The 54715-nt window shown below is 53.1% G+C and overlaps 5 protein-coding genes and 2 non-coding genes across 15 annotated transcripts; 2 read left to right on the top strand and 5 right to left on the bottom strand.

Moving 5' to 3' along the window:
- The first annotated feature begins 10849 nt into the window (after positions 1 to 10849).
- LOC105477840 (eukaryotic translation initiation factor 3 subunit G) lies at positions 10850 to 15768 on the top strand. Its single transcript, XM_011734696.2, has 11 exons — positions 10850 to 11004; positions 11144 to 11190; positions 11683 to 11766; positions 11875 to 11963; positions 12074 to 12133; positions 13571 to 13675; positions 13768 to 13957; positions 14695 to 14802; positions 14931 to 15067; positions 15168 to 15274; positions 15653 to 15768. The coding sequence occupies exons 1-11, from the start codon at positions 10985 to 10987 to the stop codon at positions 15666 to 15668; spliced, it is 963 nt and encodes a 320-aa protein (XP_011732998.1). The 5' UTR covers positions 10850 to 10984; the 3' UTR covers positions 15669 to 15768.
- A 7-nt stretch (positions 15769 to 15775) lies between these two features.
- On the bottom strand, positions 15776 to 19126 carry LOC105477779 (purinergic receptor P2Y11). The gene is made up of 2 exons (XM_011734588.2): positions 19014 to 19126; positions 15776 to 17150 (listed from the first exon to the last, which is right to left on the bottom strand). The coding sequence occupies exons 1-2, from the start codon at positions 19030 to 19032 to the stop codon at positions 16045 to 16047; spliced, it is 1125 nt and encodes a 374-aa protein (XP_011732890.2). The 5' UTR covers positions 19033 to 19126; the 3' UTR covers positions 15776 to 16044.
- Positions 19127 to 19460: 334 nt separating this feature from the next.
- Positions 19461 to 24490, bottom strand: LOC105477738 (peter pan homolog). The gene is made up of 12 exons (XM_011734463.3): positions 24377 to 24490; positions 24118 to 24288; positions 23183 to 23284; positions 22934 to 22984; positions 22657 to 22827; positions 21035 to 21111; positions 20726 to 20833; positions 20501 to 20624; positions 20346 to 20424; positions 20134 to 20263; positions 19885 to 20054; positions 19461 to 19806 (listed from the first exon to the last, which is right to left on the bottom strand). Exons 1-12 carry the CDS (start codon positions 24392 to 24394, stop codon positions 19592 to 19594), a joined length of 1416 nt encoding a protein of 471 aa, XP_011732765.2. The 5' UTR covers positions 24395 to 24490; the 3' UTR covers positions 19461 to 19591.
- On the bottom strand, positions 20906 to 20985 carry LOC112427616 (small nucleolar RNA U105B). Its single transcript, XR_003019311.1, has one exon. It is a non-coding gene; the product is annotated as a small nucleolar RNA U105B (small nucleolar RNA).
- LOC112427614 (small nucleolar RNA SNORD105) lies at positions 23054 to 23138 on the bottom strand. Its single transcript, XR_003019308.1, has one exon. It is a non-coding gene; the product is annotated as a small nucleolar RNA SNORD105 (small nucleolar RNA).
- Positions 24174 to 38159, top strand: LOC105477563 (angiopoietin like 6). Of its 6 annotated transcripts, none has more exons than XM_071087108.1 (9): positions 24575 to 24709; positions 24848 to 25712; positions 28234 to 28322; positions 32497 to 32657; positions 33914 to 34505; positions 35543 to 35723; positions 36615 to 36802; positions 36876 to 37146; positions 37720 to 38159. In XM_071087108.1, exons 5-9 carry the CDS (start codon positions 33924 to 33926, stop codon positions 37908 to 37910), a joined length of 1413 nt encoding a protein of 470 aa, XP_070943209.1. In that variant the 5' UTR covers positions 24575 to 24709; positions 24848 to 25712; positions 28234 to 28322; positions 32497 to 32657; positions 33914 to 33923; the 3' UTR covers positions 37911 to 38159. The 6 variants fall into 6 exon arrangements, with proteins under 6 accessions (XP_011732581.1, XP_070943209.1, XP_070943208.1 ...); XM_071087107.1 differs by having other exon boundaries at positions 28234 to 28338; XM_011734279.3 differs by lacking the exons at positions 24575 to 24709; positions 32497 to 32657 and adding an exon at positions 24174 to 24310 and having other exon boundaries at positions 28234 to 28338.
- Positions 37246 to 44300, bottom strand: SHFL (shiftless antiviral inhibitor of ribosomal frameshifting). Of its 4 annotated transcripts, none has more exons than XM_011733887.2 (8): positions 44026 to 44300; positions 43429 to 43552; positions 43181 to 43230; positions 40784 to 40822; positions 40432 to 40581; positions 39174 to 39277; positions 38897 to 39051; positions 37246 to 38427 (listed from the first exon to the last, which is right to left on the bottom strand). In XM_011733887.2, exons 1-8 carry the CDS (start codon positions 44044 to 44046, stop codon positions 38195 to 38197), a joined length of 876 nt encoding a protein of 291 aa, XP_011732189.1. In that variant the 5' UTR covers positions 44047 to 44300; the 3' UTR covers positions 37246 to 38194. The 4 variants fall into 4 exon arrangements, with proteins under 4 accessions (XP_011732189.1, XP_011732309.1, XP_070943210.1 ...); XM_011734007.2 differs by having other exon boundaries at positions 38897 to 38943; positions 44026 to 44298; XM_071087109.1 differs by lacking the exon at positions 44026 to 44300 and adding an exon at positions 42867 to 43005 and having other exon boundaries at positions 43429 to 43526.
- Between the last annotated feature and the right edge of the window lie 10415 nt (positions 44301 to 54715).

The raw sequence follows: 54715 nt of genomic DNA, 5'->3' as shown, positions 1-54715 counted from the left end.
TGAATATGCCTGTAATCCCAACTACTCGGGAGATTGAGGCAGAATCACTTGAACCTGGGAGGCAGTGGCTGCAGTGAGCCACGATCACACCACTACACTCCAGCCTGGGCGACAAAGTGAGACTGTCTCAAAAAAAAAAAAAAAAAATGTCTCGCACCTCGAAGGTTGTCTTACCCAGGAATCTCGCTTGTTCCTCTATTTTTGAAAATTGGGGTAGAATATGAAATATGCAACTCCTAAATGTTCAGCTTAAATTTCGAGAAGTGAATATAGCACTGTAGACTACGTCCTTATCGAGATAGAGAATGTCTCTGTCACCTCAGGTCACCTCGTACCTCTTCCCACTTGATCTTCCCCTTCCCGGTCCCTGGGCAGCCTCCCATCCAGTTTTGTCTCCATAGATGACATCTGCCTGTTCAGGCCAGCATGAGCTCTTGTGTTTGGGATCTTTCAGCATAAATGCCTTTGGGATTCATCCATGCCATTAATATGTGTATCAGTTTTGTCCATATATATATATACATATTTTAGAGGCGGGATCTTGCTCTGTTGCCCAGGCTGGAGTGCAGTGATGCTCTACTGCAGCCTTGATCTCCTGGGCTCAAGTGATCCTCCTGCCTCAGACTCCTGAGTAGCTGGAACTATAGGCGCATGCCACCATGCCCAGCTAAGTTTTACATTTTTTTATGGAGATGGGGTCTCACTGTGTTGCTCAGGGTGGTCTAAAACTCCTGGCCTCACGTGATCCTCCCACCTCAGCTTCTGCAGCAGCTGGGACCACAGGTATGTGCCGCCACACCCAGCTAATTATTATTTATTTATTTATTTTATTTCTTTATTTTTGAGACAGTCTCACTCTGTCTCCAGGCTGGAGTGCAGTGGTGCGATCTCGGCTCACTGCAACCTCTGCCTCCTGGGTTCAAGCTATTCTCATGCCTCAGCCTCCCGAGTAGCTGGGATTACAGGGCCGCCACCAGGCCCGGCTAATTTTTATGTTTTTAGTAGAGATGGGGTTTCCCCATGTTGGCCAGGCTGGTCTTGATCTCCTGGTCTCAAGTGATCTGCCTGCCTCGGCCTTCCAAAGTGCTTGGATTACAGACACGAGCTACCGTGCCCGGCAGCTGATTTTTATATTTTTTGTAGAGATGGGGTCTCGCTTTGTTGCCCAAGCTGGTCTCACACTCCTGGGCTCAAGCGATCTGCCTGCCTTGGCATCCCCAAATGCTGGGATTATAGGCATTAGCCACTGCGCCTGGACAAGAATATAATATATTAACTATACTCAGTATGTTATACAATAAATATCTTAGAATGCCTTTATTTGAACTTTTTTTCTTTATATTGTTTGGAAACAACTACAGTCTCAAGAGCAGTAGATTGAATTGTGATGCAGGTCAGCCCTCCATATCCAAGGATTCCACCTCTGCCATTCAACCAACCACGGATTTAAAATATCCAGAAAAAGTCCATAAAGTTCCAAAAAGCGAAACTTGTATTTGCCGCTCATGAAGTGCTACGTGGAATCCATAAGAAGAAAGCAATGTGTAGACATTATGTCAGGTATTACAAGTAATCTAGAGATGATATAAAGTACTTAAGAGAGGCTGGGTGCAGTGGCTCACGCCTGTAATCCCAGCACTTTGGGAGGCCAAGGCAGGAGGAACACTGGAGGCCAGGAGTTCAAGACCAGCCTGGCCAACATGGCGAAACACCCTCTCTACAAAAAATACAAAAATGTGCTGAGCATGGTGGCACACACCTGTAGTCCCAGCTACTCCAGAGGCTGCGATGGAAGGATCACTTGAGCCCAGCAGGTGGAGGTTACATTGAGCTGAGATTGCGCTAGCCTGGGTGACAAAGCAAGACTCTGTCAAAAAGTAATGTACACAGGGGAATGTGTGTAGTGTATATGCAAATACTATGCCATTTTATTTTATTTTATTTTATTTTTATTTTATTTTATATTTGAGACAGAGTCTCACTCTGTCGCCCAGGCTGGAATATAGTAGCACAATTTCGGCTCACTGCAACCTCTGCTTCTTGGGGTCAAGCGATTCTTCTGCCTCAGCTTCCCAAGTAACTGAGATTACAGGCATGCGCCACCACACCCGGCTAATTTTTTTGTATTTTTAGTAGAGACGGGGTTTCGCCATGTTGGTCAGGCTGGTCTTGAACTCCTGGCCTCAAATGATCCACCCGTCTTGGCCTCCCAAAGTGCTGGAACTACAGGTGTGAGCCACCACGCCCAGCCTATGCTATTTTCTATCAGGGATTTGAGCACATTCTGATTTTGGTACCACATGGGATCCTGGAACCAATCCCCTGGGGATACTGAGAGATGGCTGGACGTAGATTTGTATACATATGTGTATCCACATATAGTCTACTTTTCTAGGAGTTGAATGACTGGGTTGAAACTTTAGAACTGGCACATCTGCTAAAAATCGAGCAGGTGTTTTATAGGGATTACATTAACTTTGCAGACTTCTGGAAGAATTGACATGTTAATGACAAGCCTTCCTTTTTTTTTTTTTTTTTTTTTTTTTTTTTTTTTGAGACGGAATCTTGCTCTGTCGCCCAGGTTGGAGTGTGGTGGCACGATCTCTGCTCACTGTAAGCTCCGCCGCCTCCCAGGTTCATGCCATTCTCCTGCCTCAGCCTCCCTAGAAGCTGGGACTACAGGCACCCGCCACCACGCCCGGCTAATTTTTTTGTATTTTTAGTAGAGACAGGGTTTCACCGTGCTCACCAGAATGGTCTCTATCTCCTGACCTCGTGATCCGCCCGCCTTGGCCTCCCAAAGTGCTGGGATTACAGGCGTGAGCCACCAAGCCCGGCCAAGCCTTCCTTTCTAAGAACAGGGTTTGTCCTGTTTGTTCAGGAATTCCTTTGTGTCCACAGCTTTTCATCCAGATCTTGCAGACTTCATAACTGGATTCCTAAGTATTTAGTCCCTTCATTGCTAATATAAATGGGGATGTTTTCTTGTTTTCTAAACTGTGGTCCTTTGCCTATGCTCCATTTGTATTGGCTGTGATTTTGTAAATTGGTTTTTGAACCTAACCAACTTGTTGAATTCCTTTTTTTTTTTTTTTTTTTTTGGAGATGTAGTCTTGTTCTGTCACCCAGTGCAGTGGCGCGATCTCTGCTCACTGCAACCTCCACCTTCAGGTTCAAGGGATTCTCCTGCCTCAGCCTTCTGAGTAGCTGGGATTACAGACATAGGCCATCACGCCCAGCTAATTTTTGTATTTTTAGTAGAGAAGGGGTTTCACCATGTTGGCCAGGCTGGTCTCCAACTCCTGACCTCAGGTGATCCGCCCACCTCAGCCTCCCAAAGTGCTGGGATTACAGGTGTGAGCCATCACACCTGGCCTGAATTTCCTTGTTTTTAATCCCACTTTTTCAGTTGTCACAGTCTGAGGTATACAATCCTTCACCAAAGACAACTTGAGGATGTACTTTGGTGTAAGAATTAGAAGCCATTGTCTTGTCTTTTGAGAGACAGGGTCTTATTCTTTCACCCAGACTGGACTGCAGTGATGCGATCATAGCTCACTGCAGCCTCGAACTCCTTTGCTCCAGAGATCCTCCCTGCTCAGTCTCTGGAGTAGCTGGGACTACAGGTATGTACCACTATGCCTAACTCATTTTTATTTTTATTTTTAGTAAAGATGAGTTCTTGCCATGTTGCCCAGGCTGGTTTCAAACTCCTGGGCTCCAGTGATCTTCCCTCCTCAGCCTCCCAAAGTGCTGGGATTACAAATGTAAGCCACCGTGCCTGGCTTCTTTTCTTTTTTTTTGTTTTCCTTTTAATGTATTATTATTTTTTGTAAAGATGGGGTCTCGCTGTGTTGCCCAGGCTGGTCTCCAGTGATTTCAATTCTTGTAAGTATAAAGCAGATGTGGAAGTGCTGGGTCATTTGGTAGTTCTATTTTTAATTTTTTGAGGAACCACCATACCATAGTTCATAGTGGAAGGCTGTTTTATTTTAATGAAATAAACGTAAGGCACTGCTGACGTGCCCATCTACTTCCCTAGAAAAACCACAGTAAGGACATTGCCATGTCTCCTTTCTGCCCCTATTTTTTGACTGTTACCACATCTGCATGTCCCATCAATTTAGTATTTCCTTCTTTTTATTTCTATTTACTTTTTTTTTTTTTTTTTTTTTTTTTTTGAGATGGAGTCTGTCACCTACGCTGGAGTGCAGTGGTGCAATCTTGGTTCATTGCAACCTCTGCCTCCTGGGTTCAAGTGATTCTCCTGCCTCAGCCTCCTGAGTAACAGGCATGCACCACCACACCCAGCTGATTTTTTTTTTTTTGAAACAGAGTTACCTTCTTGTTGCCCAGGCTGGAGTGCAATGGCAGGATCTCAGCTCACTACAACCTCCACCGCCCAGGTTCAAGCAATTCTCCTGCCTCAGCCTCCTGAGTAGCTGGGATTACAGGCATGTGCCACCACACCCATCTAAGTTTGTATTTTTAGGAGAGATGGGGTTTCTCCATGTTGGTCAGGCTGGTCTTGAACTCCTGACCTCAGGTGATCCACCTGCCTTGGCCTCCCAAAGTGCTGGGATTACAGGCGTGAGCCACCATGCCTGGCCATACCCAGCTGATTTTTGTATTTTTAGTAGAGATGGGGTTTCATCATGTCGGCCAGGCTTGTCTCGAACTCTTGACCTCAAGTGATCCTCCCACTTTGGCCTTCCAAAGTGCTGGGATTACAGATGTGAGCCACAGCACATGGCTTATTTTTATTTCTTTTTAGAAAGAGTCTTGGCCGGGCACGGCGGCTCACGCCTATAATCCCAGCACTTTGGGAGGCCAAGGCAGAAGGATCACCTGAGTTTGGAGTTCAAGACTAGCCTGGCCAACATGGAGAAACCCCGTCTCTACTAAAAATACAAAATTAGATGGGCATGGTGGAGCATGCCTGTAATCCCAGCTACTAGGGAAGCTGAGGCAGAATACCTTAAACCCGGGAGGTGGAGGTTGTGGTGAGCCGAGATCATGCCATTGCACTCCAGCCTGGACAACAAGAGCAAAGCTCCGTCTCCAAAAAAAAAAAAAAAAAAAAAAAAAGAAGGAGTCTCTCTCCATCACCCAGGCTGGAGGACGTGGTACGGTATCGGTTCACGGCAACCTCCGCCTCCCGGGTTCAAGGGATTGTCCTGCCTCAGCCTCCCGAGTAGCTGGGATTACAGGCGCCTGCCACCACACCTGGCTAATTTTTGTATTTTTAGTAGACATGGGGTTTCGCTATGTTGGCCAGGCTGGTCTCGAACTCCTGACCTCAGGGGATCCGCCTGTCTGGGTCTCCCAATGTGCTGGGATTACAGACGTGATCCACTGCGCCCAGCAGAAATAGGGCCTTTAGAGAGAAAATTAAGGCCAGGTGCGGTGGCTCACGCCTGTAATCCCAGCATGTTGGGAGGCCGAGGCAGGCAGATCACGAGGTCAGGAGTTCAATACCAGCCTTGCCAACTTGGTGAAACCCCGTCTCTACTAGAAATACAAACATTAGCCGGGTGTGGTGGCACATGCCTGTAGTCCCAGCTACTCGGGAGGCTGAGGCAGGAGAATCACTGGAACCCAGGAGGTGGAGGTTGCCATTAGCTGAGATTGCACCACTGCACTCCAGCCTGGGCTACAGAGTAAGACTTCACCTTAAAAAAATAATTAAAAAAAAAAAAAAGAATTAAGTTTAAATGAGGTCATTAGGGTGGGCCCTAATGCAATAAGACTGATGTCCTTAGAAGAAGAGATTGGGACATAGATACACACAGAGGAGGCCATGTGAGGACAGACGGAGAAGGTGCCACCACCTCAGAAGAAACCAACCCTGCTGACACTGTGATCTTGGACTTCCAGCCTCCAGAATTGAGAAAATAAATGTGTGCTGTTTAAGCCCCCCAGTCTGTGGTATTTCGTCGTGGCAATATGAGAGAAAGTAACTAATGTTAAGCTGGGTTTGCTCATTTCTGTTTTCTGGCATAATTTCACAAAGCCCCTGACTCTGGGACATGTCTGCACAGCTCTACAGAATGAGGCTTTGAAGACAAAACAGTATAGAGCACAGGGCACCCCATGTCTCTTGCCCGAGTCACTGTATTCCTTAAGTGAGTCTGGGCACAGTGGCTCATGCCTGTGATCCCAGCATTTTGGGAGACTAGGGCAAGAGTATCACCGTAGCCTGGGGAGGTTGAGGCTGCAGCGAGCTGTGATCGCGCCACTGCACTCTAGCCTGGGTGATAGAGCAAGACCCTGTCCCAAAAAAAAAAAAAAAAAAAGGTGTGCCGGGCGCGGTGGCTCACGCCTGTAATCCCAGCACTTTGGGAGGCCGAGGCAGGTGGATCACCTGAAGTCAGGAGTTCGAGACCAGCCTGACCAATATGGAGAAACCCCGTCTCTACTAAAAACACAAAATTAGCTGGGCATGGTGGCGCATGACTGTAATCCCAGCTACTCGGGAGGCTGAGGTGGGAGAATTGCTTGAACCCCGGAGGCAGAGGTTGCAGTGAGCTAAGATTGCGCCACTGCACTCCAGCCTGGGCGACAGAGCAAGACTCCATCTCGGGGAAAAAAAAAAAAAAGAACCTGGCCTAAGCCTTTTCCTACATATAAAATAACATCTAATTGGGTTAGGGTATTACGCTTCTGTAATCTATAACCAGATGTACTCTTGCACCCAAACCTTGATGTGGCCGGGCATGGTGGCTCACACCTGCCTAATCCCAGCACTTTGTTCATTGCAGCCTCCACCTCCCGGGCTCCAGGGATTCTCCTGCCTCAGCCTCCTGAGTAGCTGGGATTACAGACACATGCCATCATGCTCAGCTAATTTTTGTATTTTTAATAGAGATGGGTTTTCACCATGTTTGCCAGGCTAGTCTTGAACTCCTGACCTCAGGGCATCTGCCCGCCTTGGCCTCCCAAAGTGCTGGGATTACAGACGTGAGCCACTGTGCCCAGCCTCTTTCTTTTTCAGAGACAGGGTTTTTGCTCTGTCGCCCAGGCCAGAGTGTAATGGTACAATCATAGCTCACTGCAGCCTTACCTCCGGGGCTCAGGCAATCCTCCCACCTCAGCCTCCCAGGTAGCTGGGACTACAGGCGTACATTACCACACCCAGCAATTTTTTGTGTGTAGTGATGGGGTCTCAATGACGTTGCCTCGTCTGGTCTTGAACTCCTGGGCTCAAGAAACTCTTCTGCCTTGGCCTCCCAAAGTGCTGGGATTATAGGCATGAGCCACAGTGCCCAGCCAAGAAATATATTTATATGTTACATCTCACATATATTACATAAATGCATATTATATATTAATTCATGTCCAAAAATAATCTTTCCTTTCTTGGTGCCTTCTTTCCAAAGCATTCCTCATTAACAGGTTCTGATTCTTTCTTTCCAGGAAATGATTTGCATATATCTGCATATCTATGTGCTATTAAAGATGTACACAAATTGGTTCCTACAATATATGCCATTTTATATATTGCTTCCTCTTTTTTTTTTTTTTGAGATGAAGTCTCGCTGTGTCGCCCAGGCTGGAGTGCAATGGTGATTCTCCTGCCTTAGCCTCCCGAGTAGCTGGGATTACAGGCACGGCCAGATATATATATATATATATATTTTGTATTTTTAGTAGAAACGGCATTTCACCATGTTGGCCAGGGGCTGGTCTTGAACTCCTGACCTCCGGTGATCCACCCGCCTCGGCCTCCCAAAGTGCTGGGATTACAGGAGTGAGCCACTGCGTGCCATCTTTGCTTCCCCTTTTTATCCTGAAGTTTGTTTTTAACATGAGCACAAATGTATCTACCTCCTTAAAGATCAAATAGCAATTTATAGATTACAGTATAGCATAACTTCATCTATGTAACTAGTCCCTATGGATGGTGGATGAGTGTTTCCAGTTTTTGCTATCATAAACAATACTGCAGACATTTTACTTACATCTTTGCATATATTTACAAGTTTATTCGCAGCAGGAATTATTAGCTGGTTCAAAGGAAAATTCATACGTGCTTGTTTTTTTCTTTTTTTGAGACAGAGGCTTGCTCTGTCACCCAGGCTGGAGTGCAGTGGGGCAATCTTGGCTTACTGCAACCTCTGTCTCCCAGGTTCAAGTGATCCTTCTGACTCAGTCTCCCAAGTAGTTGGGATCACAGGCGCCCGCCACCACCATGCCCAGTGAATTTTTGTATTTTTAGTATAGATGAGGTTTCACCATGCTTTCCAGGCTGGTCTCAAACTCCTGACCTCAGGTGATCCACCCACCTCAGCCTCCCCAAGTGCTGGGATTACAGGCGTGAGCCACCGCGCCTGGCCTGTTTCCCTACAACATCTTTACTACCACTGGGTGATATCAAATTTTTAAAGCTTTGCCCAATCTGCTAGGTTGTTTGGATTTTGTGTTGCTCAGAGTACATTTGAGTAAGCTTGTACAAATGTTTATCAGCCCTTTGGACCAGCTTCATATTTTCACCAATATACATAGCCAGGACACCCTCCTGAAAAACCGCCGCAAACCGCAGCGGTGTGCCTCTCTTTCCTGCCTCCAGCTAATGTTTTCCCTTCCACTTGGGTCTCTACAGGCTTCTAGAATAATTTTTTCCACAAGAAAAGCTGGTGATATTCTAAACCCTTGAGTGGCCTCCTCACTCACACCTCAGAGGATAAACAGCATAAACTTTGTTTTTCCTGTCTTCTTCTTTATTTTTCTCAGGCCATTCTCCCTTACAAGTTTGTTTTGTTTTGTTTTGTTTGTTGCATGTGTGTGTCTGTGTGTGTGTGTGTGTGTGTGTGTCTGTGTCTGTGTTTTCGAGACGGAGTCTCGCTCTGTTGCCTAGGCTGAAGTGCAGTGGTGTGATCATGGCTCAACCTCCTGGACTGAAGCTATTCTCCCACCTCAGCCTCCTGAGTATCTGGGACTACAGGCACACAGAATTATGCCCAGCTAATTTTTTTAAAGTTGTTGTTTTTTTTTTTTGTTTTTTGTTTTTTGTTGTTTTTTTTTCAGGGGCCAAGCTCACAACTGTAATCCCAGCACCTTGGGAGGCCGAGGCAGGCCCCTGTCTCTACTATCTCTACTAAAAATACAAAAATTAGCACGACATGGTGGCCGTAGTCTGTAATCCCAGCTATTCGGGAGGCTGAGGCAGGAGAATCTCTAGAACCCGGGAGGCAGAGGTTGCAGTGATCCAAGATTGCGCCACTGCATTCCAGACTGGGCAACAGAGTGAGACTGCATTCCCCTCAAAAAAAAAATGTGTTTTAGAGATGGGGGTCTCGCTATGTGTTGCCCAGGTTGGTCGAACTCCGAGGCTCAAGTGATCCTTCTGCCTCAGTCTCCCAAAGTGCTGGGATTACAGGCGCGGGCCACAACACCCAACTAATTTTTGTACTTTTAGTAAAGACGGGTTTCGCCATGTTGCCCAGGCTGGTCTTGAACTCCTGACCTCAAGAGATCTGCCCGCCTCGGCCTCTCAAAGTGCTGGGATTACACCTGTAAGCCACTGCATCCGGCATTGTCAAACTTTTTTTGTTCATATCACCCTCCTTAGGAGAAAACCCGAATTATTCTAAAATTGAATTTACATCAACTAAATTAATTTCAATTTAATTACATTTAATATCTCCCTAAAGGCAGAAACTAAATACTTAGGAATAAGATGGCTGATAGAGCTGGCTTTAGAAGACCACAATATCTAAGATTTTTTTCCTCCCTGAAAAGCAGTTTTTTCCCCTGGGGAGTCATCATGAATCACTCCAACTGAGGACGGTTGTGCTTAGAGCAAGCAGCTGAGCCATAAACAAGTAAATGCACAAAATTATACCGGAAAGCCAAGAACGCTACAAAGAAAAGAAGAGGGAGTGGCTGGGGAGGGGGGCGACTTGGCATCTGAATCATTGAGATCGGGAAAGAAGATAAGGAACAGTTTAAGCAAAAGGATTGTTTTCCCTGAGCTTTGGTTTCTTTTTTCTTTTTTTTTCTGTTTTAGAGACAGGGGTTCTCACTATGCTGCCCAGGCTGGTCTCAAACTCCTGGCCTCAAGCGATCCCCACACCTCAGTCTCCCAAAGTGCAGGATTACAGGCATGCGCCACCGGACCCAGTCTGAGCCTCAGTTTCCTCAGCTGTAAAATGGAAGTAATATCCTCCTCACCGTGCTTCATATACAACAAGCACTCAATAAGTGAGCCTTGTTATGATTATTATTATTTATTTTAATTTTACTTCTTTTTCTCAGACAGAGTCTCACTCTGCAGCCCAGGCTAGACTGCAGTGGTGTGATTTCGGCTCACTGCAGCCTCCGCCTCGTGGGTTCAAGCGATTCTCCCGCCTCAGCCTCCCGAGTCCCTGGGATTATAGGCGCCCGCCACCACGCCTGGCTAATTTTGGTTTTTTGTGTGTGGGGGTTTTTTTTTGTTTTGTTTTGTTTTTTTTTTTGAGACGGTGTCTCGCTCTGTCGCCAGGGTGGAGTGCAGTGGCGCAATCTCAGCTCACTGCAACCTCCACCTCCCGGGTTCAAGCGATTCTCCTGCCTCAGCCTCCAATCTGTAGCTAGGACTACAGACGCGCACTACCACGCCCAGCTAATTTTTGTATTTTTAGTAGTGACGGGGTTTCGCCACGTTGGCCAAGCTGGTCTCGAACTCCTTACCTCAGGTGATCCGCCCGCCTCGATCTCCCAAAGTGAGGGGATTACAGGCTTGAGCCACCGCGCCCCGCCTATTTTAATTTTAAAGGTTAATAGGACCAGCACTGAAATCAGCCTCTGCCCCGCCAGCCCTGCTCTGGTACCAGCAGCGTTCAGCAGCACACACAGCCGCGTGCGCCTCCACCTCCGTCCGCAGGTGTCGTTGTGGGTGCCGCGGCTGGGCCTCTCTAGCGGCGACGGCGACACCGGAAGTCTCGTTTTCCACCCACTTCCGCTCTCTGGCCAGGCTTGGGCTGCGTGGAGAATACTTTTTGCGATGCCTACTGGAGACTTTGAGTGAGTCCGGGATCGCGGAGGGGGGCATGGGAAGGGGTTGGGGTGCTCTGGGCAGTATTATGGGGCCTGGGTGTGCCGAGGCTGCGGGGACCGGGCCTTGCTGACTTAATCTTCGCTTCCCACACATTTGTTTCCGCAGTTCGAAGCCCAGTTGGGCTGACCAGGTGGAGGAGGAGGGGGAGGACGGTAAGTGTACCCGGTCGCCCGGCGTAATCGCGGCCAGGCCCGAGCCGGGCGACTGACGCCTGCTTCCATCTCGCAGTCTGGCACCGTGTCCCCCGTCACGACCAGCCCCTGCCCCCGCGCCATCCTCCTTGGGACCTGCCTGTTGCCAACTCCAGGTGTTCCCCGGAGGGTCCCTGTTCCTCCCATGTTACTGCCGAAGTCCTCCCAGCTGTTGCCTTACTCCAGGGAGGAAGTTGTAATCTCCCGTCTCCTGTTTCTCTACTGGCGCCTGGTTGGCTTCATGGCCTGGCACCCACCTTCCAACGAGGGATCCCCCATCTTTGCCACTCCTAGTCCCCACAGGGCTATCCCAGTGCGCTGCCTGGTCAGCCCTCTGCCCTTGGCCTGCCTTTCTCAGCTCTTGCTGTAGGCATCATCCCAAAGGCCCTTCCATCGCAGCTGGGGAGCTCCTGCCCTGGACCTGACCCCTCCTCCCCACGCTGCCTCTTGCAGACAAATGTGTCACCAGCGAGCTCCTCAAGGGGATCCCTCTGGCCACTGGCGACACCAGCCCAGAGCCAGAGCTACTGCCGGGAGGTGAGTGAGGACTGCCACTCCGTGTCCGGGCTGCCTCTCCCTCCAGCCCTGCCGCTCCTGATCCCCATGACCCAGGGCTCAGTCCTTCTGTTTTTCCCCTTCTCCCAGCTCCACTGCCACCTCCCAAGGAAGTCATCAACGGAAACATAAAGACAGTGACAGAGTACAAGATAGATGAGGATGGCAAGAAGTTCAAGGTGAGGGTAGGGGGTCCCTTAGACCAGAAGGCGGCGGGGTGTGCTGAGGGGGTTGGTAAAGGAGATCCCCTAGTCCCAGAATCCTGACCCTTCTCCCCTGCCATCCTCAGATTGTCCGCACCTTCAGGATTGAGACCCGGAAGGCTTCAAAGGCTGTTGCAAGGAGGAAGGTGAGGCGCTCCTTCCCCAGGGCTAACCCAGAGGAATTGGGAAACCGTGCTCCGGGACCTTTTTGTTAAGAGATGGGGCTTAACTCTTTTTTTTTTTTTTTTTTTTTGAGACAGAGTGTCACTCTGTCCCCCAGGCTGTAGTGCAGTGGCACGATCTCGACTCACTGCAACCTCCGCCTCCTGGGTTCAAGTGATTCTCCTGCCTCAGCCTCCTGAGTAGCTGGGATTACAGGCATGCGCCACCACGCCCAGCTGATTTTTGTACTTTTAGTAGAGACGGGGTTTTGCCATGTTGGCCAGGCTCGTCTCGAACTCCTGACCTCACGTTATCCACCTGCCTCGGCCTCCCAAAGTGTTGGGATTACAGCCGTGAGCCATCGCACCCAGCCGGGCTTAACTCTTTGTACCTATTTTGTTGAAGCTGAACTGAGGCCTGGAGTGCTTACACTCTCTTGGGACTCTGGAAAGTCCAGGGCATAGGAGTCGATGATAAATAGCGATTAAATAAATGATAAATATCTAATAAAAGTTTGATGATAGATATCAAATTATATTAATAAATGTCAAATAAATTCCATTATAAATATCGAGTGAAAGTTAGATTCTTTTAATTTTTTTAAAGACACAGGGTCCAGTTCTGTTGCCCAGGTTGGAGTGCAGTGGCACGATCATAGCTTACTGCAGCCTTGAACTCCCAGGCTCAAGCCAACCTGGGATTACAGGTGTGCACTGCCACACCCGGCTAATTTTAATTATTTGTAGAGATGGGGTTTCACTATGTTGCCCAGGCTGGTCTCCAGCTCCTGGGCTTAAGAGATCCTCCCACCTTTGCCTCTCAAAGTGCTGGGATTACAGGAGGGAGCCACCGGGCCCAGCCGGGGTTAGATTCTTGTTCCTCTTGGCCTGTCAGCCTGGAGGAACAGAGGCAGGAGGTGGTCGCAGCAGTTAGAAGCATTAGCAATAAATACACTTAGAACAGCTTGCTGTGCACTTAATTGTAACATACCCCATGGCAAACGCCTTGCAGGGAGTGTCTCTCTGATTCAGTTTCCTTAGGACCCCAGGGAGGCAGGAAGCTTTTGTGGTTCCCGTTTGATAAGGGAGGAAGGGAGGAAGCTGAGGCTCAGGTTGTCTAGCTCAAGGGCCCGGAGGTCTGGGTAGACCCCTGCACATCCCTGAGTATCACGCCCTGGTGGGAGCTGGTCCGCCAGCCTGCACAGGCCCCAGGCTGTACAGCTGTCACCTGGAGCTTGGGCCTGGCGTGTACTCAGGAAATGGGAACTGTCGCCAGGACTATTTGGGGAGTGGTTGAGGAGGATGAAAATGGGGTTCGAGGCCCAGGTACTCTGGGGATGGCTGCTGTAGGTCTAGGGTACCCCACTGTGGAACCCTGCCTGCTCCTGCCCTCAACTGTCCCCCATCCCCCCCTGAGCCCAGAACTGGAAGAAGTTCGGGAACTCGGAGTTTGACCCCCCGGGACCCAATGTGGCCACCACCACCGTCAGTGATGACGTCTCTATGACGTTCATCACCAGCAAAGAGGTGAGCAGGGCGATCGGGGGGGCTGGCGTGCTAGGGTGGGGCACAGGGGGTGCCTCAGCCGCCTCTGAGCTCCCACAACCCGCCCCTGCCAGGACCTGAACTGCCAGGAGGAGGAGGACCCCATGAACAAACTCAAGGGCCAGAAGATCGTGTCTTGCCGCATCTGCAAGGGCGACCACTGGACCACCCGCTGCCCCTACAAGGACACGCTGGGTCCCATGCAGAAGGAGCTGGCCGAGCAGCTGGGCCTGTCTACCGGCGAGAAGGAGAAGCTGCCGGGAGGTGCGGGGCTGGGGATGCTGGCTGCCATGGCGGGGGCGGGGGGTCCTGCTGTCAGTGCGCGGGTTCTGTCCCCAGTGCTGCCTTTGTGCTGTCATCTCCCACACGACAGCGTGGCAGGGTTGATGGCGCCCGACTCTTCTCAGGGCGTCTGTGCCTTCCTAATTGGCTGTACCTCCTGTGGTTGGGAGACCGGCGTCTCTCGTATATGTGTGACTTGGCAGCTGTGACTCTGCTGGTGGCCCTATGACTGTCCTGATGGGAGCTGCTGTCTGTCGGCCCTTGTGTGTACACACTGTGTGTGTAGTGTCTCCGTTGCATGCCTGTGGCTGTACCGTCTGAATCTTTTGGTGGGATTGCTGGTGGTGAGTGTGAGAGTGGAGACGTGCATTTGTCGCCTACCATGCGAGGGAAACCTGGGCACTGTTCCTGTCGTGTGTCCCATGCCTGCTGTCACTGTGGATGTGAGGCTGCCATTCCCGTCGCCACCCCCCCAACCCACCCTCTCTGGGGTGGGTCAGGGCTCCCTCTTCCTCCGCCATTGTCACCGGCCAGGAGCTCAAATGGTGTCAGCTTCCTAGGTGTCACCTTGGTGTCCTCGTGGCCAACTGGCTGCCTGTGGCTTGGCACACGGTGCCTGCGCTGGGTCAGCACTGAAGCCTGAGCCTCCTGGGGCGGCTGTGTCCCTGTTCCTGCGCCAGGGTGAGGTTGAACTCAGTTGACTGTCTTTTGGTCCCCAGAGTTGGAGCCAGTGCAGGCCACGCAGAACAAGACAGGGAAGTATGTGCCACCAAGCCTGCGCGACGGGGCCAGCCGCCGCGGGGAGTCCATGCAGCCCAACCGCAGAGGTGAGGGGCACCCTGATGCCAGGCTGGTGGGTGGGCATCTCCCGGCACCTCGTAATTATCCCCAAAGCGTGCACACAAGGGCCAGGCAGGGGCCTCCCCCTCACAGCCACCTCCCCTCTCCCACACAGCCGACGACAACGCCACCATCCGTGTCACCAACTTGTCAGAGGACACACGTGAGACCGACCTGCAGGAGCTCTTCCGGCCTTTCGGCTCCATTTCCCGCATCTACCTGGCTAAGGACAAGACCACCGGCCAGTCCAAGGTGGGCAGGCAGGCGGGTGCGACGGGGCTGTGTGAGGGTCACCTGTCCTGGGGTCGCCTGTCCTAGTTTGTGCCCCTGACCCCACCCCGCCCCTGCACAGGGCTTCGCCTTCATCAGCTTCCACCGCCGTGAGGATGCCGCGCGCGCCATCGCCGGGGTGTCTGGCTTCGGCTATGACCACCTCATTCTCAATGTCGAGTGGGCCAAGTAAGACTCCACCCCCGCCCCACCCCTCCCCACCCCAGCCCCTGCTCCCCACCTTGTCCCAGCACCTCCACGGAACCTTGGGCCAACCAGTGGCCGTGTGCCAATTTAACAGTCCCCCAGCTGGTTTTGAGGGGACAGTCCTTTATTGTTTTTCTCCAAAACCTGGCAGAGGGGCAGAGGGGTGGCAGCTCTTGTGCCTGGGGTCCCTGCCAGTCCGTGGGCCAGGCCTTGAGGCTGGCCATCTGGCTCAGTGCCCGCTTTGTCCTCCCATTGCCCCATCCTTCTCTGCCCCTAGCCCGCCACAAGGCACCATTTGGGTGTCTGGGGTCTTGGAGCGCCCCTGGAGGTCTCATACCCTGCCACCCTCCCCTACCCCAGGCCGTCCACCAACTAAGCCAGCTGCCACCGCGTGCTCGGCCCAGGACCCTCGGCGACAGAAGGCAGCCTCTGAGAGAGCAGGCTCCAAGGGCAATAAAAAAGCTCCACTCTCTCTACCCGGTCCTGTTTGTTCTCGTGTCTCCAGTCCTGTGGCGGGGACCAGCGCCTCCCCTCTCCTGGGCATGGTTTGGTCCCTGACGCTGCAGGGAGCCCTGTGGCCAGCGCTGTTGGGTGGGAAAGGCAACTGCTCCTGCCTGGGCTGCAGCTGGGCCTGAGCTGGCTGCAACCACAGGTGTTGCTTTTTGGGGGAAGGGGCATGTTGGGGCTGGGGTCCTGTCCTCAGGGTTCTCCAGCAACACCTGGGGTGAGGCGGCGGCTTCAGCTAGGCTACGTCACGGGCTCAGCTCATGGGACTGGGGCTCCGACGGTTTAGAGGCAGCTGTGGCATTGAGGGGCAGGGCTTGGCCAGTGTTCTTGGCGTCCTCTGGGTTCCAGCTGTCCTTGTAGCCAGGGCAGTGTCGGTAGCAGCAACCCAGGCTGGGCACCGCGGCCATGTAGAGCAGCGGGTGGACACAGAAGGCCAGGGGCATGAGGCCCCGCATCACCTGGTAGCCCACATAGGGTCCCAGCTCCAGGGCTGCTGTGGCCTGGGCCACGTCTGCAAAGCTCGGGCAGCGGGTGCTCCAGCGCCGCCGAGCATCCACGTTGAGCACACGCATGACGTGGTAGGGCACGTAGGAGCTGGCGTAGAGGGCCACGCCACTGGCCACCAGCGCCGCCACACGCAGCTTCTCGGCCACAGTCATGCTCGGGCTGCGTAGCACAGCCCGCCCGAGGGCGCCATAGGCTGCCAGCGTGAGCAGCAGCGGCAGGCCGCAGCCCAGCCCCGCCAGCACCAGGCTGTATGCTCTATAGGCCTCCAGCCTGTGACCTGCTGTCCCCAGACACTTGATGCAGGCCTCGGGCCTGGCCACGATGCAGTTGCCCACCCCCTGCTGTGGCCTCTTCAGGTGGGAGAAGCTGAGTGTGGGCATGGCCAGCAGGGCGGCCAGGACCCAGCCGGCGGCGCTCACAGCCCAGGCGTGCTTGGGCCGCAGGTGGCTGCGGGTGAAGAAGGGGTGCACGATGCCCAGGTAGCGGTTGAGGCTGATGCAGGTGATGAAGATGACGCTACCCAGCAGGTTGCAGGTGAAGAGGAAGCGCTCCAGGCGGCATGCGGCCTCCCCATAGCGCCAGTGTTTGGGGGGATAGAGGTAGGCGGCCAGCGGGGGCAGCGTCAGGGCGCAGAGCAGGTCACTGACTGCCAGCTGGACTGAGAAGACCACGGCGGGGTACCACGGGCGCTGCTCCCGGGTGCTGAAGCGGTACAAGGCCAGGCCATTGCTGGCCAAGGCCACCAGGAACTGAACCACCAGTATGGGCCACAGGAAGTCTTCCTGGAACCCACTGAGGATGTGGTCGGCAGCTGCCGAGAAGTTGGCAGGGCAGGACTTGGCATCTGTGGGCAGAAGGTGTCACCAGCTGAGCCCTATTCTCCCACATGGCAGCTCCTGCTGCCCCCAGAGCCCACGTCTGCCATGGCATGGATTCCTTGACACAAGTTCTTTCCCCTCCCTGGAAAGAGACCGGGCTCCACTCCTTTATATGGACAGGTCTGGGCTCAGAGCCGGGATTCTGCATTGGGCCCCGAGGGACCAGCTGAGGCAGGCCAGGCAGTCTTGGAGCTCAGGGTCCACCGGTAACATGGGCAGTGGCCACCCTGCTCCCGCACCACACCTGCCTGTGGGAGTCCCTGGCCTCACTAGAGGCCGCCGCCTCAAAGTCCAGCCCCGGCAAGGCCTGCTGGCTCCGCTTCAAACCTGTGCCGTCTGAGGCCCCACCAGGGTGGGGTCCAGCCCCGGCATCCTGCCCCAACCTCAGCACTAGCCGCCGCCCACAGCCTCTTCTCCCTGTGGCCACCAGAGGGCACCTGCGAGCGCCAGAGTTCTGTCCCCATCCTTTTGCTTCCAGGTGCTCACACTTGGCCACAGAGTTGCCGCCAAAAAGCCAGACTCACCCCACAAGGTCCCACAAGAGCACTCCCGCCCGCCATACCCCCCAGTGCCACCCTCTGTGCTCCACGACTCACTCCCTCGCGCCAGCCCACCCTGGCTTCCCGGCTGCTTTTGCAGGCTTGTGCCTTGGGACCTTCATACCCAGACATTCTTTTTTTTTCTTTTTTTTTTTTTTGAGACAAGAGTCTCGCTCTCATCACCCAGGCTGGAGTGCAATGATGCGATCTCAGCTCACTGCAACCTCTGCCTCCCTGGTTCAAGTGATTCTCCTGCCTCAGCCTCCTGAGTAGCTGGGACTACAGGCAACCACCACCACGCTTGGTTTAATTTTAAATTTTGTATTTTTAGTAGAGATCGGGTTTCCCCATGTTGGCCAGGAGGTCTCGAACTCCTGACCTCAGATCTGCCCGCCTCAGCCTCCGAAAGTGCTGGGATTACAGGCATGAGCCACCGCACCTGGCCTCACCCAGACTTTCTTGAGGCTCCTTTCCCCACGTCTGTGGTCTTGCCTGTGAGAGGGCCCAAGGCCACTCTAACCACTATGTGCCCTCCACTCTCCCTTCCCTGCGGGATTTTCCCCCATACCCTGTGCCTCACCTGATGACAGTGAGAAAAATCTCCCTTTCGGGAGAATGGGGGGGCCTGCTTACACACCACTGGCGCCAGTGCTCACCGCAGTGCCCAGGGCCCAGCACCACAGGGGCACTCGCTCCTTGTACACCCCACTCCTGCCACCGCAGGCCGGGGCAGGCTCCTCCGGAGGACTCCCAACGCCAGCCTGCTCAGGGAGGAAGTGTCGTCTAGACTGGCTTTTTTTGGAGACAGGATTTCACTGTCACCGAGGCTGAGGTGCAATCACAGCTCAGTGCAGTCTCGGACCTCCTGGGGTCGTGATCCTCCTGCCTCAGCCTCACCAGTAGCTGGAATCTCAGGCTCACACCACCAGGTTTGAGACAGAGTTTTGCTCGTTGCCCAAGCTGGAGGGCAACCTCCGCCTCCCGCGTTTAAGTGATTCTCCTGTCTCAGCCTCCCAAGTAGCTGGGATTACAAGCACGTGCCACCAGGTCCGGCTAATTTTATATTTTTAGTAGCAATGGGGTTTCTGGCTGGTCAGGGTGTTCTCAAACTCCTGACCTCATGTTCTGCCCGCCTCAACCTCCCAAAGTGCTGGGATTACAGGCGTGAGCCACTGTGCCCCCCACCAGACCTAGGTTTTACCAATACCCATGCCCCACCGCCCCCACCTCCTGACAATCTGCAGGGCTAACCACAGACCCCCAGAGAAAGCCAACATGCCTTCTCCTTACCTGAGACGTTGGCTGCCATGCTCCCGTGCCGAGCCTCAGCCTGTGTCTGCCACCCAGATCCGCAGCTCCTCCCCCAGTCATTGGTGGCTTAGCGGGCCCTGCCCCTGCCCCAGCCCCACCCCCAGTTCCTGGCCCAGCCAGCAGAGCAGGCCAGGGTGCCTTTCCACCCACGTTTCCTTCCTCATTGTGCACAGCCCTCTTGAGGTTCAAGCTCATCTGCTGAAAGCGTGACCTGTCTGCTTGCAGGGCTCTTGGTGGGACTGTGGGGAGGGGCCTCATGACCACCACTGCCACCAATGAAACCAACCCCATGCAGGGTAGGGGAGAGACCCAGCTTCCAGGAAGAAACCAGGTGGGAGGGACTCCCGGGGTCACCTGCCCAGGCGACTCTGGGTTGCTTTGCAGAGCTCCAGGATCCCCCATCCCAAACGCCGACGTGGACCCCTGGCCAGTTCAGTTGTTTATTGGAGTGGAAGGGTGGGGGACACGACTCCTTTATGAAAGGAAACCGAGGGCCATGTCTCTCGGGCCCCAATCTGGGGCGTTCAGTTCACCCACTGCTCCGGTGCGGCTTGGGCTCAGGCCACTCTCTTCCGTGAGCGGCCCCGGCCCTGGCCTCGCCCACCATCCCGGGAAGCCCCTCTGGGCCCCCGCCTGGTCTGGGACCCCTGGGGCTTGTCCTTGGGCTTGGGAAACTTCCGGTCACAAAGACGACCCCTGCCTCGATCCGTTTCCCGCCGCTTCCGGCCTGGAGACTTGGCAGGCCGTTTCCGCTTGGCCTCGGGGAACAGGTCTGTGGGGAGAGACAGTGTCAGGGTTCCCAGGGACAAGGACAGGCTCTGGGTGCCCCGCTGCAGACCCCACTCCATACCTTCACTAGGCGCCTCGCCGACCGCCTGGCAGAAATACTCGATGTCATCATCTTCCTGGTCATCGTCCTCCTCACCCAACCCCAGGCTCGCCGTCCTCGAAGGGATCCCAGAGACCTCTTCATCACCACCCCCGACCCGTGCCTTCTTCATGCCCTCCAGGCTCTTCTTCCTGGAGGAGGGGGTGGGGGTCAATGTGGCTGCCCACCCCAGGGATCCCCCGGCCCCGCCGTGCCCAGCCCTGCCCGGACCTGTGGGCCTCCCGCTGCTCCTGCTTGCGCTGCACGTTCTGGGCCTGCTGAGCCTGCCTCTGTGCCTTTAGCCGCAGCTTCTTCTCCTTGGCTTCCAGGATGGCCTGCAGCTCCTCCTCTGTCTTGTGCACTGAGCCAGGAGACGCGGGTCACCAAGGTCCGGATGCAGCCCGGCACCCATGACCCCGCACCCCCGCGGGCCCTGGACTCACCAAAACTGTGGAACATCACTTTGCCCTCCCCAACGCCCTCCTGGACCTTGATGAGCTGCAATGTCATCCGCGGGCCGATCTAGGGGGATGAGGGAGAAGTGTCAGCCCATTGTTGGGACTGGGGGAACCCAGGGGTCCCCTGCCCCGGGCCTTACCTCAGTGAGCCGCACCGCACTCTGCTGGGCTCGCATGTTGCCACGGCCAGCGACAGCCTGAGGCAGCTCTGTGATGTTGTGGTCGCCATCAGGCTCTGCCTCGCTCTCCGACAGCCCCGCGCCCCTGTGTGTGGGACATACAGGGCTCAGTGGGGGAGCTCAGGCTCCCGGGCCTGTTCTGGGGTCCCCGGGCGGCAGTGGCCTTCCGCCCTGTGCCCTCCTCACGTGGCCAGCAGCTCGCTGATGTCCTGCAGGCGGCTCATGTTGGGGAACTTTTCCTGGAGAAGCTTCTTCATCCCGCGACTCGCGCCCACAGGAACGACTTTGATGCTACTGCAGGAACGTGAGTGGACGGCAAGGGTGTGGTCAGGGGACACGGGGCTGGCAGTCCCCATCCCACCCTTCCCACAGTGCGTCAGGGCGTTTACTTTGAGACACAGCAATCACAGAGTCTCAGCAGGAGTGCTGTCATCAGCCGCACGCGGGGGCCCCCACCCGGCACCCCCTCGTCCCCCATTCCGCTGGGACGCTCACTAGTGGCGGAAGTCCAGCTCCTGGGAGTCAGGGTTGTAGTCAATGAGCAGGCAGCGCTTGATGGTGTTCAGGTTCACCTGGAAGGTGAGGAACAGCGCATGCTCCAGTAGGCTCACGGCGAAGTATGGGGAAGTGGGGGCTTTGGGGGATGCATGCACTGTACATGGACTGTGGCACTGGCTAGAAATGCTGCCTCCAGCTCGCACCTGCAGTTTCAGCTACTCCAGAGGCTGAAGTGGGGGGACTGCCTGAGCCCAGGAGTTCAAAACCAGCCTGGGCAACATAGCGAGTCTCCATGTCTACAAAAAGTAGATGGAAAAATGTGCTGGACGTGGTGGCTCATGCCTGTAGTCTCAGCTACTTGGGGGGCGGAGGCTGCGGGACTGCCTGCGCCCAGGAGTTCAAGATCAATGTAGGGAGACGTGTCTCTTAAAAAGAAAAGGAAGAACGTGCAGATTTGAACATAAAGTATAATAATTAAAAAAAAAAAAAAAATCAACCGGGCACAGTGGCTCAAGCCTGTAATCCCAGCACTTTGGGAGGCCAAGATGGGCGGATCACGAGGTCAGGAGATTGAGACCATCCTGGTTAACACGGTGAAACCCCGTCTCTACTAAAAAATACAAAAAAAAACTAGCTGGGCGAGGTGGCGGGCGCCTGTAGTCCCAGCTACTCGGGAGGCTGAGGCAGGAGAATGGCGTGAACCCGGGAGGCGGAGCTTGCAGTGAGCTGAGATCCGGCCACTGCACTCCAGCCTGAGCTACAGAGCAAGACTCCGTCTCAAAAAAAAAAAAAAAAAAGGAAAGAAGAAATCCTGGTCCCTGAGCCCGTATTAGACTCTCTGATGACTGATATCTTCCATAATTTCTAAGTCCCACCTGAGAGTCACTAGTGACAAAGATTAGGAGCTAGAACTCAGGAGCCAGACGAGTTTAAAAATCCAGTCCTGCGCCCTGGAATCTAAAATCAGCATCTTGGCCATCCTCAGTTTTGCTTTTTTTTTTTTTGAGACAGGGTCTCCCTTTGTCACCCAGGATGGAGTAGAGTGGCATGAACACAACTCACTGCAACCTCGACCTCCTGGGCTAAGGTGATCCTCACCTCAGCCTCCCCAGTAGCTGGTACTAAAGGCATGCATCACCACGCTGGGCTTTTTAAAAATCTACTTTTTGTAGACATGCGGTCTCACTATGTTGCACAAGCTTATCTCAAAGTCTTGGGCTCAAGCGATCCTCCCACCTCGCCCTTTCAAAGTACTGGGATTACAGGCCTGAGCCATAGCACTGGGCCTGCAGCTTCCCTCTGTAAAACAGGGCCATGAGAAGAGATGCTATGATCCTGCTCAGTCCAGCACTCAACACACACGGGGAATAGAGCTCCATCAGTATTTCTCTCCACCTGCTGGAAAAGGCGCAGCTCGTGGGGTGGGGAGCGCTGGGGGCATCTCTGGACACTTTTGTCCAGCATCATCAGACACAGGAGTGGGATTTGCCCTCAGGACTCAGCAGACCCAGGAGCTCTCAGCCTCAGAACTGGGAGGACTGAGCAATCCATCTGAGGGCCTGTGGGACCTCTACCCGCTGCACCCACCCATACCTGCCACCTCGCCAGGCCAGACCCACCTTGTGCACGTTGATGGAGGGGAACAGGTTCTGGAACATGGTGGCCATGAGCTTCACATGCATGCCGTGGGGGCCAAAGCTGTTGAGTACCAGGAGGGGTGGGTGGGCAAACTGCTGCTCGTGCATGCGGTGCCGGCGCAATGAGGAGACCACATCACGCACCAGCGAGTACTGTAGGGCAGGAGTGAGGGGGTGACCACCAACCACACATGGCTGGGAACACCCCCAAGTCCAGCTCTGACCCCACATGGCTTTGTACCACCTCCACCCCTCTCACCTTCTTGACCTGGAAGGTCAAGGTGGGGCCTCCTGGGAGGCGCATCAACTTCTGCAGGAGAAAAAAAGATCAATGACGCTGGAGGGGTCTAGCAGAGGAGTCTGCGAGTAGGCACCTTTGCCCCATCTCTTCTTCAGAGCGTTTACTTTGAAGCCAGAAATCACAGCAGCTCAGAGGCACATGTGTTCATCATAAGAGAAGGGGAAAGTGGGGGTCTGGGGGAGATGAAGGGTGAGGGCATCTACTCACAAAGTAGACACTGGTCTCGGTTTTGCTCAGGATCAGAAAGTGTGTGACCCCGAGGGGCCCAGCCACTGCCACACAGTCTTTCAGCGAGTTCTTCTTACGAACCTGGAAATGACAAAAAGAAAAAGAGAAAACATAGCTTATCCCTTATTGCGATGACTATAAGCTGACGGTGCAAATCCTGTTATGGTCTGTCTAGCATCAAACCCTTTCAATAAGCCCAGAGGAGCAAAAGGATCTTAGCCTTTAGAGTCAATCAGACGCGGATTTGAGTTCTAACTCTTACCTCTTGCTCACAGCGCATTTTCCCATTGACAAATGAGTGAACTGAGGCCCAGCAAGGTTAACTAACTTGCTTCAGGTACTGGGGAGAAGAGTTTCCAACCCTGCTTTGCTGCCTCCAGATTCTAGCCTCTTTTTTTTTTTCGACACGGTCTCCTCCTGTCGCCCAGGCTGGAGTGAGGTGGCATGATCCTGATTCACTGCAGCCTTAATTTCCTGGGCTCAAGGAATCCTCCCACCTCAGCCTCTCCAGTAGCTGGAACTACAGGCATGCACCACCATATCCGACTAATTTTTCTATTTTTTGCAAAGACGGGGTTTCGCCATGCTGCGCAGGCTGATCTCGAATTCCTGGGCTCAAGTGATCCTCCTGCCTCAGCCTCCCAAAATACTGGGAATACAGGCATGAGCCACCACGCCCGGCTCCAGATTCCAGTCTTAACCGTCAGGCTTAGGCGACCAACTATCTCCCAAGCTGCGCGCCCTCACTCCAGCTCAGCAAAGCCCTGAAAGGTAGAGATGATGCTCCCCATGAGGGTCACTTTTTCCAGCCGGGGAGACTGAGGCCTCCCACAGTTTTATAGCGGGAGCCATTACTGCAGCCGCGAAGACGGGGCCCAGGGTGGGTGGAGGCGGGCTGGGGGTAGGGTACAGACCTGCAGACGGCTGGCAGTGAGCGGCTCCATGACCCGCCGCACGTCCAGGCTGAGCTGCCGGATGTTGCGACCCGTACAGCCCCGCGTGAACACGAACGAGTGCGGGTTCGCGGCATAGGCCTCGAGGTTGCGGAGTTGCGCCTGAGCGCGGGCGCGCTTCTGGTGCCGGGACTGCGGTGGCAAGAGACAAACGGTGAGCGCCGCGACCTCGGTCGGGATCCCGACTGCGTCCCCTGCCTCCCAAACCTCCGGGCCTTACCCTCCCTGACTGTCCCATGCTGCTGTGTCCTCCACGAGGCCTCCTGTGTCCGCCGCTTCCGGCGCTGCGCGGCTCACTTCCGGCGCCTGAGAGCCGGCACGGCCTGGGTCGTCATCGTGCGGGCCTGCGCACTAGGTGGCCTCCGGGAGCGGGGAGGGGCAATCAGGTGGAGCGGTTGCTATGGAGACACGGGTGCCAGTTTCTAGGGAGAAAGGGGCGGGGCTACGCGGCTCCGGGCTGCAGAGAAACTAATCCGCCGGTTCGAATCCCGCTTCGGTCCATTTCCTCCAGCTGGGCTAAAACCACTTTCTGCATTCCGAGGCTCCTCCCAAAGTAAGGATGATAATATCCCCCGGGCTCACGAATTAGGAGCGATCATATACGCACAATGTTGGGCGCTCTGGCGCCACGTACTTGGGGAGAAGCCACTGGAGGGAATGACTGTGGCAATCATTCATTTTTGTCCCACAGCTCCTCTGGGCCAGCTGTCCTCCCTGGGTACCCCTGACTGCAGACGGGCTGAGGGATGGAAACTCCACATCACCTTCTGGAAACTCAGGGCAAGGCGGGCGCTTCGTGAATAACTCGCCCCCTCCTTCTTTCCGCTCAAAGCCTCAGTCTTGGCCTCAGGCCTCTGGCGTCTTCCCCAAAACCTTGCAGTGGGGGGCAGGGACACCCCCTCGCTGGGCTGAGCATTGCTCTCCCCTCCCCCATCGGCCTCCTCTCCCTCCTTGCTCTCTCTGGCACCCCAATTCTTCCTCCTCTCCCCTAGATGTGTCTCCCCTCCCATTCGTCTTCCCCCATCTCTCTCTCCCTCTTGCAACGTTGTCTCTGTCATTAGTTGTCTCTTTCATCATTTATAACTAAAGATGGAAACTAAAGAAGTTTCCTTTCTCTGTGTCTGGTCCCATCCCTGTTTCTTCTCATCTGCCTCCCTGTGTCTCTCCCCATCTCCCCATCTCTCCCTATCTCTGCCATCTCCCTATGTCTCTCCCATCTCCATCTGTCTGACTCTCTGTCTTCTTCAGCCCCTCTCTGTGACTTATGAAGTTCCCTCCCTCTCTACTGCCAATGGGGAAGTCAGAAGGGGCTGAGGGTGGGGGGCCGAGGGGCCCAGTGTGGGGGCCTCAGCTCAGGCCCAGAGCCCAGCCTGGCAGCCTCTCTAAGATCTGGGACGACCATTTCCTCTTTCAACCCTGGAGTCCACTCGAGTTACTTGGGAGCTCAGGACGGTGCAGACCCGGGGAAGGAGGCGGCTCCCCCAGCGTGTGGCTGGTCGTCGGTGGGGCCTTCAGACAGGTCTCAGACCCTGGGCCAGGGCTCTGCAGGGCTCTACGTGAGTTTCTTTGTACCCCTGGGAAATGACTGCATGGTTACTTCCCCCAGTTCCGTCTTGTGTGATTTGACTTGTGTGAAAATGTGAACGAGCATGTGGGAGACAGATGGTGACCTCTGTGATGTGGTGGATAGGTTTCCAGGTGTCACCTGTGCGGACCTGTTTTGTATCTGTGCACTACTGCGTGATCACAAGAACCAGGGTGTGGAAGGCCTGACACACAGATAAAGACCCACTCAGCCCACCCCCATTTCCCTTTAAGTTGTGATGTGTGTGTGACCATATTTGGAACATACAGTTGTTGCCTGAAACTGTGTTATGTTTTCAGCTGTGTCTTTTTTTTTTTTTTTTTTTTTTTTTTGAGACGGAGTCTCGCTCTGTCACCCAGGGTGGAGTGCAGTGGCCGGATCTCAGCTCACTGCAAGCTCCGCCTCCCGGGTTCACGCCATTCTCCTGCCTCAGCTTCCCGAGTAGCTGGGACTACAGGCGCCTGCCCCCACGCCCAGCTAGTTTTTTGTTTCTTAGTAGAGACGGGGTTTCACCATGTTAGCCAGCATGGTCTTGATCTCCTGACCTTGTGATCCGCCCGTCTCGGCCTCCCAAAGTGCTGGGATTACAGGCTTGAGCCACCGCGCCCGGCCAGCTGTGTCTTTTTTTTAAATCAATGAGATATCCTTTATTTATGAAAGCATAGTTCCAATGCAAAAGTCAAGCTTTACGGTTTCTTTCCAATGACAAGCTGGTGTGTTTGGCTTCTTATGCTGAAAATACATGCCTGAATTCTATAACAAGGTATTAACAAAATCATGAATAGTTAATTAAATAAGTGCCAGCACTACATGGAACTTACTGCATAAAACTACACACACACACACACACACACACACACACAAAAACCCAAAGAAAGATAACGATCACTGTACATATGAGTACTGTCCAGGATATCAGATCAATTATCAAATCCAAGGTCTCTAGTGTTTTGTCTTACAGTGTTGAATATATGAATGCTTCTCTATTATACTGACTTGTATTATTTTCAACAAATAATTAAGTAATTAAGTGGACTCAAAATCTTACATTTTCATTTCTTTTTTTTTTTTTTTTTTTGAGACAGAGTCTCACTCTGTCGCCCAGGCTGGAGTACAGTGGCTCACTGCAACCTCCGCCCCCCAGGTTCAAGCAATTCTCCTGCCTCAGCCTCCTGAGTAGCTGGGATTACAGGCGCCCGCCACCACGCCTGGTGAATTTTTGTATTTTTAGTAGAGATGGGGTTTCACCATCTTGGCCAGGCTGGTCTTGGATTGCTGACCTCGTGATCTGCCTGCCTTGGCCTCCCAAAGAGCTGGGATTACAGGCGTGAGCCACTGTGCCCGGCCTTACATTTTTATTTATAATTACACAATCCAGATTAATCCAGGAAACATAAATCACATGTAACTGAGCTAAGGTTTTCACTTTAAGAATATATTACTTCTACCACAATTTAAAAATTTCCAGCTGTCTTTTATATTTATTTTTTATTTTAATTTATTAATTCTTCAATTTATTATCATCATTTATTATTATTTTGAGATGGAGTTTCAGTCTTGTCGCCCAGGCTGGAGTGTGTGCAGTTGCTCTATCTTGGCTCACTGCAACCTCCGCCTCCCAGCTTCAAGCGACTCTCCTGCCTTCAAGCGATTCTCCTGCCTCAGCCTCCGGAGTAGTTGGGGTTACTGGCGCACACCACCATGCCCAGCTAATTTTTGTATTTTTAGTAGAGGCGAGGTTTTACCATGTTGGCCAGGATGGTTTCAAACTCCTAACCTCAGGTAATCCACCCACCTCGGCCTCCCAAAGTGCTGGCATTTTGGGCATGAGCCACTGCACCCAGACTTTTGCTGGGTGTTAATGTGTGCGTGCATGCGAGTGTGTGTGTGTCTTTGTGTCCGCTCTGTTATGTGCCCATATGTGTGTGACTGCTGTGGTGTACATGAGTGAGTTTCTGAGTCAGGCTACCTCGAATGGCTCCCGTCCTGGTCTCTTTTTGGCTGTGTGACTGCAGGCAAGTCGCTTACCCTCTCTGAGCCTCAGTTTTCCCTGCTGTAAAATGAGGGTACATACAGAATCCAGCTCAGGTTGTGAGGATCAAATACATAAAAGGTGTGGAGAGTTTAGAAGCAAGCCCTACACACAGTGAGTCCCCAGTGATGTTCCTTGTTCTGGGTGTGGTGTGTGCGTGTCTGGGGCTGGGATCCTGCCCGGCTGCCCCGGGGCCTGCAGCTCCCACACTCTCGGCTCTGCGGTGGAGGATGGGGGGGAAGGGGAGGGATGTCCAGGACACTGACCTGTGTTATCAGGCTCTGGTGGCCTGGGCAGGGGGGTCTGGCAATTCTGTCTCATTTCTCATTCGGGAAAAGCTAAATATTTATAGTTTGGGCTCCTGGGCCCAGCATCCCAGCTCCACTCCCAGGCTCTGGGGGCTGGGGAGTGGTTACTGAGCCTCCTCTCTCCTGTCCCACCACCCTCTCTCCTTCTCTAGCTCAGAGGCCCCACTGGACCCTCGGCTCTTCCTTGGACTTCTTGTGTGTTCTGTGAGCTTCGCTGGATTCAGGGTCTTGGGCACGAGAGGTGAGAGGGTGGGAAGGTAGGTAGAGGCTGATTCTCACTGTGGGGAAACTCCGACCACAGCTTGGCTTAGGGGCCCCCAGGCCACCCCGCCACCCCAGGCTCACAGTGTGAAAGGCAGTGGGTATGATACACACGTCCCAGTTCCAGGGGGGTTGGTCAGTCTCTGTTGTGGGGGGTGGGGGCGTGTCAGTGATCAGGGGACAAAGAGAGGACCCCCCTCCCCGGACTCTTGTGAGCCCCTGCTTGGTGTCTGAGTCCAGAAGTAAATGTGGCCATCTCCAGCCCAGACCCTCCATGGTTCCCAGCTGACTCAGAGTAAAACCCAAGTCCTCCTCCGGGCCCACAGGACCCTTCACCCTTTGCCCTGTCACGTCTTCCCTCCTCCTGCTTCCCCCCTCGCTTACTCTCTCTGTTCCGGCCTTGTAGACCTTTCTGCCATTTCCTTTTTTTTTTTTTTTTTTTTTTTTTTGAGACAGAGTCTCGCCCTGTTGCCCAGGCTGGAGTGCAGTGGCACAATCTCGGCTCACTGCAAGCTCTGCCTCCCGGGTTCACGCCATTCTCTTGCCTCAGCCTCCCGAGTAGCTGGGTCTACAGGCGCCCACCACCATGCCCGGATAATTTTTTGTTTTGTTTTGTATTTTTAGTAGAGACAGGGTTTCACCGTGTTAGCCAGGATGGTCTTGATCTCCTAACCTCGTGAACCACCCGCCTCAGCCTTCCAAAGGGCTAGGATTACAGGCGTGAGCCACCACACCTGGTCTTTTTTTATTATTTTTTTATTTTTTATTTTTTTAGACTTACTCTGTAGCCCAGGCTGGAGTGCAATGGCATGATCTCAGCTCACTGCAACCTCTGCCTCCTGAGTTCAAGCGATTCTCCCACCTCAGCCTCCTGAGTAGTAGCTGGGATTACAGGCATGCATTACCATGCCCAGCTAATTTTTGTATTTTTAGTAGACACGGGGTTTCACCATGTTGGTCAGGCTGGTCTTGAACTCCTGACCTCAGGTGATCTTCCCGCCTCAGCCTCCCAAAATGCTGGGATTACAGGCATGAGCCACCATGCCTGGCCCCTTTCTGCCATTTCTTGGGTGCAACCTCAGGGCCTTTGCACCTGCTGTTCCCTCTGCCTGAAATGCTCTTCTTCTTCTCTCTCTTCCTTCAGGTCTTTGCAAAAGTGTCATTCTTTATTTTATTTTAATTTTTATATTTAGTAGAAATGGGCTTTCACCATGTTGGCCAGGCTGGTCTCAAACTCCTGGGCTCAAGCGATCCTCCTGCCTTGGCCTCCCAAAGAGCTGAAATTACAGGCGTGAGGCACTGTGTCCAGTCAAGTGTCACATCTTCTGTGAGGCCTTTCCTGACTCCTTTTATTTATTTATTTATTTATTTTTGAGACAGAGTCTCGCTCTGTTGCCCAGGCTGGACTGCAGTGGCACAATCATGGCTCACTGCAACCTCTGCCTTCCGGGTTCAAGTGATTCTTGTGCCTCAGCCTCCTGAGTAGCTGAGACTACAGGCGTGCGCCACTACGCCTGGCTAATTTTTGTATTTTCAGTAGAGACAGGGTTTCGCCACGTTAGCCAAGCTGGTCTCAAACTCCTGGCCTCAAGTGATCCTCCCGCCTCAGCGTCCCAAAGTGCTAGGATTATAGGCACCTCGATCTCCCAAAAGTGCTGGGATTGTGGGCGTGAGCCACCACCCCCAGTCTTGACTTCTCTGTTAAATGTCCCCCAGCCCCAGGACTGTCACCCCCTTTCCTGTTCCATTTTTCTCCTAAGTACGATTACCCTCTGACCTACCTGGGGACTGTTTGACTTATTTCTCTGTTCTACCAACTTGAATGTCAGCTTTGTAAGGGCAGGAATTTTGTCTGTTTGGTTTAAGGTTGTGTCCTCATTGCCTAAAACAGCACCTGGCACACGATAGGCACTCAAGGCGCCTGTGGTTGAATGCATGAATGCGGCAATGTGTGTGTGAGGTGGAGACCCTCAGGATATGTGCTTGTACAGGCATCAGGAAGTGTAGGTTTAGGCCCAGTGTGGTCGCTTACACCTGTAATTTCCGCACTTTGGGAGCCCAAGGTGGGAGGATCACTTGAGCCCAGGAGTTTGAGACTAGCCTGGGCAACATAGTGAGACCCCCTCCCTACAAAAAAGTAGCTGGGCATGGTGGTGTGCACCTATAGTTACAACTACTCAGGAGGCTGAGGCAGGAGGACCACTTGAGCGCAGGAGTTGGAGGCTGCAGTGAGCTATGATTGCTCCACTGCACTCTAGCCTGGGCAACAGAGCAAGACTCTGTCTTTTCTTTTTTTCTTTTTTTTGAGATGGAGTTTCACTGGATTGCCCAGGCTAGAAGGCAGTGGCATGGTCTCAGCTCACTGCCACCTCTGCCTCCCAGGTTCAAGCCATTCTTCTGCCTCAGCCTCCCGAGTAGTTGAGATTACAGGCCCATGCCACCATGCCCAGCTAATTGTATTTTTAGTAGAGACGGGATTTCACCATGTTGGCCAGGCACCCTGTCTCTACTAAAAATACAAAAATTAGCTGGGTGTGGTGGAGCATGCCTGTAATCCCAGCTACTTGGGAGGCTGAGGCATGAGAATCGCTTGAACCCAGGAGGCAGAGGTTGCAGTGAGCTGAGACTGCAGAGCAAAACTCCGTCTAAAAAAAAAAAAAAGAAAAACAAAAAGAGGGGGTGGGGGGCAGGGAAAGAGAGAGAGCGAGAGCGAGAGAGCGAGGGACAACCCTAAATCTGCTGATCAAGGAGGGCTGCTGAGACTTGAATAAGGACAGGAAGGGAATGATGTTAAATTGTGAACAATGTTCCAGGCTGCTTGCTTCGTGTGAGGAAGTGCATGGGAGGAGGTGAGGGCAGGAAGGGATATGGCAGATAGCGCAAGTTTTTATGGACGGTGGGTGGATTTGGGCTTTTCCTCTAAAGGAGGTGGGAGCCAAGGAAGATTCAGGGCAGAGGAGGGAGGGAGGGATGTGAACTGACTCGGATGTTCACAGGCGCCCTCTGGCTGCTGTTGGGGAGACTAGACCTGGGGTTAAGGATGGAAATCCAGAGAGCAGGGAGGCAGCTGCTGTCATCCAGATGGTGTCTTGAGCTGGGAATTCAGGGAGGGTCTCCGGGCAGCGGGGAGCAGCGGGGACGTGGAGGAATTCAGGATCTAAACAGAAGAGCAGACAGGTCTGGCTGATGGATTAGATCTGCTTAGATGGGTTGGATCTGCTGGGGTTTTGTCTGAGGATGTGGAAGTTGGGGTGTCCAATATCCAACAGATGAGACCCATCTCACCTCCTTGCACCCTGCTCCCTTTGCTTTTTTTTTTTTTTTTTTTTTTTTTGAGACAGTTTTGCTCTTGTTGCCCAGGCTGGAGTGCAGTGGTGCTATCTCCGCACACTGCAACCTCCACCTCCCAGGTTCAAGTGATTCTCCTGCCTCAGCCTCCCAAGTAGCTGAGATTACAGGCCTGTATCCCCACACCCAGCTAATTTTGTATTTTCAGTAGAGACGGGGTTTCACTGTGTTGGTCATGCTGGTCTCGAGTTCCTGACCTCAGGTGATCCATCTGCCTTGGCCTCCCAAACTGCTGGGATTACAGACGTGAGCCACAGCACTCGGCCTTCCTTTGCTTTTGCTTTAACCTCTCCCAGGTTGCTTTAATACATCAGGCAGGGTCCAGTCTCAGAGCTGTTGCGCTTAGACCTCCTCCTCCACCAGGCTTTCCCTTTAGGCAACCCCTCCTCTCATGCTGCCCCTGCACAGACCTCCATGTTCTTTACCTAGTTTGCTGTTGTTATTGTTTTGTTTTAAGAGACAGAGTTTGCTCTGTTGTCCCCAGGCTGGAGTGCAATGCTGCGATCATAGCTCACTGCAGCTTCAAACTCCTGGCCTCAGTTGATCCTCCCTCCTCTGCCTCCCAAGGAGCTGGGATTACAGGTGTGAGCCACTGAGCCCAGATGTACAAAATATTTTAAAAATTAGCAGGGCATGGTGGGTCACACCTGTAATCTCAGCATTTTGGGAGGCAGAGGTGGATCACTTGAGGCCAGGGGAGACCAGCCTGGGCAACATAGCGAGACCCTGACTCTACAGAAAATTTAAACATTAGCCAGATGTGGTTCTGTGCACTTGCAGTTACTTTTTTTTTTTTTTTTTTGTAGAGACAGGATCTGGATACATTGCCCTGTCTGGAGTGTGGTCTTGAATTCATGGCCTCAAGCAGTCTTCCCGCCTTAACGCAGGCCTCAGCTGCCTCACCAGTCCTACTATTATTTTTAGCACTTAACATTGTCTAATATACTCTATTTATTCATCCTATACAGTATGTTTTTTTTGTTTTGTTTTGCCACTGGGGGAGGGATTTTTGTCTGTTTTGTTTCTAAATGTATTCCCAGTGCCTAGAAAGGGGGCTGGCACACATTTGTGCATAGTACCTAGTGAATTTTTTTTTTTTTTTTTTTTTTTTTTTTTTGAGACGGAGTCTCGCTCTGTCGCCCAGGCTGGAGTGCAGTGGCCGGATCTCAGCTCACTGCAAGCTCTGCCTCCCGGGTTCACGCCATTCTCCTGCCTCAGCCTCCCGAGTAGCTGGGACTACAGGCGCCCGCCACCTCGCCCGGCTAGTTTTTTGTATTTTTTAGTAGAGACAGGGTTTCACGGTGTTCGCCAGGATGGTCTCGATCTCCTGACCTCGTGATCCGCCCGTCTCGGCCTCCCAAAGTGCTGGGATTACAGGCTTGAGCCACCGCGCCCGGCCTTTTTTTTTTTTTTTTTTAAGACAGAGTCGCTCTGTCGCCCAAGCTGGAGTGCAGTGGCGTGATCACAGCTCACTGCAGCCTGGAACTCCTGGGTGCAGGCGATCTTGGGATGACAAGCCCTTGCCACCATGCCTAGCTAATTTTTGTATTTTTTGTATAGACAGGGTCTCTCTGTGTTGTCTAGACTGGTCTCCAACTCCTAGGCTCAAGCGATCAGCCCACCTCGGCCTCCCAAAGTGCTGGAATTACCGGCCTGAACTGCCACATCAGGCTTGTTTTTATTTATTTATTTATTTTTGAGATGGGGTATCACTTTGTTGCCCAGGCTGGAGTGCATGGGAGCGATCATGGCTCACTGCAGCCTTGAACTCCTGGGCTCAAGTGATCGTCCTGCCTCAGCCTCCCGAATAGCTGGGACCAGAGGTGTGCACCACCACGTCCGGCTAATTTTTAATTTTTTGTAGAGATGGGGCGGGGGGTCTCCTCATGTTGCCCAGGCTGGTCTCGAACTCCTGGTCTCAAGCGATCCTCTCGCCTCGACCTCCCAAAGTGCTGAGTTTGCAGGCGTAAGCCACCGCGTCCGGCCTCGCTTGAATGAATGCGTGAGATGCGTTATCTCGGGGGGCGCCAGGAGCTCGGTGTTGAAGCCAGAGTGGGATCACCCTGGGGCCCTCCAGCCGCGGGTGGAATGAGATGGAGATGGGGATGGGAATCATGGGCCCGGGACACCGCGGGTGTAGACGCGCGCATCCCCGCGTGGAAGCAGAGGGGTATGGCCTGGCCCCAGCACCCCGTCTTCCTCCCGTTCCTCTTCTGCCTGCAGGTCCGCCGCCATGGGGAGGCCCTGGCTGCGTGCGCTGCAACTGCTGCTCCTGCTGGGCGCGTCGTGGGCGCGGGAGGGTGCCCCGCGCTGCACCTACACCTTCGTGCTGCCGCCGCAGAAGTTCACGGGGGCCGTGTGCTGGAGCGGCCCAGCGTCCACGCGGGAGGCGCCCGAAGCCGCCAACGCCAGCGAGCTGGCGGCGCTGCGCATGCGCGTTGGCCGCCACGAGGAGCTGTTGCGCGAGCTGCAGAGGCTGGTGGCGGCCGACGGCGCCGTGGCCGGCGAGGTGCGCGCGCTGCGCAAGGAAAGCCGCGGCCTGAGCGCGCGCCTGGGCCAGTTGCGCGCGCAGCTGCAGCACGAGGCGGGGCCCGGGGCGGGCCCGGGGGCGGATTCGGGGGCGGAGCCTGCCGCGGCGCTGGCTCTGCTCGGGGAGCGCGTGCTCAACGCGTCCGCCGAGGCTCAGCGCGCCGCCGCCCGCTTCCACCAGCTGGACGTCAAGTTCCGCGAGCTGGCGCAGCTTGTCACCCAGCAGAGCAGTCTCATCGCCCGCCTGGAGCGCCTGTGCCCGGGAGGCGCGGGCGGGCAGCAGCAGGTAACCTCGCAGCCTACCCGGATAGCAGCATCGTCTGTGAAATGGGCGTTTTGCAACCCCAATCCACAGTTCCGAGATCCGCAAAACCCTGAAAGCCGGATTGCTACTCGCCCCTCTGGTAACTTATTTGGGTCAAAAAGTGACTGCTGGCTATTTATAGCCTTTACTTATCCACTTAATGTGAATAGTCATAGGATCCTATAATTAAGCATATCATTATCACGTAAAGACCAAAAACCCCTTTAGGAGTGTTATGTATATTCTGTACGCACATGCATATACATAACCCTCCCTATGTCACTGTGTCTAAATCCAGCCGTGTTATTCTGAATTCTGGAACGTGTCCGGGTCTGGGTTTGGGATAAGAGAATGTTGCTCTGTGACAGTCCCTACCTTACAGGGTTGGTGAGAGGAGTCGGTAAGTTAAGATACTGTTGGATGTGTTCTTATTATGCCTACTTTACAGAGAAGGAGGCTGGGGCACAGATCAATTAAGCCATGAGCACCAAGAACCGGTATTTAAGCCCAGCTCTGTCTGCACTTTATTTTTTTAATTTTATTTTTGAGATAGAGTCTTGCTCTGTCTCCCAGGCTGGAGTGCAGTGGTGTGATCTTGGCTCACTGCAGCCTCCACTTCCCAGGTTCAAGCGATCCTCCTACCTCAACCTTCTGAGTGGCTGGCATTACAGGCGTGACCCTCCACACTCAGTTATTTTTTTTTTGTACTTTTAGTAGAGACAGGGTTTCACCATGTTGGTCAGGCTGGTCTCGAACTACTGACCTCAGGTGATCTGCCCGCCTCGGCCTCCCAAAGTACTGGGATTACAGGCGTGGGCCGTCGTACACAGCCTGTCTGCACTTTAAAGCCAAGTTGTTTAGCTTTGGGGGAGGATTATTCCTGGGGCTGGGATACCCCCACTGCCAGATGTCCAGGTCATTTGGGAGCTGGGAGATTTATCCACCATCTCTGCCCCTGAGACCAGGCCTCCTGGCCTGAGGGTTAGTGCAATAACACCTGACTTTCTCCGTCACCCCAGGTCCTGCCACCACCCCCACTGGTGCCTGTGGTTCCGGTCCGTCTTGTGGGTAGCACCAATGACACCAGTAGGATGCTGGACCCAGTCCCAGAGCCCCAGAGAGACCAGACCCAGAGACAGCAGGAGCCCCTGGGTTCTCCCATCCCTGCAGGTCAACCTGCTGTCCCCACCAAGCCTGTGGGTAAGTCGACAGCAGGGCTGAGGAATTGTGGGTAGAGGCAAATTGAGGAGTCAGGATTTTAGTGGCATATTTCTCTTATCGTGAGAGGACCGGAAGAAATGATTCTGATTAAAAATAAGACCAAACTTCTAAGGTGTGAAAATAGGAGAAACAAGAAATAGAACAGGGGGGACTCTTATTTTAGTGAGGCGATTGTAGATTTAGGACTGCTACCTTTGGTAAGAGTTTGAACTGGTTCAGAGTACCATATTCAGGACTTATATTCTGGTGAGGAGACCATAAAAACCAGGGTTTAAGAACCCCAGACTTGGCCGGGCGCGGTGGCTCATGCCTGTAATCCGAACACTTTGGGAGGCCGAGGCAGGCAGATCATGAGGTCAGGAGATCGAGACCATCCTGGCTAACACGGTGAAACCCCGTCTCTACTAAAAATACAAAAAATTATCTGGGCATGGTGGCGGGCACCTGTGGTCCCAGCTACTCGGGAGGCTGAGACAGGAGAATGGCGTGAACCCGGGAGGCAGAGCTTGCAGTGAGCCAAGATCACGCCACTGCACTCCAGCCTGGGCGACAGAGCGAGACTCTGTCTCAAAAAAAAAAAAAAAAAAGAAAGAAAGAACCCCAGGCTTGGCATTTCCTCTGGTTAGAGACAAGGGACCCAGATTCTTACTCAGGTAAGGAAATGGCTATTGGGGCTCGAATTCTAGTGAGGAAATGGGAGAGGCAGGCCTCTTATGCTGGTGAGGAAATGGGAGAGGCAGGATTCTGGTAGAAAAGTGGGAGAGGCAGGACTCTTATTCTGGTGAGGGGACCTGTGAGAATCTCGACTCTTGCTCCAGTAAGGGATTGGTCAGCCCAGGCTGTGCCTCCCACATATCCCTGTGCCCACAGGCCCATGGCAGGATTGTGCAGAGGCCCGCCAGGCAGGCCATGAACAGAGTGGAGTGTATGAACTGCGAGTGGGCCGGCATGTGGTGTCAGCATGGTGTGAACAGCAGCTGGAGGGTGGAGGCTGGACTGTGATCCAGCGGAGGCAAGATGGTTCAGTCAACTTCTTCACTACCTGGCAGCACTATAAGGTGGGCACAGGTGGGCAGAGACAGGGAAGGGGAGGGAGCCTGTTCTGGCTTCCTGACTTTCCTGCCCTGCCAGGCGGGCTTTGGGCGGCCAGACGGAGAATACTGGCTGGGCCTTGAACCCGTGTATCAGCTGACCAGCCGTGGGGACCATGAGCTGCTGGTTCTCCTGGAAGACTGGGGAGGCCGTGGAGCACGTGCCCACTATGATGGCTTCTCCCTGGAACCTGAGAGCGACCACTACCGCCTGCGGCTTGGCCAGTACCATGGTGATGCTGGAGACTCTCTTTCCTGGCACAATGACAAGCCCTTCAGCACCGTGGATAGGGACCGAGACTCTTATTCTGGTAAGGAGAACTCTTATTCTGGTGGGAGGATAGGGGAGGTGGGACTCCTGTTCTGGTGAGGGAATGAAAGGAGGTAGGGTAGGTAAGACGCCCCTCTGGTAAGTAGTAGGATAAGCAAGCTTTTATTCTGTCAAGAGAACAAAGGTCAGGACTTTTATCCTGGTGGGGGTATGGGGAGTCCAGATTCCTTCTCTGATGAGGCAAAAAAAGAATCAAGACTCCTGTTCAAGTGAAGGGCAGAGGGTGAGAGCTAGTACTCTTATCTAGAAAGGAAGTAGGTAATTTTCTTTTCTTTGATAAAGGAATGAGTGGTAGACTCCTAGTTTGCAGAAAAAGTGGGAAAGGTGTGACTCGTACTTTGGTAAGGAGATAGGGAAGGAATTAAGGCTATTACTCCGAAGAAAGTTGGGGGGCCAGGGCTCCTATTTTTTTGCTGAGGAGATGGAAGATCAGGGCTTGTATTAAATAAGAATGGGAGGGGCCAGGGGATACCTGGCAAAAGCCTTGCACTGTGAGGTGCAGGTAGAGACTTTTATTCTGGTGAGAGGACATGGACTCTCTCTCTCCCCTCAGGTAACTGTGCCCTGTACCAGCGGGGAGGCTGGTGGTACCATGCCTGTGCCCACTCCAACCTCAACGGTATGTGGCACCGCGGCGGCCACTACCGAAGCCGCTACCAGGATGGTGTCTACTGGGCTGAGTTTCGTGGTGGAGCATACTCTCTCAGGAAGGCCGCCATGCTCATTCGGCCCCTGAAGCTGTGACTCTCTGTTCCTCTGTCCCCAAGGCCCCAGGGGACATTGGTCAGCAGGAACTCAAGTTGTCCTGGCCACACCTTTGTGGCTCAGTGCCAGTGTGTCCCACAGAACCTCCCACTGTGGATCTGTGACCCTGGGTGCTGAAAATGGGCCCCAGGAATCCCCCCCTGTCAATATCTTGGCCCCAGATGGCTCCCCAAGGTCATTCATATCTCGGTTTGAGCTCATATCTTATAATAACACAAAGTAGCCACAGACCGTGTCTGGTTTGTATCTGCACCTGGCAGGGGTCACTCCCTGGGCCCGCCCTCCTCGTCCTCCACCTCTTCCTCTTCCTCCTCCTCCTCCTTCAGGTCCTCCAGGATGAGGTTGTCCAGGTCTTCCAGGAGGCCGCCCTGGCTCAAGCAGGTGGCCACAGTGGAGCCACTGCTAATGTGAGGGTTGCTGGGGTGGAGCACTTTGGGCAGGTGGTTCTGCTTCCGGCTCTTGGGGTGAGCACAGGATGTCCCAGGCACGTGGGGCTCTAGGGAGGGAGAGGTGCTGCAGACATGGGACTCCAGGTCCCATGAGAGTTTGGGCAGGAGGGGGCTGAGGCCACGAGGGGCTCTAGGGAGGGGCTGAGGCCACGAGGGGCTCTAGGGAAGAGCTGAGGCCACAATATACGGGGACCAGCACAACTGGACATTCAGGGGTGTTGAAGATACAGGAGACCTGGGGACATGGGGGGTCACCTGAGATTACAGGGGACAAAACAGGGGCCCCAAACCCAGAGACCATGGGGGCAGAGGCCATGGAGACCCTCAGGCATGGGCCACTGGGGTGAAACCTCAGAGCCTCGTGGGCAAGACCACGGAGACTGGGGGGCCATGGAGGCCACGTAGAAGCAGTGGCTGCTGCTGTGGGAGACGAAGTGGACTGAGTGGAGATTTGGGGACTTAAAGGCACAGAAGGGGACAAAGACTGCCCAGGATGTTGGAGGAGAAAAGCCTCACCTCGCCGGTTGTAGCAGTCGGCGGCCGAGCAGGAGTGAGTGTGGGTGCTGCGGCGATCCGGGTCCCGGTCCCAGCGCGGGGGGAGGATCCGTGTTGGATACACGGGGAAGCCGCACCCGTAGCAGGGGGACGGGGACCCCATCTGTGCCCAGCCCCTGGGGGCGGGCAGGGCTGTGAGGGTCCGAGGGCGAGGCTGGGCCAGGGTGGGGCCAGGGCAGGGAGGGGCAGGGCTGGGGTGGGGCAGGGCTGAGGGGGAGCTGGGGGTCAGCGCCCTCACCGGAAGTTGTGCCGACACTTCGGGCAGTGGAACTCAGCCAGGCCCCACATCTTGTCAGCTGGCACTGGCTCGTAGCGCTTCCGGCATTTCCGGCACCGGGATACCTGGTGGTGGTGGGGGGGGGCGTGCAGAGAGGGGACCAAGGATTGTCAGAGGTGTCTGAGGTTGGGGTCAGGGCTAGAAGTGTGCTGCAGTGGCTGGCCTCAGCTTGAGCAACCCAACTCAATCAGTGACTTCACATGGGTAGCCTCATATTGACCATGGTGGGAATACTTACACCACAGAAATTGGCAAACACTACACATCTTGGCTTCCTGCCTCTTTTGCAAGAACTAGTTAAGCATTGACCAGAAGCGAACTACTGGTCAGGACATTCAGAGGCCAGATTTGGGGCTGTGTTTTTGAGGTCAGATTTGGTTTCTTTTCTTTCTTTCTTTTTTCAGAGACAGAGTCTCACTCTGTCATCCAGGCTGGAATACAGTGTTGTGATCATGACTCACTGCAGCCTCCACCTCCTAGGCTCAAACGATCCTCCCACCTCAGCCTCCTGAGTAGTTGGGACCACAGGCACACACTGCCACTCCCAGCTAATTAAAAAAATTTTTTTGCCAGACGCAGTGGCTCATGCCTGTAATCCCAGCACTTTGGGAGGCTGAGGCGGTAGATTGCTTGAGCTCAGGAGTGTGAGACCAGCTTGGGCAACATGGCAAAACCCCATCTCCACACACACACAAAATACAAAAATTAGCCAAGTGTGGTGGCGCAGGCCTGTAGTCTCAGTTACTTGGGAGGCTGAGTGGGGAGGATCATCTGAGCCCAGGAGGTGGAGGCTGCAGTGAGATATGATCCCGCCACTGTACTCCAGCCTGGACGACAGGGCGAGACCCCATCTCTTCAAAACAAAAATTTTTTTGGAGCCAGGGTCTCACCCTGTCACCCAGGCTGGTCTCAAACTCCTAGGTTCAAGCAGTCCTCCCCACTTAGCCTCCCAAAGCACTGAGATTGCAGCCATGAGCCACTGCGCCTGGCCAGGTTTGATTTCTGTAGTAGCTGTTCAATTGTGGGGTCAAGGGTCAGGCTCTGGGGTAAGGAGGTATTGGACTTCTCACATTTAAGGTCAGGGGTTGGGATCAAGATGAAGGCTGAGCTCTGAGTTTGGAGGTCAGTGATGGAAATCCTTAGGTCAGAGGTACAGTCACTGAGGATGGGAGTCAGGAGTGGAGTTCGGGACAGTCAAGGTTAAGTTGTGGGTCACTACCTCCTTCCTCTGGGGCACGCGGCGCCACCAGACGTGGTCGCAGGAGGAGCAGGCAAACTGCCGGTCCACAGCAGGGATAAGGTCGTCCTGGGCACGTTGAAACATGCGTAGGTTGGCTTGTGTCAGCGGCAGGAGGGAGGTCGCCACTGCCTGTGGAATGGGGCAGGTGGGGATGAGGTGGAGGGGGGTCACCCCTTCTGCACCAGCATAAGCATCAGCCCTCCTCTCCCTACAGACAAGTCCTCCTCCTGCCCCAGTGAATATCTCCCCTCCTGCCCTAATGGACATCCTTCCGTGCCTGCAGATGTCGCCCTCCCCACTTCCCCATCTCAAGCCCTAGCCGCCAACTCACCTGAATGTCCCGGTCCTGTTTCATATCTTCTGGTGGATCCTGGGTGGAGATAGCAGGGGCAGAAACTGGGATGGGGCTCAGGCCTCTTTTCCACCTGTTTGCTGTGTTGGGAGGGCCCCGGCCGCAAGGAGAATAGGGTGCCCCTAGCTCGCCAGGAGCTCACAGAGCACTGCCCACATATTGAGAGCCAGGTGTGTGGCCTCAGTTGTCCTCATAGCAGCCCTGAGAGGTGGGCACACCTGTTACCTTATTGCTCAGATGGGGAAACTGAGGCTTAGGGGAGGGCTTGCCTGTGAGGCCAGCCTGACCCCCGTACTCACTTCCTGCCTGCAAATGCCACATGCTTGTTGGTGTTGTGACAATATCGCCCCTTTGAGGCCACGTTGTGCTTGGCTAAGTGGTGGGGATCTGGACTGAGAGATGTGGGTTCGAATCCCAGCTCTATCACTTCCAGCTGTGGGGACTTGGACAAGCCACTCCCTGCCTCCTGGGTTCCCACTGACAGGCATGTTAGAGCCCAGACTCTGACTCCAGGTGGCCAGGGTTCAAATCGCAGCTGCCACCTGCTTGCTTCGTGAACCTAGCAAGTGACTTCATCCTCAGTTTGTCTGTGAAATGGGGATAAATAACAGGACCTGTCTCCTGGGGTCACTGTGGCGATGAAATAAATCAATTCCTGGAGTCTTGCCATATGGGAAATACTAAATGAATGCTACCCTCTGCTATTGTTATTATTATATTTTTGAGATGGAGTTTCACTCTTGTCGCCCAGGCTGGAGTGCAATGGCGTGATCTCGGCTGACTGCAACCTCCACCTCCCAGGTTCAAGTGATTCTTCTGCCTCAGCCTCCCAAGTAGCTGGGATTACAAGCATGCACCACCACGCCCAGTTAATTTTTTGTATTTTTAGTAGAGACGGGGTTTCACTATGTTGGCCAGGCTAATCTCGAGCTCCTGACCTCAAGTGATCTGCCCGCCTCAACCTCCCAAAATGCTGGGATTACAGGCGTGAGCCACCGCACCCGGCCCCTCTGCTATCATTTTTATCATACTTTTATATGTATAAATGTAGACTATGATACATATTTTACTATCCTCTGGGTTTTTTTGTTTTTTGTTTTGTTTTTGAGACGGAGTCTTGCTCTGTTGCCCAGGCTGGAGTGCAGTGGCGCGATCTTGGCTCACTGCAAGCTCTGCCTCCCGGGTTTACGCCATTCTCCTGCCTCAGCCTCCTGAGTAGCTGGGACTACAGGCGCCTGCCACTACGCCTGGCTAATTGTTGTTGTTGTTGTTGTTTTGTATTTTTAGTAGAGATGGGGTTTCACCATGTTAGCCAGGATGGTCTTAATCTCCTGACCTCGTGATCTGCCCGCTTTGGCCTCCCAAAGTGCTGGGATTACAGGCGTGAGCCACCGCGCCTGGCCTTTTTTTTTTTTTTTTGAGACAGAGTTTCGCTCTTGTTGCCCAGGCTGGAGTGCAATGGCGTGATCTTGGCTCACTGCAACCTCTGCCTTCCAGGTTCAAGCGATTCTCCTGCCTCGGCCTCCCGAGTAGCTGGGATTACAGGCATGCGCCACCATGCCCAGCTAATTTTGTATTTTTTAGTAGAGACAGGTTTCTCCATGTTGGTCAGGCTGGTCTCGAACTCCCGACCTCAGGTGATCCGCCCGCCTCAGCCTCCCAAAGTGTTGGGATCGCAGGCGTGAGCCATGGCGCCAGGCCTATTATACTGTAACAGCCCTACACTGAGCCTTTCAGGCAGGCGAAATCCACAGTGTTCCCATCACCAAAGCTTTCGAAGAAGCAAAGTAGCCATGATGCACCTGTGCTTCAAAGCCATTCATTCATTCATTCATTCATTCATTCATTCATTCATTCATTCAACACAAGGGTTCCCTTCCCCTCCCTCTCTCTCCTCCCCAATCCCCTGCTCATCCCAGCCTTTCTAGAGACTGACACTAACAACCCTTCCCCACCTCCCAGCCTTTGCTCATGCCATTCCCTCCCACACCCTAAGGCCCCTGCCTTTCTTTCCCTTTCCCCTCCCAGGGCTCACTCCTCTCCATCCTTTAAGACTTGGTACCTCCTCCTCCAGGAAGTCTTCTCTGATCTCTGCCCCCCCACGATGGCCATAATCCTGACTCCTTTCATTGCCTAGTTTCATGGCTGTCCGCCTTTGAATACAATCAGCGCATAATGAGCGCCTACTGTTTGCAGGCTCCCTGGCCGGACAAACGATAGAGAGGTGAAAAAGTGATATTGGGTGATGAGTTACAGACCGACAATGCCTGGTCCCTCCTGTTTCAGAGAAGTGTCAGTCACCATGAACCGGTCGGGTCCCCCCTCTTGCTGTCCCTCCCGTGACCCGGTCCTTTGCGAGGGGAGGGGACAGGTTACCTGGGCATCCAGATCGTTACTTAGTTCTTGGCCATCTTTTTGCTTTACCCCTGCGGGGGAGAGTGCGTATAAGAGAAGGGCCCTTGAAGGGTCTGTGGGAGTTCCAGGCCACCCAGAGCCGCGATGCAGAGCCTCCCCGAGGCTGGGACCTCCGGGGGAGGTGATCTCAACGCCTCTCCCTAGACCACGCCCCCTCGGCGCTCCCACGCGCGGTCTCCGCACCAGGCCCGGGACCCCAGCAGCCTCACCGTACACGATGGAGCGCCCAACTCCTGTGTGGTCGCTGCCGAATTTCCTCATCAGAGCCCCCGCCTTCTTGGAGGATACCTTCCCATGAAACTTCTCCCGGAGGCGCCGGACGCTCTTCTCCAGCTGGGATGGGGACAGGGGGGTTCCGGTGGGCGAAGGGGAAGCGCGATCGTCCCTCCCCCATCTCTAGGCACCGTTCTCCCGGCCTGAACTTGACCCTTGGTTTTGGCCTCCGCCGCCCCCCCCTTTCATCCCTCTACGGCATTTCCTGGAAAAAGCCAAAGTCCCCACATGGCGCTGGGGGAGGGCGCGGACTGAGGCGAGCGTCCCAGCCTAAGGTGGGGGGGCGGCCAGGTTATCTCTGGCCTCTGACCTTTGACCCTGCAGCCCCCGCTTTTCCTCGGAGAGGCCTCATTTCGCTCTGGGGAAACGTGGGAGTCACTTTCCTTTTCAAGGGGGGTGAGCGCCAGGCAGGGGTAAAGATCTGGGGTTCTAGGATGGGGGTCCCCAGGAACTGCGAAGCCCCCTCCGCGCCTCTCGGCCGCTCCTCGGAGTCTGTCGCGTCTGCCCCCGGCCCAGCCGTAGCCATCTCTTACCTCCACACCTTCCTGAGACATGGTGGCGGCGGCGCAGGTCCCCGCGAGGGTCCGCACTGCGCGGTTCAGCCGCCCCCCTACCTGGGCGCGCCCGTCGGTCCAGCAGCCGCGCAGGGCAGGGGGCGGTGCCTCGGGGCCGGCTCCGCCCTTCCTCCCCAGCCCCTGTTTCGCTTTCGATTCAGGGGGGACCGGGCGCGCTGGCTCCGCCCTGGCTCCGCCTCTGCTCTTGCGCCCCAAACCCAGGCGGTCGCCCCGGGTCTGCACCCTGCGGCGGAGCGCGCAGACCTCGGGCGGGGGAGGCGGCGCGGCCTCTGCAGTCGGTCACATGTCCCCACGCTGCGCGGGGTCCGCGTCTTCACGTCCCTCGTGGGGGCGGGGCCGCATCGGAAGGCCGCGGCGAGGCCCCGCGCCCCCCCACCCAGCGCGCGCTCCCCCAGTTCATCACCCTCCTCTCTGTCCTCCCTCCTTCCCCGGGAATCTGGCGCTCATGAGGACCTGGGCGCTTTTCCTGCCCTGAGTCTCTGTCCTAGCTAGGGTCACCTCTCTGAACCTCAGTTTACCCCTCTGTGAAATGGGGAGGATCCTGGTGTCTACACCATGGAGTGGAGTATATGCCAAGATTCCCGAGTGGATCGCGTAATAGCGCCTGGCTTGCAGTAGGCACTCAACTAGTCACTGGGCCACCTGCTGTGTGCCCTTGATAGGGGCAGGCAGTGTGTGTGTGGTTGTGGGGAGCGGTGCTTGAGAAAAACACAGATTCTTGGTCTCTCGTTGCCCGGTAGAATCCGGCTGTCTCAGGGATCCAGGGAATCTGCAATGGTTAAGAACCCCGTGGGCTGGACAGTTCTAACCCAGTACAGGGCGCATCAGGGAGCCGTTAGGTGGTGGGGCTCTGGCCCAGCCTGGGGACACAGAGATGGCTACTTCATTGGAGGAGGGGATGCTTTGTACAGTCACTGAAATTGGAGGTCTTAGCTCGGGGACGAATAGAGTGGGGAGTTGAGGCAGCCGTGCAGAGCCCCCAAAACAAGACTAAGTCTGGGGCTTTCGGGCAAGGGCTTCTCAAGCCCAGCACTCTTGACACTTTGGGCTGCCTGGTTCTTTGTGTGGGGGACTGTTCTGTGTGTTGGGGGACATTTAACAGCATCCCTGGCCACTGCCTGCTAGATGCCAGTGGCTCCTCACTCTCCCTGTTGTGACTACAAAAAATGTCTCCAGAGACTGCCAGATACTCTCTGAGGGGCAAAATAGCATTGTGTTCAACGACTCTAAATTTTTTTCTCCATTGCACACCTCTATAGGTAAAACTGTTAAAATTACACCCCCAGATGGATATTTATTTATTTATTTATCTTTTGAGACAAGGTTTTGCTCTGTTGCCCAGGCTGGAATGCAGTGGTTTGAATACGGCTCACTGCAGCCTCGAACTCCTGGACTCAAACAATCCTCCTACCTCAGCCTCCTAAGTATCTGGGATTACTGGCATATGCCACTATGCCTGGTTAATTTTCAATTTTTTTTTTTTTTTTTTTTTTTTTTTTTTTTTTTGTAGAGACGGGGTCTCACTATGTTGCACAGGCTGGTCTCAAACTCCTGGCCTCAAAGATGGATTTTTTTAAAAAATTTATTTATTTGTATTTATTTATTTATTTTTTTTTTGAGAAGAGTCTCCCCCTGTGGCCCAGGAATGCAGTGGTGCCATCTCGTCTCACTACAACCTCTGCCTCCCAGGTTCAATCGATTCTGCTGCCCCAGCCTCCCAAGTAGCTGGGATTACAGGTGCACGCCACTACGCCTAGCTAACTTTTGTATTTTAGGTAGAGACGGGGTTTCACTATGTTGGTCAGGCTGGTCTCGAACTCTTGACCTTGTGATCCGCCCGCCTCTGCCTCCCAAAGTGCTGGGATTACAGGTGTGAGCCACTGAGCCCAGCCAGGATATTATTTAAATTATATACAAATACAATTATATCAATATATTCTGTAAATTGTTACATAACAGTATCTTTATTACAGAAATATATATTCTTTTTTTTTTTTTTTTTTTTGAGACGGAGTCTCACATTGTTGCCTGGCTGGAGTGCAATGGTATGATCTTGGCTCACTGCAACCTCTGCCTCCCAGGTTCAAGTGATTCTCCTGCCTTTGCCTCCCAAGTAGCTGGGATTACAGGTGCCCGCCACCATCACTGACTAATTTTTTGTATTTTTAGTAGACACGGTGTTTCACTATGTTGGCCACTACATGTGGTCTGGAACCCGTGACCTCATGATCCTCCCGCTTTGGCCTTCCAAAGTGCTGGGATTACAGGCATGAGCCACTGTACCCAGCCAAAATATATGTTCTTTAGGAAACAAAAAATTGTAATCTCAGCTACTTGTGAGGCTGAGGCAGGAGAATTGCTTGAACCTGGGAGATGGAAGTTGCAGTGAGCCAAAATCATGCCATTGCCCTCCAGCCTGGGCAACAAGAGCGAAACTCTGTCTCAAAAAAAAAGAAAGAAAACAGAAAACTGCAGATTCAAAAATATACATGAGGGCTGGGCTTGGTGGCTCATGCCTGTAATCCCAACACTTTGGGAGGCTGAAGCGGGCGGATCACTTGAGGCCAGGAGTTTGAGACTAGCCTGGCCAACATGGGGAAACCCCAACCATACCAAAAATACAAAAATTAGCTGGGCATGGTGGTGCATGCCTGTGATTCCAGCTTCTTGGGAGGCTGAGGTAGCAGAATTGCTTGAATATAGGAGGGAGACATGGCAGTGAGACGAGCTTATGCTAGTGCACTCCAGCATGGGTGACAGGGTGACTTGAAAAAATGTAGAGAGATAAATGAAGCTGGGTATGATGGTTCACACCTGTAATGCTAGCACTTTGGGAGGTCAAGGTGGGGAATCACTTGAGGCCAGGAGTTCAAAACCAGCCTGGGCAATATAGCAAGACCTAGTCTCTTAAAAAAAAAAAAAAAAAAAGAAAGAAAGAAAGAAAGAAAAGAAAAAACTTATTAAAAAAAAAAACACTAAAAAACAATAACCCCCCCCAAATCTAGATATTCTAGTGTTTTCTGGTTAAACCCCAAAACTTTGTTTATAGGGTGTATGTACTGCACTCTGGAGACTACTATATTCGCAAACAAAAGCAGTTCATGCTTCTTCGTGGCTGAACGGTGGAATTCTAGGCGGGGATGGGGGCTGGAGACTGCACAGAGGACCTGGGATTTTATCCTGAAGGAAGTGGGAAGGTTTGGAGGGAATCTCCTGTCATAGTTGCCAGTTACTAATCTATTTGCCCAGCGCAGAGGGAGGTCATAGTTATGTCCCATCCACTGGCCGAGATGGGCACTGAGTGGGAAGGAAACAGGTAAGAGTCTGAGCTAGCCCTGACGTAAATCAGATCTGCTAGGCGTTTTGTTTTTTGATTTTTTTTTTTTTTTAGCACAGAATATGCAGAGCAAAGGTCTGTTAGAGCTGGCATTTTTTTTTTTTTTTAAGAGACAGGATGGAGTGCAGTGGCACAATCATAGCTCCGCTGCAGCCTCAACCTCCCGAGCTCAAGCAATCCTCCCGCCTTGGCCTTCTGAATAGCTGGGACTGCAGGTGTGTGCCACCACACCCGGCTAATTTGTTTGTTTGTTTATTTTGTTGTTGTTTTGTTTTGTTTTTGTTTTGAGACAGAGTCTTGCTCTGTCACCTAGGTTGCAGTGCAGTGACACGATTTCAACTCACTGCAACCTCTGCTTCCTGGGTTCAAGCAATTCTGCCTAAGCCTCCTGAGTAGCTGGGACTACATGTGTGTGCCACCATGCCCGGCTAATTTTTATACTTTTTTGTAGAGCTGTGGGTCTCACTGTGTTGCCCAGGCTGGTCTTGAACCCCTGGGCTCAAGTGATCCTGCTGCCTTGGACTCCCAAAATGCTGGGATTTCAGGCGTGAGTCACTGCACCTGGTCAATCCTTATGATTTCATGTAGTCTTTGTGGCTCAGGACTTGAGAAATGGCTTTGCTGGGCTGTTTGCTTTGCTTTTTGCTCAGGACCTCTCAGAAGGTTGCAGTTAAGGAGTTGGCCACGGCTTCGGTCATCGGGAGGTTTGACAGGGGCTGGCGAATCTGCTTCCAAGGTGGCTCACTCCCAGGGCATGCAGATGGGTGCTATGATTGGCGGGATGCCTCGATTCCTCCCAGTATACTTGAGTGGCATGAGTGTACTCCCAGCATGGGAGCTGGCCTCCCGAGCACACCATCTAGGAGCTGAGAGCTAGGTGGAAGTTGTATCTTTTTATGATCTAGCCTGAAAGTCACATAGCATCACTTCTGCCACATTGTGTACATTAAAAGCTCATTGGCTGGGCACAGCAGCTCATGCCTGTAATCTCAGCACTTGGGAGGCCAAGGCAGGAGGATCACTTGAGCTCAGGATTTCAAGACCATCCTGGGCAACATAGTGAGACCTCATCGGTTGGGCGTGGTGGCTCACTCTTGTAACCCCAGCACTTTGCGAGGCCGAAGTGCATGGATCACCTGAGGTCAGGAATTCGAGACCAGCCTGGCTAACCTGGTGAAACCTCGCCTCTACTAAAAATACAAAAATTAGCTGGGCGTGGTGGTGGGTGCCTGTAATCCCAGCTATTTGGGAGGCTGAGGCAGGAGAATCACTTGAACCCAGCAAGTGGAGGTTGCAGTGAGCCAAGATTATGCCACTGCACTCCAGCCTGGGTGACAAAGCAAGACTCTGTCTCAAAAACAAAAACAAAAATAAAATAAAACATAGCAAAAACAGCAAATCTTGACCTGGAACCAGACCCTTGGAGGCTTAAGCTGGGTGACTGTGTGTTCAATTATGGAGGAAGGCCGGGTGCAGTGGCTCACACCTATAATCCCAGCACTTTGGGAGGCCCAGGAGGGCAGATCACTTGAGGCCAAGAGTTTGAAACCAACATGGCCAACATGGCAAAACCCTGTCTACTAAAAATACAAAAAGTAGCCAGGCATGGTGGTGCGTGCCTATAGTCCCAGCTACTCAGGAGGCTGAGGTGGGGGAATCACTTGAACCCGGGAGGTGGAGGTTGCAGCGAGCCAAGATCACACAACTACACTCCAGCCTGGGCAACAGAGAGAGACTCCATCTGGGAAAAAAAAAAAATTGCCTCACACCTATAATCCCAGCACTTTGGGAGGCCGAGGTGGGCGGATCATCTGAGGTCGGGGGTTTGAGACCAGCCTGACCAATATGGAGAAACCCTGTCTCTACTAAAAATACAAAATTAGCTGGGCAGGATGGTGCATGCCTGTAATTCCAGCTACTCGGGAGGCTGAGGCAAGAGAATTGCTTGAACCCAGGAGGTGGAGGTTGCAGTGAGCCAAGATCGTGCCATTGCACTCCAGCCTGGGCAACACGAGCCAAACTCCGTCTCAAAAACAAAAACAAAAACAAAAACAAAATATTATGGAGGAGATGGAGACCATTGGAGCGTGTGTGTGCTTTTCACAATCTAGTCACTCCAGTTGAGTCAAATGAAAAATTGATCAGGAATGCTCAGAGCTGGAGAAGCTGTAGGGCAATGAGAAGTCTCCCAAATCACTGGAGACAGCATCCATTGGTGAAACCTTTTGGGAAGGACACAATGGAAAAATCTGCTACTAAACTATTAAGCATGCTGGATTAATCATGTCTCTCATTTTCTGTCATCTTCTCCTTCTCCATCTCCTTTACCTTCTCCTTCTCCTCCTCCTTCTTCTCCCTCCTCCTCCTCCTCCTCCCCTCCTCTTCCTCCTCCTCCTTCTTCTCCCCTTTTTTTTTTGAGCAGAATCTCACTGTGCCACCCAGGCTGGAGTGCCGCGTCATCATCACAGCTCACTTGAATTCCTGGACTCGAGTGATCCTCCTGCCTCAGTCTCCCAAGTAGCTGTGATGATAGGTGTGCACCATCCTGTCAGCTAATTTTATTATTTTTGTAGAGACGGGGTCTCACTTTGTTGCCTGGGCTGATCTCGATCTCCTGGGCTCAAGTGACCCTCCCTCCTTGGCCCCCCAAAGTCCTGGGATTACAGGCATGAGCCACTGCACCTGGTTTGAATTTTTCTTGCAACAAGCATCTAATCTATCATTTTTGTAATGAGAAAAAAATACCCAATAAGATAAATGCAATTAATTTTTCTTTTATTTTTTTCTTTTCTTTTTTGACAGAGTTGCTCTGTCGCTCAGGCTGGAGTGCAATTGCATGCTCTCTGCTCACTGCAACCTTGGCCTCCCGGGTTCAAGCGATTCTCCTGGCTCAGCCTCTGGTGTAGCTGGAATTACAGGTGTGCGCACTGCCATGCCCAACTAATTTTTTGTATCTTTAGTATAGACAGAGTTTCACCATGTTGGCCAGGCTGGTCTCGAACTCCTGACCTCGTGATCCACCCATCTCAGCCTCCTAAAGTGCTGGGATTACAGGTGTGAGCCACTGCACCTGGCCAATCCAATTAATTTTTTTAAATAACATGTTTGAAACCCTGGACACTATCTTTGACAATGACGCCTAATGGGTGAGAAGTAATTTGGAATTTTATAATTTGAGTAGTTCTGAGTAAATGGAACATCCTTTGCAGCACAGAAATCTATTGTTCGAGTTTTGTGAAATCAGTTTCTTACATTTTTCCAGGAATACATTGTGTGCAAAAGTTGAGGAACCTGTTTGGTGGGGCTATGCTCAAATTAATTTGGTGAGTGGTGAGTGGAGAAATTATAATGGCTAAAATGAATTCCCTGAGTATATCTGGGGCTCACTGGCTGTTGGGCTCTCTGCAGGTGATGCCCTAGGCCTTAGGATCTTCTGGCTTAGGCATGATTGGCCCTTACAGATGAAGAAACTGAGCTTCCAAGAGATTAAGCAAATCATGTGGATACCCAGCTTATAAGTGGTATAGTCAGGATTTGAACTCAGGCCAACTGACTGCAAACTCCTTCAAGCTGGAATTTAGGTTGAGAATTGTGGAGATGAAGGGGGCATGCTTTGGAACTAGACAGTCCTTAACCAACCTTTTTCCTTCCTTCCTTCCTTCCTTCCTTCCTTCCTTCCTTCCTTCCTTCCTTCCTCCCTCCCTCCCTCCCTCCCTCCCTCTCTCCCTCCCTCCTCCCTTCTTTCCTTCCTTTCTTCTTTTCTTTTCCTTTTCCCTTTCCCTTTCCCTTCCTTTCCTTTCCTTCTTTATTTTTTTTGAGACAGAGTCTTGCTCTGTTGTCCGGGCTGCAGTGCAGTGGTGCAATCTCGGCTCACTGCAACCCCCACCCTATTGGTTCAAACAATTCCCTGCCCCAGCCTCCCAAGTAGCTGGGATTACAGGCGTGAGCCACCGCGCCCGGCTAATTTTTTGTATTTTTTCAGTAGTGACAGGGTTTCACCATGTTAGCCAGGATGGTCTCGAGCTCCTGACCTTGTGATCCGCCCGCCTCAGCCTCCCAAAGTGCTGGGATTACAGGCGTGAGCCACCGCGCCTGGCCAATTTTTTATATTTTTAATAGAGGCGGGGTTTCACCATGTTGGCCAGACTGGTCTCAAACTCCTGACCTCAGGCAATTCTCCCACCTTGGCCTCCCAAAGTGCTGGAATTACCGGCGTGAGCCACTGAGCCCACCCTCTTTTCTTTCTGGTGTTTTTTGTTGTTGTTGTTGTTGTTTTTTGAGACAGAGTCTTGCTCTGTTGCCCCGGCTGGAGCACAGTGGCACAATCTCACATCACTGCTATTTCTGCCTCCTGGATTCAAGGGATTCTCATACCTCAGCCTCCTGAGTAGTAGCTGGGATTACAGGCATGTGCCTCCATGCCCAGTTAATTTTGTATCTTTAGTAGAGACAGGGTTTTGCCATGTTGGTCAGGCTGGTCTCAAACTCCTGGCCTCAAGGGATCTGCCTGCCTCAGCCTCCCAAAGTGCTGGGATTATAGGCATAAGCCAAGATGCATAGCTGTTTTCTTCTTTTTTGGGGGAATGGGGACTTGCCATGTTACCCAGCTGGGGTGCAGTTGTGTGATCATAGCTCACTGCAGCCTTGACCTCCTGGACTCAAGTGATCCTCCCATGTCAGCATCCCAAAGTGCTGGGACTACAGGTGTGAGCCACCACACCCACCACTTTGGTTTAACTTGCTTTTCCTAAGGCGTGGCCTGTGGGAAGCGGTCCCTCACTCTACTCCAGGGGCCGCTGCCACATCTCAGCTCCTGACAGCAGAAACATCCATCATTTATCATTGATCCTACATTCTGGAGGAGAACCAAGGCCAGAAGGCCCCGAGGGAAAGTACTGAAAAAAAGCCAGTTGGGACCAGGTGTGGTGGCTCACACCTGTAATCCCAGCACTTTGGGAGGCTGAGTCGAGGGGATCACGAGGTCAGGAGTTTGAGACCAGCCTGGCCAATATGGCGAAACCCCGTTTCTACTAAAAATACAAAAATTAGCCAGGTGTGGTGGTGCGGGCCTTTAGTCCCAGCTACTCAGGAGGGTGAGGCAGAAGAATCACTTGAACCCTGGAGGCAGAGGTTGCAGTGAGTCAAGATCACGCCACTGCACTCCAGCCTGGGCGACAGAGTGACACTCCATTTAACAACAACAACAAAAAAGCCAGTTGGTGCAGACACCAGACCTGTAATTCTGGGATGTGGGATGGCCAGACAATGTCCTCTTTCTACTTTACATTTTGGATTTTTTTTTTTTTTTTTTTTTGAGATGGAGTCTCACTCTGTTGCCCAGGCTGGAGTGCAGTGCAGTGGTGCGATCTCGGCTCAGTGTAAGCTCCACCTCCCAGGTTCACGCCATTCTCCCGCCTCAGCCTCCCGAGTAGCTGGGACTACAGGCCCACCACGCCTGGCTAATTTTTTGTATTTTTAGTAGAGACAGGCTTTCACCATTCACAGGATGGTCTCGATCTCCTGACCTCGTGATCCTCCTGCCTCGGCCTCCCAAAGTGCTGGGATTACAGGTGAGAGTCACCACGACCGGCCCTTCTTTCCTTCCTTCCTTCCTTCCTTCCTTCCTTCCTTCCTTCCTTCCTTCCTTCCTTCCTTCCTTCCTTCCTTCCTTCCTTCCTTCCTTTCGACAGTCTTGCTTTATTGTCCAGGCTGGAGTACAGTAGTGCAATCTAGGCTTACTGCAACCTCCGCCTTCCAGGTTCAAGGAATTCTCCCGTCTCAGCCTCCCGAGTAGCTGGGATTACAGGCGCCCATCACCACACCTGGCTAATTATTTCGTATTTTTAGTAGAGTCGGTGTTTCGCCATGTTGGTCAGGCTGGTCTCGAACTCCCAACCTCAGGTGATCTGCCCGCCTCAGCCTCCCAAAGTGCTGGGATTACAGGCATGAGCCACCGCGCCCAGCTGTGGTGATTTGTTTCCTAGGAATAGATAACAAATGCCCTAACTCAGGAGTAGGCAATTTTTTTTTTTTTTTTTTTCTGTAAAGGACCAGATAATAAGTACTTTAGGTTTTCAGGCCACATAGGTTCTCTGTTGCACATTCTTCTTTGTTGTTTGTTTTTATTTATTTTTAGAGACAAGTCTCACTCTGTTACCCAGACTGGAGTGCAGTGGCGTGATCCACCCTCCTCAGCCTCCCAAGTAGTTGGGACTACAGGTGCACACCACCGCGCCTGGCTCTTTTCTAGGCAGATCATGAACTCCTGGCCTCAAGGGATTCTCCTACCTCATCCTCTCAAAGTGTTGGGCTTACAGGCAGGAGCAACCGTGTCCAGCCTATTGTTGTTGTTGTTGTTGTTAATCAATCCTTTAAAAATGTTTTAAGGCCAGGCACGGTGACTCACGCCTGTAATCCCAGCACTTTGGGAGGCCGAGGAGGGTGGATCACCTGAGGTCGGGAGTTCGAGACTAGCCTGACCAACATGGAGAACCCCTGTCTCTACTAAAAATACAAAAAAATTGGCTGGGCGCGGTGGCTCATGCCTGTAATCCCAGCACTTTGGGAGGCCGACATGGGCGGATCACGAGGTCAGGAGATCGAGACCATCCTGGCTAACATGGTGAAATCCCGTCTCTACTAAAAATACAAAAAATTAGCCGGGCGTGGTGGCGGGTGCCTGTAGTCCCATCTACTCGGGAGGCTGAGGCGGGAGAATGGCGTGAACCCAGGAGGCGGAGCTTGCAGTGAGCCGAGATCGCGCCACTGCACTCCAGCCTGGGCGAGGAGCAAGACTCCGTCTCAAAAAAAACAACAACAAAAAAACAAAAAACAAAAAAACAAACAAAAAAATTACCTGGGTGTGGTGGCACATGCCTGTAATCCCAGCTACTCAGGAGGCTGAGGCAGGAGAATTGCTTGAACCCAGGAGGCAGAGGTTGTGGTGAGTGCACCATTGCACTCCAGCCTGGGTAACAAGAGCGAAACTCTGTCTCAAAATATATATATATGTTTTTTTTTTTTTTTTTTTTTTGAGACGGAGTCTTGCTCTGTCACCCAGGCTGGAGTGCAGTGGCCGGATCTCAGCTCACTGCAAGCTCCGCCTCCCGGGTTTACGCCATTCTCCTGCCTCAGCCTCCCGAGTAGCTGGGACTACAGGCGCCCGCCACCTCGCCCGGCTATTTTGTTGTATTTTTTAGTAGAGACGGGGTTTCACCGTGTTAGCCGGGATCGTCTCTCGATCTCCTGACCTCGTGATCCGCCCATCTCGGCCTCCCAAAGTGCTGGGATTACAGGCTTGAGCCACCGCGC

Source organism: Macaca nemestrina, chromosome 20 (assembly GCF_043159975.1).
Source record: "Macaca nemestrina isolate mMacNem1 chromosome 20, mMacNem.hap1, whole genome shotgun sequence".
In the NCBI taxonomy this organism is placed as follows: domain Eukaryota; kingdom Metazoa; phylum Chordata; class Mammalia; order Primates; family Cercopithecidae; genus Macaca; species Macaca nemestrina.
This window is presented reverse-complemented; position numbering and strand designations above follow the sequence as displayed.

Excerpts from the sequence above, each read along its gene's own strand:
- LOC105477840 (XM_011734696.2), top strand. The coding sequence starts at position 10,985 with ATGCCTACTGGAGACTTTGA. Across the intron at positions 11,191-11,682 it reads GGAGGAGGAGGGGGAGGACG|ACAAATGTGTCACCAGCGAG; the intron begins GTAAGTGTACCC and ends TGCCTCTTGCAG. Across the intron at positions 13,958-14,694 it reads GAAGGAGAAGCTGCCGGGAG|AGTTGGAGCCAGTGCAGGCC; the intron begins GTGCGGGGCTGG and ends TTTGGTCCCCAG.
- LOC105477738 (XM_011734463.3), bottom strand. Across the intron at positions 22,985-23,182 it reads CCGAGACCAGTGTCTACTTT|AAGTTGATGCGCCTCCCAGG; the intron begins GTGAGTAGATGC and ends TTTCTCCTGCAG. Across the intron at positions 22,828-22,933 it reads TGACCTTCCAGGTCAAGAAG|TACTCGCTGGTGCGTGATGT; the intron begins GTGAGAGGGGTG and ends CCTGCCCTACAG.
- LOC105477563 (XM_011734279.3), top strand. The coding sequence starts at position 33,924 with ATGGGGAGGCCCTGGCTGCGTGCGCTGCAACTGCTGCTCCTGCTGGGC. Across the intron at positions 35,724-36,614 it reads TGTCCCCACCAAGCCTGTGG|GCCCATGGCAGGATTGTGCA; the intron begins GTAAGTCGACAG and ends CTGTGCCCACAG. Across the intron at positions 37,147-37,719 it reads GGACCGAGACTCTTATTCTG|GTAACTGTGCCCTGTACCAG; the intron begins GTAAGGAGAACT and ends CTCTCCCCTCAG.
- SHFL (XM_011733887.2), bottom strand. The coding sequence starts at position 44,046 with ATGTCTCAGGAAGGTGTGGAG. Across the intron at positions 43,553-44,025 it reads TGTCTCAGGAAGGTGTGGAG|CTGGAGAAGAGCGTCCGGCG; the intron begins GTAAGAGATGGC and ends TCCCCATCCCAG. Across the intron at positions 39,052-39,173 it reads AAGTGTCGGCACAACTTCCG|GGGCTGGGCACAGATGGGGT; the intron begins GTGAGGGCGCTG and ends GCCCGCCCCCAG.